Below are 72,089 nucleotides of genomic sequence, written 5' to 3' on the forward strand. Positions count from 1 at the left end.
ACATTATGTATCATTTGAGAACATTGAGCAGTTTTTCTCCTCATGTGGAAAATTAGGGATACAAAATGCGACCTCAAATAATAGCATAAAAACAGCATGCAAAAATAGAATGCTAGTCTCAGCTGTATCTTTAAAAAGCCAGGAGCAACTGGGTGGCTCAATCAGTTAAGAGTCCAACTCTTGATTTTGGCCCCAGGTCATGAGATCACAGTTCCTGGGATGGAGCCTTACATCAGAGTGTACACTGACAGCACAGAACCATTTTGGGATACTCTCTTCTCTCTCTCTGCCCCTTCCCTGCTAGTGTTCGCTCGCATGCTCTCTCAAAAATAAATAAACTTAAAAAAAGATTAGTATTCACTTAAAAAAAAGCACCAAAAGAGTAGATTCTTGTCCTTCAGAGGAACTCAGAACAGAATATCTCTCACTCGTAGTATGTTATACTCAAGGTATGCAAAATGCAGTTTGGTGGAAATTGGTCTTAAGAAATTGAACTCATGAAAATGCAAGAAGCATAATTAGCACCAAGATACTGGTTTTTAAAACCAAGGCTCCTTGAATAAAAGGCTAATTCTAAGAAGGGAAAGGCTAATTCTAAGAAGGGAAAGTATAGGGCATCTTGTAAGTGCCAGAAAATAAGGGTCTGCTCAAACAAAACAAAACAAAACAAAACAAAACAAAACAAAAGCAATACAATAAAGCAACACTATGTTGGTAATGGTACGTTGAAAGGACACCAGAGCCAACTGAAATTGTTCCCAATGGGCAAATTTGGATCAATTTGAGCAACAAAAAAAGGTAGTTATTAGATTCTACCCTAAAGTATGCAATACATATTTCTGAATCCATACTGACATAAATAAGTGAATAATTCTTCTTCCATGCAAAAAAGTTCCAAAGAATTTATATAGATACTCAAAATTCAAGGAAGTAGAGCATAACTCTCACTCCTTATTGTGACCTGTGCATAGTGACATTCTTTCAAATAGTACAGTATGAAACAGAGGGAAAAAAAGGAAATTTACAATCGGGAATCTTGGCAAACGCTACCTGAGCTTAATGATCAAGGTCGACATCAACAGTAAATATGCCATAATTATAGCATATACCTTCTATGTAATATGATGAAATGATAGTTTATCTCCTTGGTGTCTTCCCCACAACCCATAACCTCAATCTAATTATGAAGAACATTAGACAAATCCTAACTGAGACAGTCTACAAAATATCTGAACAGTACCTCTCAGCTGTCAAATTCATCTAAAACAAGGAAAGTCCAAGAAGCTGCCACAGCCAAGAGGAGACTTAAGATACATGAAAACTAAATGTGGTGGTATATATACTTGTAATGGGATCCTGGAACTAAAAAGGAATATTTGGTAAAAAAAAAAAAAAAAATCTGAATATAGACTTGAGTTAATAATAGTGCATCAATGTTACTTAATTATTGTCATAAATATATCATATTAATATAAGATGTTGATAATAAGGGAAAATGGATGCAGGGGATATGGGAACTTCCTATACTATCCTCACAGTTTTCTGTAAATCTGAAATGTCTCTAAAATAACAATATTTATTTTAAAAGTATAAAAACTAAAGCCCAATTTTCTTAGCTATCGAATGATTTTTGCATTTGCTCATCCTCTATGCTTCATTTATTTCACATATATTTAATAAAGAAACAAGAAATGATTGTTTAATTCATTAACTATTTGTGGAGTTCAAAGGAAATAATTCATGAGAAAATATTTTGTAATCTGTAAGATAGAATGCTATGTCTACCATTACTGAAGCAGTAAAGACTTTAAGTAGGTGAATTCCTACTTTAACAAATGGTCTCATTAATGGAAAAGAGGAATGACCAAATGTTCAGCAGAATAAAGTCTTGGAAAAGTGAAAACAATACTTATTCTTGAGGAGTATTGAGGGGATAATGGCAAATAATGCATCTGAAGTCAATAGCTTAAAACTTGGAATCCAGAGTGTTCACTAGAGACTTTTTTCCCTTTCCATAGGATTCCATGTCTGTGATGATGTTGCAATTTCATACAGGAGAACTCTATTTGTATTGAATATATATTACATATATTCTCCAGAGGATAAAATATATCGCCTAGCATATGAGTTGCTCTTAATAGATGTTTGTAGCATACGTGAATATAACTAACCCCCAGAGTCAAGGGGAACAGGTCTGTCAGAGAGCAGATCTGACAAGAATGTCAACCAAGATGCTGAGTTTTATAAAAATAGCAAGAGGCTAAGTAGGTGGATAATAAGGATTAACATTATTGATAAGGGGAATGATATCAACAATTTTCTAAAGGAATTATATATAAAAAGTGTCACTTAAGAAAATTTCTACTAGATTTGTTTTAGAAGCAGATTTTCTCATATCAAAGTTAGAAAGAAATAGATTTGTAATTGGAATGTGCCTGTTTCCATATGGAGAAAAAAAATGCTCTTGAACTATAACCAAACATATAACCTATATGGAATGACACTGAGCACGAATTTTTCCTACAATTGTCCCTTCCCTTGGGTCATTTAAATGGTTTAAATTCCATTTAGATATTAGTCCTACAGAAGCACCATAATTACCGAAGATAAATGCCTCATCTACTTTCAAATCTTCATTAAAATTAGCTTTGTTATTTTTGTGGTGCCCAATAGCACAGCTATTAGAGTTAAGAGTCTGTCAGCATTTCCATTTACAAACTCTGTTTTTTTAGGGTTCATTATCTTTTCTGTTTTGAATTGCATTAGCCTGAAAATTAGCTGTCAGCATGAATATGTATTATATTACTTAAACTCCATGTACACATCAGTTTGGCAATATAGAAAGCAGAGATCAGTAACCTCTTTCCTCCCCCTTCATAAAATTCTAAAGGTGTGTTGACTGCTTGATAGTTTCATGGCCAGGGACTGATTGAGCCTTTTAATCATGAACTTTCTCAGGAAATTGGTCCTAAATCTGACCTAATCATTTTAATATTTAAAAATTTATGAAGAAGTCAAATTGAATATGGACTGTATTTGCTTTTCAACATACAATGCATGTTAAACCTTCTGGACCAAATTACAATCTCACATAATTAAAGATCTAGGAGAAGTACATTTCTGAGGGGAAAGAAAGGGATCTGTGATTTGTGCTATTTCAACCAAAGAACAAAAGCGAAGTAAATCTCAACAAATGTCAGTCTGTTCATTTTGTTAGAGCCATTTCTTCACTTTCAAGTGGGCAATGACAGGAGGTGATGCAGTAATCACAACAGAAGTAGCAGCTGTAGGGTTTGTGAAATGGTGTAAAAAGCATCTGGAATTCGGGCCACATGATATACCCCTTCTGTCCAGAGTAAAAACTACAAAGGCAATTCTATGTTTCTGAGTCTCTCAGTATCACTTTTGCAAATACATTTCTCATTTAGTTAATTTGTCACCACCTGTTTTAATACTGAACATTTTTCAATTATCATTCAGTATTTATCAGAAAACAGATTTCATCCCCTATTTTGCCTTTCTTTTTTAACATGGAGTTGAGTGAGGGGAGAAGGTAAAGTAGCAATGGAAGAACTAGCCTTTGTACTATGTTTAAATAGAATATGTGGTCATACATGATCTGTCAGAAATAAATAATAAATCTGTCCCTGATCATCATGACCACAGGCAAGTGGTACTTATATGAGAAAAATATTGTGTCAGACGACATGTTTGAGCGATAGAGCTATCACCTGATCTATTTGTAATGAAATTGGAAATTAAAGTGAAAATCAAAAGGGAAGTCAAGAGTATTGTACTTATCTTTGTTACAAAATATGCCCATAGGTCTCAGCCAGGGCTAAAGAGAAATGGTGGTTAATGTCCACAGAAAGAAAACATAGGAACAATTCCTGTTTAAGAGTCACATACAAAATAACCCACCAACTTTGCAATTTTTTTTCCACAACATAGAAGCAACAGCCTGGTTGAAATACATAAAATACTTTTGTTTTATGACAGGGCATTAGATGGGGGTTGTCAAAATTTATAGCTGAAGAAACAACCGTATGCAAATTCTAATATCTTATTAAAATAGATGATCATATTCTGTCACTTAAATTATTAACCTTCCCAATAGAACTCTAATTCTTGCATAATGGTTCTTTCCTAATGTTGGATATTAATAAGTGCTTATCATTAGGAATATCTGATCCATGATGAACTTTGAGATCTTCATTATTGTAATTTTCCCTTCTGCATTTGACAGTTACACTTATTAGATAATCTAAACAATTTGTAATAGATATTCCATCTTTCTTCCATTTTAATAGAACAGACTGCAGTTGCCAAATAGTTCAAGCTAATGTACGTGATTTTTGAGGCATCATTTCAAATGATGATTTCTGTGGATCTCTATTCCCAACCCTGTACTCTCAGGACCCTACATATAATGATGGATGTGATGCAACCACTGTCCTTAAGCAATAGCAGCAGCAGAGACAAAATAATATAAGCAACTAGTTGTAACATGGCTCTTTCAAATAAAATTATATGGGTGCACAGAGGTCAAATATAGTTTAACGTATCCCTCATAAAGCAGGTGATAACGGTAGTGTTAATTCTTTGTTGTTAAGGGCAAAAGACAACATTCCAAGTTATGAGATATGTACCTAATAGATAAGTAATCAGAAACCAATAAAGAGAAAAATAACAGCAAAGAAGTGAATACTGTACAATAAGATGGGTCATGAGCCCTGGATATGGTATACTCTCAAAACTATTGGCTAAATTTATAAATAATTAAAATTATCAAAGTTAACATTTATCTCCAGTTTGAAATATGCATTTTAACAAGTGCTACATACATAGTAGCTGTTATGTTGCTATTCTCATTTAATGAATAAAAGAGATAGAACATACAGAATTTAAGCAGATTACCCAACATCACACAGCAATTTAAACAACAGAGAAGACACTTGATTGCAGGCAGTCAATTTTCAACCAGACTCCTTATATGTATTTATGAATTTTTCCTATATAAGTTACTAAGATTGGGTGTTTGTACAGATATTTGTCAATCTATCCTAAACTGGACAATAACTTTTTTAATAAAAGCTTTACCAAATATGGAATTATTTCTGGGTTTTTCTGTTGCTACTTATGAAACATGAGTATGCTATTATGATAGTTTCAGGCATCATAGGTCTTATCTAAACACTTTTTGTAAAAATTACTTTTGTCTAAGAGAAAAGTTTTAAAATGTTGCCTATGTTTTTGGCAAGTAGGAGTGTAACTCCAGCACAAACTTCCAGGCCATTTTTATACAAGCTATTAATTTTAATTCAAAAACTGTGTCAAATTGTTGTTAAAAGAAATAAATCATATTTTGTTTAGAGATAAAATAACATTTTTTCCTTCACTTATACTATACCTTCTACTAACTTCTATATTAGAAATTGACGTGTGAATTTGTTGATGTTAATAAATAAAAATGTGAAAGCCCTATTAATCTGCTAAAGCAGCTATGCCAAAAAGTAAATAGCAGTAGAATGATGAATTAATATGTAACAAGATCATAAGTGAACACTTACATTTTCATATAAAAAATTCATTTTTGTTCATGCAGCAGAAATTCCACTTAGTATCACTAATTTTATTTTGGGGTTTGTATTGTGATGTTTCCACTTCTGAAATAAGATACTGAGTTACACCACCATGGTCAAGTGTTAGTGCTTCTCAGCAAAGTATTAATTGGCTGGAAGAGGGAGGTTGGTGAAGTAGGTGGATCCTGAACAAACAGACACATGAAGGCAGCAACTATATCTACTACAACTAATTCTGGAAACAACCTGAAGAATGGCAGAAAAGATAATCCATAGCTAGACATACAGGGAAAGCCAAATTGACAAGGGTATGAAGGACAGAGATGCAGTCAGAAACTAAATCCCCAGAGAGAGGAGCAGAGAGGAGCAAGGGGATCATACCCCATCCTGGGCATCCCAGGTCCTGAGGAAGTTCCGGGTAAGATGAGTCTCCATACATCTGGCTTTGAAAATCAGTGGGGAATAACTCTGGGAGCTTTAAAAATCAGCAGGGCTTAACTCTGGGAGAGCCAGAGGGTGAAAGGAAACCAATCCCTGCCCTTAAAGAGTCAGCACACTAAATAACTCAGCCTAAGAAGCAGCAGTTTGAAAGTGCTTGGGATATATGTGAAGGATATTTACTGATTAATCATAATACATTTTCCAGAGGTGCCGGAACAATCTAGGAACAAAAGTGGAGACAGGCACCATTTTTCTTGCCCTCTCCCAGCCTAGATAGCCAGATGCTTCCAGGAGCCAGTTAGAACACTCTCCATCTAGCTTGATAGTACCAAGTGCCCCACCCAGCATTCTCTTGCAGACCCACCCTACCCAACACACTCACCTTGGCAAACATCCCTCCAAAGTGGATCCTGCCCTGCCACACCTGGCAGGCACCCCTGACCTAGACTAGCACCACTCCAAAGTGACTCCAGTCCTGGGGAGGAGGAGAGGGTAAGCCCAAATACCAGCACAACCCCAGTGCCTGTGGCTGGGTCTCTTAGATGGCTATGCAGGGAACAAGCCCTGCCCTTCGGTTCCTCTGCAGATGTGGTAGAGGCTAATTCCAGACAGCAAGGCTGAGTACTAGTCCCTATGGTGACTACAGCCAGGACATTCAACAGAACAGAAAGAGAACCCTTCCCAGTGTACCCAGAGCAGGAAAAGTGAGTCACTACAGCTGCCTGGGAAGAAGGCCAATCCCACAAAGTGTGTCCATAACAATTGCAGCTAGTCACAATAAGAGGGTACACACAGTACACAGAGGGGAGACCCCTGAAGCACGTGGTTATGATGATAGGGAGGTTATGCTATAGGGCACTATTGGACCTCTTCTACACTAAGCCATTACTTCCATGACCAGGAGACATAGCTGCCCTCTCAAATACATAGAAGCAAACACAAAGAGTTAGAAAAAATGAGAGGTAAGAGGAATATATCCAAATTAAAGAACCAGACCATATGACAGAAAAAAGCTAAATGAAACAAATATATACAATATGTCTGATATAGAATTCAAAGTAATGGTCATAAAGATACTCCCTGGACTTGAAAAAACAGTGAATACACTCAGTGAAAATGCCAACAAAGATACATAAAATATAAAAAGAACCAATCAGAGCTGAAGAATAGAGTATCTGAAATGAAAAATACACTAGATGGAATCAATAGATGAGAGGATTCAGAAGAACATATCAGTGATCCAGAAGACAGACTAATGGAAGGCAATCAAGCTAAACAGCAAAATGAAAAGAAAAAGAATAATAAAAAATTAGCACAGGTTAAGGAAACCCTGGCCCATAATTAAGCATAATAACATTCACATTATGCAGTTCTCTGAAGGAAAATAGAGAGAGAAGGGATCTGAAACCTTGTTTGAAGAAATAATAGCTGAAAACTTCCCTAACTTGGGTAAGGAAACAGATATCAAAGTCCAGGAAGCACAGAAAGCCCCTAATAAAATGAATTCAAAGATGCCCTCACCAAGATACATAATTATTAAAATGGCAAAAATTAATGACAAAGAGAGAATCTTAGAAGCATGAAGGAAGGAAGGAAGGAAGGAAGGAAGGAAGGAAGGAAGGAAAGAAGGAAGGAAGGAAGGAAGGAAAGAAGAAAGGAAGGAAGGAGTTACATATAAGAGAAACCCCATAAGGCTATTGGCTGATTTTTCAGCAGAAACTGTGCAGGCCATAAGAAATGACATGATATATTCAAAGTGATAGAGAAAAACCTATAACCAGGAAAATCCTACACAGCAAGATTATCATGCATAATTGAAGGGTAGGAATTTCTCAGATGAACAAAAGTTAAAGTTCATCACCACTATATCAGCCTTGTAAGAATGCTAAAGGAAATTCTTTAAGTGGAAAGAAAAGGCCATAACTAGAAGAAAATTATGTAAGGAAAAAAATTCACAAGTAAAAGCAAACCTATAGTAAAGGTAGTAGATTATCACTTATAAACTCAGTATAGAAGTTAAAACATGAAAGTAGTAAAATCAATTATATCTACACAAATTAGCTAAAAGACACACAAAATAAAAGGATGCAAAATATGTTATGTAAATAAAATGTAGAATAGACAGTAAAAATTTGGTTCATTTAGAATGTGTTTGAATTTAAGAGATCATCAACTTAAAATAGATTGTTATACACATATGATGTTATATATGAGCTCAACGCCAATCACAAGTAAAAATTCTATAATAGATAAAGAAATAAACAGAAAGAAATCCAAGGATAACACTAAAGAAAGCCATAAAACCACAAGGGAAGAGAACAGGAGCAGAAGAAAGGAACAAAAAATATCTAAAAAATCAACCAGAAAACAATTTTCAAAATAGCAATAAGTACATGCCTATAAATAACTATTTTAGTCCATGGAAATGGACTAACTTGCTTCAATCAAAAGACATGGGATGACTTAATGGGGGAAAAAAGACCCATCTATATGCAGTGTGTAAAAGACTTATTTCAGACCTAAAGATATATACAGACTGAAAGTATAGGGCTGGAAAAACATACCATACAAATGGAGGCACAATTAAAAAAAAAAGTCAGAGTAGCAGTAGTTATATAAGACAAAATAGAATTTAAAACAAAGACTGTAGCAAGAGACAAAGAAGGGCATTACATAATGATAAAGGGATCAATCTAACAAGAGGATATAATAATTGTAAATATCCATACACCCAACATAGGAGCACCTAAACATATAAAGCAAATATTAACAGACATAAAAGGAGGAATTGATAAAAATACAATAATAGTAGGGGACTTTAACAAACCTCTTACTTCAATGGATAGACAATGTAGACAGAAAATCAACAAGGAAACAATGGCTGTGAACTACACATTAGACAGACAGACCAAACATATATAAGAACAGTCCATTCCAAAACAGAGTACACATCCTTTTCAAGTGCACATAGGACATTCTCCAGGATAGATACGTTAGGCCTCAAACCAATTTTCAATAAATTTAAAAAGACTTAGATCACACCAAGCATCTCTTCTGACCACAATGGTCTGAATTACAAACCAAGAAGAAAAAAACAAAACAAACAAACAAACAAAAAAAACCTAGAAAACATACAAACACATAGAAGCTAAATAACCTACTAGTAAATAACCAAAGACTCAACAAAGAAACCAAAAAGGAAATAAAAAGTATCTGGAGAAAATGAAAATGGAAAGACAATACAAAATCTTTGAGATGCAACAAAGCAGTGCTAAGAGGGAAGTGTACAGCAATACAGCCCTACATGAAGAAACACAAAAAATCTCAAACGATCTAATTTTACACATAAAGAAACTACCCCTAAAGAACAACAAATAAAGCCCAAAGTTAATAGAAGGGAAGGAATAGTAAAGATTAGAGCAGAAAAGAAATACAGACAAAAACAAAAAACAAAAACAAACAAACAAAAACACCAGAAAAGATCAATGAAACAGAGAATAAAAAAAAATTGATAAACCTTTAGTCAGACTCATCAAGAAAAAACCACAGTGGACTCAAATGAAATGAGAAAAGGAGAAGTAACAACTGACCACAGAAATGCAATTATAAGTTAATACTATAAAAACTATATAACAAATTGGACAATCTAAAAGAAGAAACATACAATCTTCCAAAACTCAATCAGGAAAAAATTGAAAAACTGAACAGTACAATTACTAGTAACAAAATTGAATATGTAATCAAAAGTTACTCAACAAACAAATTTCAAAGTATTCCAAAAAAATAGAAGAGAAAGAAAAACTTATAATTTTATTCTAAGTAGCCAGAATTACCCTGATATCAAAATAAGACAAAGAAGTAGTAATAACAGCAACAACCAAAAATAAAAACCAAAATACTTGAAAAAATTATAGGTCAGTGTCCCTGAGATGCAAAAATCCTCAACAAAATGTTAGCAATCCACACTCAACAATACATTAAAAGAATCATTCACCATGATCGAGTGGGATTTATTCCAAGGATGGTTTAATATTCATAAATCAATGTAATACATCACATTAACAAAAGGAAAGACAAAATTCATATATTCATCTCAATATGGTCAGAAAAATCATGTCACAAAATAAAACATCTCTTCATGACAAAAACTCTCAACAAAGTGGGTTTAGAGGGAATATACATCATCATAATAAAAACCACATAAAAAAAAAAACCCTGTAGTTAACATTCCAATGGTGTCAAGCCATAAGCTTTTCCTCTGATACCATGAACAAGAAAGGATTACCATTATTAACACTTGTATTCAAAAGAGTATTGGATATCCTAGCTGCAGCAGTCACACATACAAAAAGAAATAAAAGTCTTCCAAATTAATAAGGAAAAAGTAAAAATTGTCAGTATTGGCAGATGACATGATACTACATAAAAAAACCCTAAAGACTCCAGCGAAAAAACTTTAAGAACAATTGAATGAATTCAATAAAGTTACAGAATACAAAATTAATATACAGAAATATATTGTGTTTCTATACACTAATAAAGAGGTGGTAGAGAGAGAAATTAAGACAACATTCATATTTATAATTGAAGCAAAAAGAATAAAATGCCTAGAAACAAATTTAACCAAGAAAATAAATACCTATACTCTGAAAACTATAAGACATTGATGAAAGAAATTGAAGATGACACACATGAAAAGATATATCATGCTTATGGATTGGAATAATTAATATTGTGAGAGTGTCCATACCATCCAAAGTAATCTACAGTTTCTTTTTTTTTTTTTCAACGTTTATTTTTTTGGGGACAGAGAGAGACAGAGCATGAACGGGGGAGGGGCAGAGAGAGAGGGAGACACAGAATCGGAAACAGGCTCCAGGCTCTGAGCCATCAGCCCAGAGCCTGACGCGGGGCTCGAACTCACGGACCGCGAGATCGTGACCTGGCTGAAGTCGGACGCTTAACTGACTGTGCCACCCAGGCGCCCCAGTAATCTACAGTTTCAATGCATTTCCTATCAAAATATCAATAGCATTTTTTACAGAACTAGAACAAATCTAAATTTTTTATGAAACTGCAAAGACCTCAAATAGTCAAAGAAATCTTGAGAAAGAGGAACAGAGCTGGAGGTATTACAACCCCAGATTTCAAGATATACTACAAAGCTTTGCTAATCAAAACAGTATGGTACTGGCATAAAAATAGAAACAAAGATCAATGGACAGAACAGTGAGCCCAGAAATAAACTAAACTTCTATGGTCAAGTCATCTATGACAAAGGAAGCAAAATATAGAATGAGGAAAAGACAATCTTTTCAATAAATGGTGCTGCGAACACTAGACAGGTACATGCAAAAGAATGAAACTTGACCACTTTCTTATACCATATGCAAAAATAAACTCAACATGGATTCAAGACCTAAATATGATATCTTAAACCATAAAACTCCTAAAAGAAAACATAGGCAGTGATCGCTTGGATATTAGCCTTAGAAACATATTTATGGGTATGTGTCCTCAGGCAAGAGAAATAAAAACAGAAATAAGCTATCAGGACTACACCAAAACAAAAAGATTTTGCACAGCAGAAAATGCAACAATCAACAAAACAAAAAAAAGCTATCTATTAAATGAGAGAAGATATTTGCAAATGATATATCTGATGAGAGGTTAATATCCAAAATATATAAAGAACTTCTACAAGTCAATACCAAAAAGAAAACAATCCAACTAAAAATCATTAGATGATCTGAATAAACATTTTTCCAAAGAAGACATATAGTGGCCAACAGACACCTGAAAGAATGCTCAACATCACTAATTTCAAGGAAATGCAAATCAAAACCGCGTATCACATCACAGCAGTCAGAATAGCTAGTATCAAAAAGACAAGAGATAAGTGTTAGTGAGGAAACTGTTAGTGGAGAAAAGGGAACCTTCAACTGTTGGTGGGAATGTAAATTGGTGCAATTGCTGTGGAAAATATTATGGAGGCCTCAAAAATCTAAAAATAGAAATACCATATGACCCAGTAATTCCACTGTTGGGTGTTTACCCAAAGCAAATGAAAACATTAATTTGAAAATATATAAATGTATTCCCATGTTTATTGCAGCATCATTTACAATTGCCAAGATATGGAAGCAACCCAAGTGTCCATCAATAATGAATGGATAAAGTAGATGTGATTTAAGGGTGTGTGTGTGTGTGTGTGTGTGTGTGTGTGTGTGTGTGTGTGTATACATACATACAAACATACATACATATACACATCCAAATGGAATATTACTCAGCCACAAAAAGAATGAAATTTTGTCATTTGTGACAATATGGATGAGCTTAAAGGGCATTATGCAAATGAAATAAATCAGACAAAGACGTATGCTATGTGATTTCACTTACATGTGAGATCTAAAAAACAAAACAAAAAATCAAATCAGACCCATAAATGCAGAGAACCAGGAGCATTTATGGGTGGTTACCAGAGGAAAGGTGAATGAGGAGAAGGGCAAAATGGTAACGGATATTAAGAGGTGTAAACTTCTAGTTATAAAATAAATAAGCCATGGAGACAAAAAGTACCACATAAGGAATATACTCCATAATATCGTAATAATGTTGTATGGTGACAGATGGTGCCTACACTTTTTGTGGTGAGACTTGAGTAATGTATGCAAATGTTGAATCTATTGCGCATTGAAAGTAATTTAACGTTGAATGTCAACTATATTTCAATAATAAATATAAAAAAGTAATTGTCAAATTCAAATGAGATAGTGGATATAACTTTGTTTGAGCTCTTAACTGTTTTGCATGTATTTGTTCATTTAATCCTTACAACATTATGAGGTAGGAATTTTATCAGAGCCAGGATTAAGATGAAGTAATCAAAATGAGTCATGTATGTGCAGGGTCATATATTAATGTAAAAGTTTGATATCTTGTGCATCATTCATACTTCGCAATAATTTTGATTTTAAACAATTATTAAAATATTATCTAGCTTAATGCATCTAGAGGTGCCACCTTAAATTTGGCATATAAGTCAACTCTAGTTCCACCCTGTATTTTATTACCTGCATTTTACAAATGCAGTTGAGGATTAAAGGTCTCGATCTTGTCCATGGTCACATGGCCAGCAAGTGACAAAACTGGCTTTGTCCTTAAGCATTAGGTTGCTGTATACTCACCTTTAGGCTTCTGAGTTTACCTTAGACTGTTTCTACCTTATACTGTGTCATCAAGAAATACATGTAACTTGGTTTTGGTAAAAAGAATGGTGGAGACATGTTATAAAACAACTATCTCCTTATTTTTTGTCATACCACATCTTCAGTCCTCTATCTCCAAAGGTTTCTGCCTTGCATCAGGGTAGGATATAGGTAAAAAAAATAATTTTAAGTTCAGAGTTATTTATTTATTCATTTAAGTTTTTAAATTCCAGTTAGTTACATCCAGTGTATTATTAGTTTCAGGTGTACAATATAGTAGTAATTCAATACTTCATACAACAGCTGGTGCTCATCACAAGTGCACTCTTTAATACTCATCACCTATTTAACATTGTGTTTATTAACAAATATATAAAATAAAGCTAATTCTTTTTTTAAAAAGTAGTGAAAGAGGGACAGAAAAGGAGGCATTTGGGAATGTGTATGTGCTCATTTTTCCCTTGGGGAAGATTATTTCTAAAGAATTAGGGTATGGATTAAATACGTAATTCTTGCATCAACTTTTCCTGCATCTACCTTAAAAGATGGCTGAGGTATTATGCCCACTGCCTGTTCTTGTATTTCCTCTTCTCAGACATATAGAGATGATAGTTGTGGCTGAAGCAGCCATCTCAGACTATAAAGTGACCTTGCTAATTAAGGCTATGTATTGAACTTTTATGATATTCTTTATCATGTTATTTTATTTAATCCAATATAATTTTGAGTCATATATACCCTCAATGAGCAAATGACTACTAAACCCAGAGAAGCATATTACTGAGTGAGAAAACTAAAAGCAAAAACAGTGTTCTAGGGAGGTCAAAAGAGTCATCCAATGAACTAATTCAGAGGTTTTAGCCACAAATATTTCCTTTTAGACCCAGGTAGAATCTTCCCTGTATGTATGTAGGGTGACTTTCTATACTCCTAACTCACACTGTAATTTATCATAGATCCAATTCTTATCACATTGTTCTTTAAGTATCTGTTACTCTGCCTCTATCAGTATACTGTGAGATCCTTGAAATAGACATATGAATCATTCTTTTGAAATGCCAGGGAAGAATATTACCTATACACATGCTATCAGTAAAGATTGATTAATGAACTCATAAAATTATTTACCTCTTTTTCCAATGTCAGTGACATTCAGATTTACCCAAAGTAAATAAGAGAGATATAATTTTCCAAATAACTTTCTTTAAATTATCAAGTTACCTGAAACCAATCTGCTATATATGGCATGAAACAAAATAATTCATTTTGTTATATGCCTTTACTGTCTCAATGCCAACATTATTCTTCCCATTAGCTATTGATTCCACAGTGTTGCCTTATACAATGCCTTAGCCCAACAATTCCTTTCAATTATATCAATCTTCTCACATATATATTTCTACTTAGAAATAAAAGTCACGATAATGCATTGAAATCACTACAGTTCTTGGACAATGAGTATAGAAGGGTGTTTTGGGGGGACCTAAAATAGCATTAACATCTTTTAACTGAAATCAATTTAGCATATTTTAATACTCAGAATTTTTCATTCTTATTCAAATGAAAATTCTTCAAATGTGCTGTCTCCAAGTGCAGAACAAATCATTATAGAGAGAAATGTATGATATCTATTCATATCTAGCATATATTTTGAATTTCAAGACATGTGTCAGTACGAATGTATTTTTTCTTTTCCTTTATAAATTATTTTAAAATGTTAAATCAAGTTTGAACTATAAGCATCATACAAATGTCTTTGTACTGTCTAATAAATTATGCTAGCTAAACTTTTTTCTTAAATTATTTTTAATAAGTAAGAAATCTAAATGGAAATGAATCATATGCTTGCACTATTGCTGTCAAAATGAGTTTGCATAAAAAGAATATATATTAATATTGCATGGAGAGACCTTTAGGAAATAAAGAATGTGGTTATAGTATTTATAAAAGGAATACTTTTCTGAGTTAAATTAGGAGCAGTGTTATGTTCTTTCATTCTGTTACATTAAATATTATCAGATTAAAAATGCCAAAATGAAAATGCTTATATTAAAATATTGTATATCATATTTTAAAGATTATTCAATTTTTCACAGCCCTATTTTCGACCATATTCATTCTCTTTGAATGGATCAAATGCAGATTAGTCTTCTTTGTAGACTTTCTGGCACTTTTTCTAGCCTTTCGTGTTTAAACCCCACTCCTGACATTGGTGAACTATTTGAAATAACATAAAGAAAGGATAAAATAAGATATCAAAACTTGTGTTATCTTCCTTATTACATTCTTGGAGTAATTTTCCCAAACTTTGGAAATTTTAATTTTCTATAATGTAAAACTGGTCCAGTGATATCATCCTATAAAAACTCTATTGATTAATGAATTTGAAAACTACATTTAAGAATTATTGTTATTATGGAAACAGTTCTGATTGGGCACTTAGGGCAAGCTCTCCTGGGGTTTTAAGGGAAAATTCAGTGGTAAAAGTAAACATTATTTGGGCTCAGGGTCAAAAACCTAGTATCCAAGTGGTATCATGGAAGATGATGGAGTATGACGCCCTAGGAACTGGTCCCTCCACCGAAAAATCTACTGGGCTACTAAGAACTACTAGAATTAACTATGTGGAACTTGGCATTTTACTCAAACACTTGCAGCATCCAGGAGGATACTTTTTGAAGAAAGAGGATGGTAATATTCAGTGAATTCCACTGTTTTGCATGACAGCTACCAACCCCCATCCCCGCTTCAGAGCAGGTAGCCCTGGGAAACACCTGCTTTCATCCTGCAACTTGCTGTGGCCATGACATGGGCCAAAGTTGGACACTTAACAGACTGAGCCACCCAGGTGCCCCAGAACTTAAATTAACTCTCCTAAAAATTCTCAAAGAGGTAAAGAATACCAAATGTACTTTTGAGATAAAAGTTTTGACACCAGAGAGAAGTGGTAGTTACAGAACAATATGAATGGACTGCTACTGAATTACACATTTTAAAACGGTTAATTGTATGATATGTGAATTTTATCTCAAAACAAAACAAACAAAATCTGGTATTACAGAAGCCACTATGGTAGAATTAAATATTTAAATTCAATACCAAATTAAACACAACCCCACTGGAACATTTAAACTGAGTAATTAGATTGAAAAATGAACTCGGACATATCAATTAAATGGGTAAAAAATATACGTAAGGATTATAAATTTAGATAATACAAGCAGTCAATACCATATAAAAGAGCATTCAATCTCTCCCACTTAGGCAAGTGCAAAGTCAAATATCAAGAATTATTGAATCTCTCTCTCCCCCCCACCAAAAAAAAAAGAAAAGAAAAAATTTCTGGAAGTTATATCAGAAATCTTCAAGATATTTATACCCTTTGACTTAATACTAATTTCTAGGATTCTAACCAAAAAAAGAAAAAAATCAGAAATTTGGACATCTTGCTTGCAAACATACTTAACATTATATGTATGTATGAGAAACTTATAAATGACTTATTAGAATATATAAATTATCTAAATATTTATTTAGATATTAAATAAAATAAATTTTGTGATGTAATACAAAGTTATTTAAACTATGTTTTAGGATGTTATGTATGAAGCAGAACATAGGTCTATAAAATATTTTAAGTATGCCAATAAACAATATTTCAGATTTTAGCTATAAACTTACGTGGTTGGGTGCATAGCAAAGTATGGAAAATGCAGAAAATATCAAGTGTTTATTTCTAATTATTGTAACAATGAGTTATTTTTGTGCTTTCCATTATTACTTTATGTATTCTGAAAAATATTTTATAATGACTCTTCATTACTTCTCTGATCAGAAAATAATAAACACTGTTTTCTAAACAAACCTAAAAGCGGGTTTCTAGAATTCACTACTGGCAAAGTAGCTTATATCAGACTAACCTTCCTGCTGATAAACATGAACATCTCTGGACAAAATATGAAAAACATTTAATTGAAGGCACTGTAGAATGAACAAAAGAAGGTAGATTTGGAGAGATTCAATCCTTGAAAGCAGGAAAATACAGAGGATGAAATACACAATTATTCAGCTTCCCCTGAAAATACTTTCTAATTCATGTGGCCACCAGAAGAAACTCAAATAGAAAGCTGAAGACATTTCTTAAGGGTTTAAGACACATAATTTGTGACTCCATCAGGGGTTTGGAATTGAGAAAGAAAATACCAGAATGATAGAAACAATAGAGTAAGAGCTCTAAAATATCCATAGAAACTCCCCTAAAATCTGACCACTAAGATATGTTTATTTTAGGCAAGAGTCCAAGAAATCAGTGGGGATACCACAAGTAGGAAGCTAAAAATCCAAGTACAGCTACCATCAGGTGCCTGTTATTGAATAGAGCTTGTTTGCATCCCACCAAATTAGAGAGGCATGTTAAGACTTTAGGCTTTCCACTGTAATTCCATAAGGTCACATGTTAGATGAAAAGGTAATGTCTATGAACTAAATTAATAGTATAAATAAGGCATAACTGAAATTTTAACAAAATAACCAACCCACAGATTAGAAAGCTCAGCAAATACCAAGAACTCGTGATTATAGTTACAATACAATTAAGTGCAATTTTAATTTTATGAAGCTTGTGATAATTCAAAAATGCATATTGTAATCTTTAGGTCAGCAAACAAAATTCACTGACAACAAAAAAAGAGTTATGGATGACAAACCTATAGACCAGAAAGAACGACATAAAAAAAAAAAAAAAAAAAGATTGGAAAGATACAAATGAAGATGAAACAGAAAAAACAGAGGGGACAAAAAGATTCTAAATCATACATACTAAAAGTTTATGCTATAAATGTAAATTGATTAAATATTCAAAACTTAAAGCAGATATCTTCAAGCTAGTGGGAAATGGAAGACAGGTAAATAATGGAAAGTCAAAGGATCGGAAAAGACTCAAACACTAAGGATAAGCAAGCTGGTGTGGCTATAACAATGCCAAATAAAACAGGCTTTCAGGAAATGAGGATCACCAGTAATAGAGACACATTCTATAATAACAAAAGAGCATATTGATGAAGGAAACTCAACAATCTTATGTGTAGCAACTATCATTGAAATTTAAAATACATGGAACAAAAACTTTCAAAAATACAAAGAGAAATAGACAAATCCACACTTACAGGTGCAAATTTTTAATGTCTCTTTTAGTAGTTGATAGGCAACAAATTAGTAAGTACATAGATTTAAACCATACTACTATCCAATGTGATCTAGTAGACATTAACAGAACACTGTCACTGTATCTCTAAGCATATGAAACCTTCATATAAATATTCTACAAAAGTCTCCATATATTTTAATAGTTTGAAACTTTACTGAATATACTAACACAATGGAATTAAGGTAGAAATAAATACAAAAGGATAGCTTGAAAAATCCTAAGTACTTAGAAAGTAACCAACACAATTATAAATAATCCAAGGATCAAACAAAAATAACAAAGTCAATTATGTGTATGTGCATATATGTGTATGATTTATAGGAACAATAACTTAAAGATCCATCAATATTTGTGGAATTCAGCCAAAAATAGTGTTTCAGAGTAAATATCTATCTTTAAATAGATAGATTATTTAGAATCAATAATATAAGATTACATAAATGAATGGAGAGCCATAATATAATTATGGATTGTAGAAGTCAATATTAATATAGTCATTATACCCAAATCAATCCATAAATTCAATTTAGTTTCTATCAAAATCCAGTACGCTATTTCATTGACAAACTGATCCCAAAATTCATATTGAATTTCAGTATATCTAGAATAACCACTAGCTACACTAAACAGGACTGTGTGGTATAGACAAATGGAATAAAAGAGTGCATAAATAGATCCACAGTATATGCACAATAGATTTTGCATAGGTGCAAAAGTAATACAATGGGGATACTTCAAAAGCAGGATAGATAAATGATCCATGACACAAGAGAATATGCACAAAATCTTCAAAATCAGTAGTGGTAACGAAAATTCATGTTGAAATTATGAGCGGTTTTAAATCTGATAATGTCAGGGCGCCTGGGTGGCTCAGTCGGTTGAGCGTCAGACTTCGGCTCATTTCATGACCTCACGGTTTGTGAGTTAAGGCCCCACATCGGGCTCTGTGCTGCTCAGAGCCTGGAGCCTGCTTCAGATTCTGTGTCTCCCTCTCTCTCTCTGCCCCTCCCCCACACGTGCTCTGTCTCTCTCTGCCTCTCAAAAATAAAGAAAACTAATTTAAAAAATTAAACAAAAAATCTGATAATGTCAAGTGTTAATGTGAAGCAATTTCCACTCTAGTACAACTTTGAAAAACACGTTAGCCAAACCCTATAAAGTTAAATATAATCTACGCTATGGCACTACTCCTGGGTATTTATCAAGGATAAATGGAAATGTAATATCATCTGTGTTCATGGAAACTGAATAGAGTTTTAACCCAAGTGTCCATCCATAAGTCAAAGAATCAGCAAGTTGTGATATATATTTACTTAGCAATAACAAGGAACATATAATCATATTGATAAATTCAAAAATTATGGTGTATGTACACACTCTACTTCCTATACCAAATATATAATTTCATTTATATGAATTTTTAGATCAAGCAAAATGAAACTTTGGTGATGGAAATTAGAAGTAATTGCCACTTTGTAGGGGTCAGGGATTGACAATAAAAGACACAAAACATTTTCAAGGGTGACAGAATGGGGGTTACGCATTTGTCAAAACTAATATCACTGGACAATTAAATTGTGTACATTTTACTTATCCAAAAGGTACTTCAATAAAAAACACAGAAAAACTAACAAAAATAGTCTACTGAACAAACATAGAATAAAATTTGTCCATGAGCATTAGAATAGATGTTGGCAGTATTTCCACTTAAAACATAAGAGCTAATATGATTAAAGGTGTTGAGTACAAACAAATCCTTAGGCAAAGTAAAGAAATGATGAACTTTATCAGTAGAAAGTTTCAGCAGTTTATTACCTACTATTAATGGATTCAGTATTGGCAAAATCAGTACTTTTACTATGCATGCACTTTACTAAGGTGTTGCTTGCATAGTTATGTGTATTTATCAAAATTTGCTCCTGCAGAAAACCAGTCTCTCATTTCTATCCAGTACATATTCTATGAAGATACAACATATTAGCATACTAGTAATATATACTCTGGCTTCAAAACATCCAAATTTAGAAGGGTAGAGAAAGGCATAATCTTTATTTTAAGCGTTTTCCTCAGAAAGCTAGGGTTTCCTGAAGCTTTATTCCTGCCACTGCCAGAGATGAAGGCAAGGTTAATTTCCTAATCCTCCAGGCCCCGGAAATTCACTTCACCAAAGCAACTCTGCTTTGTCTGCTTTATATTGGGGCTTCGCAAGAGATTTTCTTTGAATAATAAAGTCTGGTTTTAAAAACAAAAGCTATCTGTCCCTATTCATAAAACAGATCAGCGTTTGCCATGGGCAGTGGTGGGAAGAGAGAGCTGATTGCAAGGGAGCACAAGGGAACTTTCTTGCTTTATCAAAATGTTCTGTATCTTGATGTGGTGGTGCTTGCATAACTGTGTGCGTTTTTCAAAATTCATGGAACTTTACACCTAAAATTTGAGAAAATTATGCACATCTAACCTTAAAAAAAAATCAAAGCTTGATTAAAGCAGATTGCTTTCCATTCTGGTAAGAGTCTTCCAAGAAGTTACATGTGAAATGTCATATGCTTATATTTCCCATCCCCTCAGCCTGGATAATTAGCATGCTATGTATACAGAGTTGGGTTTGGAGAGAAGAGGACATGGCCAGATATCTTTCATTTTAAAAAGTAAACAAACACACAGTGAGTAGTTAAGGAAGGAAATACTTTGTCTTAATAGCACATTCTGGTGCTTCCTATCTATCTCTTAAAACTTAGCAGGAAAATGTATTAAAAAAAGTCTAGGAAATCACTGTCTCCATTTTCTTCCCACTCAATGGTTAGTTAATCAAATATGGCTTTTTTTAACATGCTATTTTAATTACATTTTAATCAGATAAAATTCTCTATTTTTTGTTTTTTTTTTCTTTAATTATCTTATGTCTGTTAAGATGTGTAGTATTGTCTAGTATTATCTTTTTTAGTGTGTTTCATGTGCACTTGAAATTTCAGAAAAGAATGTGTATTCTGTACAGAGTTGGGTGGTTTCTAACTGTCAGATTAAATTTGGTTGGTAGTGTTGCTGAGGTCTTGGATATCTTCACTAATTTTCTGATAACTTGTTTTGTTTATTATTGAGAAGACTGTTGAAATCTCCAATTTACTTGTGGATTTCTCTCCTTCACCTTGAGTATTGGCAGTTTGGTTTCATTATCTTGAAGCTCTGTTGTTTGCTGCACAAACATTTAGAAGTGTTAATGCCATCTTTATTTCTGGTTATATTCTTTTAACTAAGTTTACATTAGCTGATATTAATACACCTACTCCAGATTTCTTTTGGTTTTGTTTTGTATAGTTCTTTACACTTTTGTTTTTAACCGTTTAAAGTGGATTTCTTATAGACATCATGTAGTTGGGTGATTTATTTTTTTAAATAACAATTGACAATCTCTTTTAATTGTTTTAGACCATTAGGTCTAAATTTTTTTTTTTTAAGCTTATTTATTTTGAGAGAGACAGAGACAGAGCCAATGGGGAAGGGGCAGAGAGAAGCAGAGGGAGAAAATATCAAGCAGGCTCCCCCGTGCCAGGGCAGAGGCCCACATGAGGCTTGAAGTCATGAAACTGCCAGATCATGACCTGAGCCTAAACCAAGAGTCCGACACTTAACTAACTGAGCCACCCAGGAGCCCCAACCATTAAGTTTGATTTTTGATGTGGTTGGATTTAGTACTACCATTGTATTTCACCCTTGGCCGCTCCCAACCCCATTTGTCTATTCTGTCTTGTTTTACCTTTGGTTCTGCATTTTGTAGCTTGTTTTCACTTACATATATAGAGTATTGCATTGTTTATCCATTGGATTTTTAGCTACATCTTCTCATTATTTAAGGAGTTTCCTCAGGGATTATAATATGCCAATCTAACATTTCATAGTCTACTTAAATATTGTAATACTTCAAGTAAATTTATGTGGAAGCTTTGGAAATACATCAGTAGGTTCCCTTATCATCTCACTAAACCTCATGATATTGCTATCTTATTATATGCTTTCAAAACTTCATTATAATTTAAATTTCAAGAATCATAAATATTTTATATTAAAACCTTTTATATTTTACTCAAAGATTTACTATTTATGTTGCTCTTCCATCATTCTCAAACTTCCATGCTCCCCTCCCTTATTCTGATCCTTCATCATAAAGGACTTTTGTTTTTTTCGTGTAGAACAATCTTACTGGAACATAATTTTCTGTTTTCCTTTATTTGAGACTTTATTAAGCCTTTGTTCCTGGCCTAGGAAATAGCTAGTCACTTAATTTGTTGTTAATTTCTATCTAATGTGACAATTTTTTCTAGAATTTTTTACTATATTTTTTGGTTTTGGGTAGTTGATTATGATGTGCTTAATTGTAGTTGTCTTTAAATTTACATTATTTGGGGTTTGGTGGATTTCTGAAATCTTTAAATTTATGATTGCTAAATTTTTATTTGTAATTCAGATATTTCTCCGTATTCATTTTTCCTTCTTTTGAGACTCAAATGAAACAACTATTTTGACTTTGTGATAATGGGCCACAAATCATTGAAGCTTTATTCATATTTTTAAAGTATGTTTTTCAAATAAGAAAATTTCCATCAATTTATCCTCAAGTTCACTGATTTGTTCTTCGCTCATATCTATTCTAATATGGAACCTAACAAGTGATTAAGAGCCTTTTTTTAGGATTGAAATTTTGACCATTAACAATTCATCTTAGATGGTTTGATACTTTTAATTTCATTGCTGAAAAATTGTATCCTATTTATTTCAAGTATTTTAACCTTTACCTACTGAGTCATAATTATATTAAATGCTTTAAAGTATTTGTGTGATAATTCCAACATTTGAATCATCTCAGGGTTAGTATCTGTTATTTTACATGAAAATTGATCACATTTTCCTGGTTATTTTTGTGTGATATAAATTTGGATTGTATTCTAGACATTTTAAATGATGTGTTTTTAGACTCTAGATTTTATTATAACCATATGAATTATGATGATGGTTTTGGTTTATTTTTGCAGGAAATCAGCATGAATAGATTCAGTTTGCACATTCTCCCTCACCTTCTATGAGAACTAGTTTTAATCTCTGTTCAGTTTCAAAGCTGTTCATATGCTGTTTTGGCTACATTCCATGCATGGACTGCTTAAGTGTTAGTCTGAGATGCAGGCAGAGGCATAAATATTAGTTCATTTCTCAGAGTCTTTTCTAGGATATTTTGGGCCACAAAGGTGTATCTCAGATGTAAGCCCAAGAAAAGACATGTGTAGATCTACATACAAAATTTGAAGATTTCCTTTTCGGCACTTTGCCTTGGAATTCCCCACACCCCCCCCCTCCACTCCTTTCTCTGCAGAGGCAATTTTCTTTTTGTTTGTTTTGTTTGTTTGAATTAGAGATTACCCCCACACACTGCTGCTTCATCAGGAAGCAACATGACTGGGGGCTGGCTTCGGGGCAAAGCCACAGGAGAAAAAGAAGAGTATGGGCAACAGAAGGAAATTTAATTCTATGATAATTGCTTCTCAAGTTTTCAAAACCCTTCACACTTCACATGGTTTTGATCATTTTTAAGAGTCCTCAAGTAATTGCTCTTTATTATCTCTATTATGGTAAAATACACATAACAAAATTTACCATCCTAACAATTTTAAATAGACATCTTTAAGTATTAAATATATTTAATATATTGTACAAATATCACAACCATCTATCTCCAAACTTTTTCATCTTGTAAAACGAAAACTCCATACCCATTAAATAAGAACTTTCTATTCCCCTTAACACCTATCACATGGCAATGACCATTCCTCTTTCTGCTTCTAGGATTTTGACTATGTACCTCACAAAAGTTCTCATACAATATTTGTGCTTTTGTGGCTAGATTATTTCACTTGACATAATATCCTCAATGTTCATCCATGTTATAATATATGTCGGAATTTCTTTTCTTTTTAAGACTGAATTGTATTCCATTGTATGTATATATTCTACTTATCCATCCGTTGATAGGTACTTGGGTTATTGAGTTTTAGCAGTTCTTTATATATTCTGAATATTAATCTATATCAGATATATGATATAAAATATTTTCTCCATTCTGTAGAATGCCTTGTCATTCTGATGGTAAGTTTTGATAAACAAATGTTTAGTTGTTTTTTTTTTTATAAAGTCCAACTTGTCCTTTTTTTCTCTTGCTACCTATGCTTTTAGTGATATATCTGAGAAATAAATTTCCAATGTCATGAAACTCTTCTACTATGTTTTAAGACCTTTATACTTTTAGGTCTTACATTTAGGTCTTTAATCCATTTTGAACTAATTTTGGCATAAGGTGCCAACTCAGGATCCAAATTCATTCTTTTGCATGTGGATATCCAGTTTTCTCAGCACCGTTTGTTGAAAAAAACGGTCTTTTCCTCATGGAATGGTATTGGCACCCTTGTTGAAAATCATTTGACCATGTCTGCAAGGGTTTATTTCTAGTTCCTCTATTCTATTGGTCTATATATCTGTCTTTATGTCACTATCACATTATTTTGATTACTGTAGCTTTGTAATAAGTTTTGAAAACAGGAAATATGAACTGTCCAGATTTTTAAAAATATGATTTCAGCGATTTAGGCTGCCTTGAGATTCCATATGAATTTTCAATGGGTTTTCTATTTCTACAAAAAAAAAATTGGGATTTTGATAGATTACTTAGTTATGTGGATCATGCAGTGTAGTATTGGCATATTAACAATATTGAGTTCTCATCCACAAGTATAGGATGTATTTCATTTATTTATGTCCTCTTTACTTTATTTCAGTAATGTTTTACATCATTGTCCAAAGCAATGGTTAATTCCTAAGTATTTTATTCTTTTTGATGCTATTGTAAATGGAATTGATTTCTTAATTTCCTTTTCAGCTTGGTCATTGTAAGTGTACAGAAATGCAACTGCTTTTTGTCTGTTGACTTTATACCCTATTTTACTGAATTCAATTGTTAGCTCTAAGTATTTGTGTGCATGTGTGAGAGATAAAGTTTAATACATATAAGATTGCATAAACTGTCAACAGACAATTTTACTTATTTTCCTATGTGGATGCTTTTTATTTCATTTTCTTGCCTAATTTCTCTGGCTAGAACTTCTAGTCCTATGTTGAATAAAAGTGGTGAAAGTGGGCATCTTTGCCTTATTACTGATCTTAAAGAAAAAGCTTTCAGTCTTTCACCATTTACTATGATGTTTACTGTGGATCTTCCAGATGTGGTTTTCATTATGTTGAGGTAGTTTTCTTTTATTTCTAGTGTATTGGAAAGTTTTATCATGAAAGGGTACTGAATTTTGTCAAATCCTTTTTCCCTATTGATTGAGATGGGGTTTTTGTTGTTATTGTAGCTTGTTTTGTTTTCTCCCTTCGTTTGGTATATTGAGTACCAAGTATGATTGATACTTGTATATTGAACCACTCTTGCTTTCCATGAATAAATATGACTTGGTTTTGGCATCTGATCTTTTAATATGCTGAATTTTGTTGGTATTTTATTGAGGAATTTTGCAGCAATGTTCATAAGGGATATGGGTCTGTAGTATTCTTTTCTTACAGTGCCTTGGTCTGGCTTTGTCATCAGAATAATGTTGACCTAATGGAATGAGTTTAAAAGTGTTTCCTCTTCTTAAATACCTTGGAAAAGTTTAAGAAGGATTGGTGTTACCTCTTTAAATGTTTGGTAGAATTTACCTATGAAGCCATTAGTCCAGGCTGTTTTTTGTTGGGAGATTTTTGATTATTGACTCAAATTTCTTACCAGTTATAGATCAACTCGTCACAGATCCTGATTTTTTTAGTTCTTCATGATTTAGCCTTAGCAGGTTTGTGTTGTCACAAACTTGTTCATTTTCTGTAGGTTAACCAATATTCAGGTGTACAATTATTCATAGTAATCTCTTGTAATCCCTTTTCTTTCTACATAATCAGTACAAATGGCCTCACTTCCATTTCTTATTTTAGGACTCTGAATATTAGTCCATCTAAATAAAAGCTTATTAATACATTTATCTTTTCAAAGAATCAAATTTTAGTTTTATTGTTTTTTTTATTCTCTACTTTATCTCTGTTCTAAACTTTATTGCTCCTTCCTTCTATTACCTTTGGGTTTAGTTTCTACTTCTTAATTATTGATTTGTAAAGTTAGGTGTTGATTTGAGATCTTTCTTCTTTTTTAATATAAGCAGTTATAGCTATAAATTTCCACCTTAGCACTTCTTTCACTATGTTTCATACAGTTCTGTTGTACTGTTTTCATTTTCATTCATTTCCTTGTATTTTCTAATTCCCCTTGTGATTTTTTTTTACCCATTAAGAGTGTGTTTAATTTCCTCAATTTTTTTTGTAATTTTCCAGTTTTCCTTCCATTATTGATTTCTAAGTTTATATCATTGTAATTGGGAAGATACTTCATATGATATCTTTTTAAATCTCCACACTTAACTTGTAGCCCAACATATGATCTATCCTGGAAAATGTCTCACGTGCACTAAATGTCTCAGGTGCACTTGAGAAGAATGTGTGCTTCTGTTACCATGTAGAATGTTCTATACATATCTACTAGATCTATTTGATATTTTGTATTATTTGATTTTTTTGTTTCCTTACTTACCTTCTGTCTGGTTCAATACATTATTGAAACTGGATTATTGAAGTCTTGGGCTATTTTTTTTTTAGCACTGTCTACTTCTCCCTTAAGTTCGGTCAATTATAGCTACATATATTTTGATGGCGTGTTATTAGGTATATAAACGTTTATAACTGTTAAATCTTCTAGCTGTGTTAAACCTTTTATTACTATCTATTGTCTTTCACTCTTTTATTTTTTATTTAAATCTATTTTGTCTGATATTAGTATAGCCACTCTTGATCTCTCTTGGTTGCTATTAGCATAGAACACCATTTTCTATCCTTTCACTTTCAATCTATTTGTGTTAGATCTGAAGTGAGTCTCAAAATAAATTAAGTACATAAGTGACTGAGTCTCTTGTAGACATTATACAACTGAATCCTGTTTTTATCCATTTTGCCGATCTCTGTATTTTGATTGGGGAGTTTAATCCATTTACATCTGAAGTAATAACCAAAGGGAGGAACTTACTTATGCAATTTTGTTACTCATTTTCAATAAACCTTATACTTTTAGTCCCGTATTTCCTATATTACAGTCTTTGGTGTTTAACTGATTTTTATAGTGAAATGTTTAAATACCTTTCTCACTTCCTTTTTTTTTTTTTTTTTTGGCATATTCTACAGCTACCTGGGGGGCTTTTCATGGAGATTACATTTAACATCCTAAGGTTATAATACACTAATTTGAATTACTAGCATCTTAACTTCAATAACCTACAAAAACACTACTTATTTAAAGCTGTGTCCATACCTCTTATGGCTCTTATCACAAAATTATGACTTTAGACATTGTGTGACCTAGAACAAAGTAATATTTTGAAAAATATTCTCTTAAATTATGCAGAAAACAAAATATAGTTATAAATCAAGTCTATAATACTATTGTATTATATATGTATATCTGGATTAGACTCTACAATCATGTACAAACCAGAATTAACAAGTATTATCACAATATTACTAACTTCATGTATTTATGAATTTCATGTCTTGCCCACGTATTTAAGTTTTTGAAATCTTTATTTCTTCAAATGACTTCAAGTTATGGTCTAGTGACCTTTCATTTCACCCTGGAGGGCTCTCTCGAGCATTTTTTATACAGCATATGGTTTGTTACTAGTGGTAACAAACTCTCGGCTTTGTTTATCTGGGAATCTTATATTCTCCCTCATTCTTTTAATTTTTTTTTTTTTTTTTACATTTATTTATTTTCGAGAGACAGAGACAGAGCATAAGTGGGGGAGGGGCAGGAGACAGAATCCGGTTCCAGGCTCTGAGCTGTCAGTACAGAGTCCAATGCAGGGCTCAAACTCACCAACTGTGAGAACGTGACCTGAGCCAAAGTCGATGCTGAACCAAATGAGCCACCCAGGCACCCCATATTCTCCCTCATTCTTAATGGACATTTTTTGCTCGACATAGGATTTTTGGTTATTTTGTTTTTCCTTTTAATACTTTGACTATATTGGTCCATTGCTCTCTAGCCTCCAATGTTTTTGATGAGAAATATGCTGATAATATTTTGAAGACTCCTTATATGTGATGAGTCACTTCTCTCTTGGCCATTTGCAAGATTCTGTCCCTGACGGTTTTCATCCAAAGATTTTTATTTTTATGAGAGAAAGAAAAAGAGAGAGAGACAAAGAGAGAGATAGAGAGAGAAAAAAAATCTTAAGCAGGCTCCTGCAGAGCCCAATGCAGTGCTTGATCCCATGACTCTGGGATCATGACCTGAGCTGAAATCAAGAGTTGGACACTCAACTGACTGAGCCACCCAGAAACCCCTGTGTTTGAGTTTTTAAAAGTTTGATTAAAACGGATAGTGGTGGGTCCTTGAGTTTATCCTATTTAGATTTGAATTTCTTTGATAATTATTTTCATGTCTTCCATCAAATCTGGGATATTTTCAGCCACTATTTTTTCAAATATTTTTTTAGCCCCTCTTGTCTTTTTTTTTTTTTTTTTTTTTTAGGACTCTTGCAATGAACGGTAATCCATTTGATGCTTGTCTGACAAGCATCTGATTGTTTTTCAATCATTTTTTTTTCTTTCTGTTTCTCATACTAAATAATTTCTGTTGTCCTATATTCAAGCTCCCTAATTATTTCTTCTACCTGGACAATCTGCCTTTGAACCCTGTAGTGAATTTTTCATTTCAGTGATTGTATTTTTGAGGCCTAGAATTTTTGTTTTATTTTAGGTTCTCTATCTTTTATTGATAATTCCATTTTTTTATATAACTAATTTTCTTGCCTTTTTGTACACCTTCATTTAATTATTTGAGCCTCTTCAGGATGGCTGTCTTAAAGTCTTTGTATCATAGATTTTCCATTAAGTCTTTTCCAGGGACAATTTTATTTTATTTATTTATTTTTCTCCTTTCAATAGTCTGTATTTTCCTATTTCTTTGGATACCTCAAGATTTTTTTGTTGTTGAAAACTGAACATTTGTATTTAAAATTTGTTAACTCTGGAAATCTAATTCTTTCCCTTCATCAGGGTTTGGTGTATTCTATTACTGTTTTTTAGTTTGCTTTTCTTTATGTAGGTTTTCTCTGTACTAAGGATCAGCTGAGGTATAATCTTAAGATATTCTTTTTTTTTAATTTTTTTTTTTTGCGTTTTATTTATTTTTGAGACAGAGAGAGACAGAGCATGAACGGGGGAGGGGCAGAGAGAGAAGGAGACACAGAATCGGAAGCAGGCTCCAGGCTCTGAGCCATCAGCCCAGAGCCCGACGCAGGGCTTGAACTCACGGACCGCGAGATCGTGACCTGAGCTGAAGTCAGATGCTTAACCGACTGAGCCACCCAGGCTCCCCAGGATATTCTTAAATATTTTCTAAGCCTTTTCCTTGTCCTTTTTCTAAGCCTTTCCATGTCCTTTTCCTGGACATGCATGGTCACTTTCTAATTTCCCCTGTATGCAGTTACTTTCGAATATCCTAATCTTTTAATGTCTGTCTTGAGAAAAAGGAATTTTTTTTAAAGAAAATGTAGGGAATGGGGAGAAAGGGCACTAGCCCTTTAAATGCTGTGGAAGTTACTTCAGCCTGACGGAGAGGGGCTTGCAAGAATGAGGGGAAAGGGGTGCAACAACACTGGCCACTGAACTCCTTATCTGAAATTTTCAAAATATTTATTTAGAGAGAGAGAGGATAGGGGCACAGAGAGAGAGAGAGAATCCCAAGCAGACTCCACACTGAACACAAGCCCAACGCAGGGTTCTGTCTCACCACCTTGAGGTCATGACCTGAGCTGAAGTCAAGAGTAGGACTCTTAACCGATTTAGCCACCCAGGTGACCCCACTTGTCTGTACCTTTGTAATCAGAAGCAGCAATCAGAACCCAGATCTCAAATATTTGGAATATAGGATCCTTTTCACCATCGCTTGTTACTGCAAGCTGTATGTTAACTGCTGGACAACAAAATGTCCAGCTGCCTGCTCTAAGTCTGTCAGTGGGAGAAGGATAGCTCCCACTGGACTAAGAGCTGAAATGGAGAGAACGTCACCTTCACTTTACCCTCTAAGCCTACTCTTGTAAAGTGTAAACCTTCAGTAGACTCCAGAGTTACAAAAGACTTACAAGAGGCAGAGTCTATCAGTGTAATTGTTTAGATGGGAAGACAGATTCCTGGTGCCTTCTAGTCTACCATCTTCCCAGAATCCTCTGCTTTTTGTATTTTGTTCAGAATTTTTAGTTGTAATCAGTGGGAAAGATAGGCTATAGTAAACTTATTTAATCTTAGTGAGAATCAGAATTTTAAACAGTTGTTTTAGACCACATATATGTATAACTTTGATTGAAATAAACAAAAATAGATGATAATCTAATTTGATTTTCTGACAAACCATTTTCAAATATAGAAATTTAATATAACTATACAAATAAATATAAATTATAATATTTAGCCCATCACTAGGATTATCAAGTTTATTAGGTACAGAACAAAAAAAGATGTGCATTTTTCTTCTGTTAGACTGATAAATTTCTATTTGTATATCTTTTAAAACAGGTTTTTCCAATGTGTCCTATATATTTACATAATTCTTTTTATGACTTTAAGAATCCTTAGTTAGACAAAATTAATCAAATTATTCTTAAGTTCCCAGGGAATAGTCAGGAGGGCACCATATTTTACCATGTAATTTTTTTTTTTCCACACAGCTTCTCAATAGTCTAGAGTTCTACAAAAACATTTTAAAAGTAACCTCTTAGTGGTCCATCTATACTAACTAATAGTCTTAATAGAAAATTACTCTATGGAATTACTTAAGAAATTGATTGACTCCCAGGATCCAAAGTAGCATTTTTAAAGAGGAAATAATTCTACTTTGGTACTAAAATGGAATTGGATCTAGCAGGATGCCTTAGTTTTACTCTGGAGGTCTCTAAGAAAAATGAAGAGAAGGTTTACTATATTTATGTCGAAGTAATTCTGCAGAGAGTAATGGGCAGTCACATACAGGAAGAGGGATATCCATATTGGTTTGACTCATATGATTTTTGCTTTATGAAGTTATACATTATCATAGTGGTTGGCAAAAAAAAGGTTGCAGTAAAACTACTACATTGAAATAAATAAGTTGTTTCTCTAGGTACTGAATGAAAAATTAATTCAGGATGAATTGTATTTCTTTTAATGTTTTTCTGGTGGTCTTTGATTTGATAAAGTTATACCCTTCCAGTTAGTGTGAAGTCAGAGGGCTCACTACTCCAAGCTGCACACTTGCCATTCTCGTTTTCACGTTTAACAAACATTTACACACCTACTCTAAAGAGAAGCAATCAGACCCAAGTATTGTAAATGGCAGAATAAATTACAGACGTTTTGGAGATGGAATTCTAAATTTGCTTGATTTAAACTTAGAAAATCAGACGAAAAACTGCTTCTATGCACTTTGATATTTAATTATCTAAAAGTATAGAAACATTATCATCCTGAAAATGTTTTATTATAAAAATTCATATAAGTAATGTATGTTTTTAAATTACAAAGCTCTCTTCTAATCTTGTTTTCATAATGAAATTTATTTAAGTCTAATATAAGCATAATGTAGAGTAATGTGTCTTCTGTACCACAAAATGAATGTGGAGAATAAATTCATTATTTCTTCTTTAGCAAATCTCTTTTTAATCTCACAGCTATAGACAGAATAATTTTTTTCCTTTTACTATACTGATGAGGATTTCAAACTAATTTTCAGTAAAATGAGAAGTCTTTAAAAATATGGTTTTATCATATTCTTCAGCCTCCTCAACTTCCCTAGTGTCCTCTTTTTTAATCCCAGTCTTAATTTTAATACCGCATTGTTTGCCCTGCATTATCAAATATGAGATAGTAGATATGTGTATTGAAACCCTCTGAAGGTATTTTGTAAATAATCTTTACTTGATACATCCTCTTTTTATCTACTATCCTCAGTTTTTACACCATTTTGTAAGTCAACTTCAATTTTTAATAAATGGAGTAAGAATTCTATAAGTAAAACCTCCTCTTTGATTAAGTTTAAACTTAGTGACTTTGCAATATATACTCTCTTTAGTATATTCAGTCCTTTCCTATAGTCTAGAAACTGGGTTAAACATAATCCATATGGCGATATAAGTATTTGTGGAAGAGGTATACAGTACATGTTTTAGATAATTGATGCAGACATATTCAGTTGCAAATACAAAATAAAAACAGTTTATGTCTTCCAAAATGTTTTATATTTATCTAGCATTTTAATTTCTTTAAATTAACTTAGGCATTGTAATTTCTTAATTTTTTAACAATATGAGTCCTTTTGTTTTGTTCTGTTATGTTTTGATTCTCTTTATCACAGAAATTCCATAATAGGTGGTTTCTAGCTAATTAGGAAATTAAGACATGGAGTTTTAGACTTGCACTCTGAAAATTCTGTCTAGAGTCAGAGTGAAGTTGAAGTGTACTTTATTCCTTTGCTGGGTACAAGGGTTTCCTACTTTGCCTGAGTCTTTGGGAATGTATAAGCCTACAACCAGACATACCTCATGTGCATATTTAATCTGATACATGGCTGAACTTCATATGTATTGCCAATGCAAATTTGTATATACGTTATTCTTGGCTTCTCACATTTCTGAATTTTTCTGAAATATATTATAAAAACACAAAATAGTTGTATAAGAAGTTATTAAAGATTGATTAATCTATATAATTTTCTTTCAACAAAAAAATTTAAGAAAAACTCCATTCTTCTTGATCCTTGAGAAAAATATTAGGAACTTATTACTAAATAGACATGTTATAAAATCAATTGATAGTTTATGGAAAATATGTAATTTTAAAATGATGTATAAATATGTGTCATGGTAACTGTACCTTAAAATATACTGTTCAATGAGTTTTGACAAATATATCGAGTTATGAGTTTATATCACATCAAAACATAAAATATTTTGGTTACCTCCAAAAGCTACCTGTGTCTCTGTATGCTCCTTTCTCCACCCAAATAGTCCCTCATAACTGTTTGTTTCTTGCCTCTGGGATTTTGTTGTTGTTGTCTTTTGCCTTTTCTATAGAATCCTATAAATAGAATTGTACAACGTGTAGCCTTAACATGTTTTCGAGAGGCATGAATATATGTTGTTTATCACATATTTCAGTGACATTCATTTGAATTGCTTTCAGTTTGGGCTCTAATGAATAAAGCTGCTGTGAGCATTATATAGAAGTCTTTCTGTAGATACAGGGTTTTTTTTTTTTTTTTTTTAATGTTTATTTCTAAAAGTGAACAAGGGGGAAAGGGGCAGAGAGAGGGGAAGAGAGGATCCCAAGTGGGCTCTGCACTGATGGCAGCAAGTCCAATGTAGGGCTTGAACTCATGAACCATGAGATCATGACCTGAGCCAAAGTCAGATGCCCAACTGACTGAGACACCCAGGTGCCCTTTCATTGTTTTGGATAAAAACCAGAAGTGGACATGGTGAACCAAATGATTTTATCTATTTAACTTTACAAGAAAACCAAACTGTTTCCAAAGTTGCTATGTTGTTTTGCATTGCCACCAGAAATGGGTGAGAGTTCCGATTATTCCACACCCTCAATGGCATTTTGATACCTTCAATCTTTTTACTTTTAAATCATTCTAAAAGGAATGTAGTGACATTGCATTGTTGTGTTCATTTGCATTCCCTTAGTTATTAATGATATTGAGCTCTGTATCTTATTTGAAGAAGTTTTTGTTCAATTTCATTCAGAGATACCATGTATTTCTAGACACTAATAGGGAGGTAATAGAAAATTAAGAAAACAATCATATTCATAATTGCACCAAAAAGAATAAAATAACTGGGAATAAACTTAACCACAGGAGTGAAAGAGATGTTCTGAAAACTATAAAACACTGATGAAAGAAATTGAAGATGACACAAACAAATGGAAAGAGATAGCATGGTCATGGACTGGAAGAACAAATATCATTAAAATGTCCATACCACCTGAGCAAACTGCAGATTCAATGCACTCCCTATCAAAATACCAAAAGCATTTTTCACAGAACTAGAGTAAATAATCCTAAAATTTGTATGGAAGCACAAAAGACCTCAACTAGCCAAAGCAATCTTGAGAAAGAACAAGAGGTATCATAATCCCAAATTTCAAGGTATACTAAAAAGGTATAATGATCAAAACAGTACAGCACTGGCATAAAAACAGACATGTAGATCAATGGAACACAATACAGAGCCCAGAAATAAACTTGCAGCTTTTTAGGTCAATTTACAACAAGAGAAGCAAGAATATGCCATAGGAAAAGGACATTCTCTTTAGTAAAGGGTGTTGGGAATACTGGACAGCTACATGCAAAAAGAATGAAATTGGACCACTTTCTTACAAAAATAAATTCAAAATAGGTTAAATATGAAACTATAAAACTCCTAGAAGGAAATATAGGCAGTAATCAATTTACTGGATATCACCTTAGTAGCATTTTTCTAGATAAGTCCCCTGAAGCAAGGGAATCAAAAGCAAAACTATTGGGACTACAGCAAAATAGAAATATTTTGCATAGTGAAGGATACCACTAATAAAAAGAAATGGCAACATATTTCCTAATATGCAAGAAGAGATTTGTAAATGACATAGCTGAAAAGTGGTTAATATTCAAAAACATAAAAAAAATTGTACAACTCAACACCAAAAAACACAAATTGATTAAAAAATGGACAGAGGACCTGAATAGGCATTTTTCAAAAAAAATGACATACAGATGGTTACAGACACATGAAAGAATTCTTGACGTCACTAATCATTAGTGAAATGCAAATCAAAACCACAGTGACATATCACATCACACCATCAAAATGGCTAGTATCAAAAAGACAAGAATAAAAAGTATTGGTGAGGATGAGGAAAAAAAGGAACCCTCCATTCACTGTTGGTATAAATGTAAATTGATGCAATCACTGTGGAAAACAGTAAGGAATTTTCTCAAAAAAGTTAATGATAGAAATAACATACAATCTCATAATTTCCCTACTGAATATTTATTCAAAGAAAACAGAAACACTATTTCAAAAATATTTATGCCCCCCTTTGTTTTTTCAGCATTATTTAAAATAGCCAAGATATGAAAGCAACTCAAGTGTCCATCAACAAATGAAGATGTTGTGTACATATTTAACTGAATGTTACTAACCATCCCCCCCCAAAAAAAAGAGAGGTCTTTCCATCATTTGCAACAGGATGGATGAACACATCCATGCTGGATGTGGTATCATGTTAAGTGAAGTAAGTCAAACAGGGAAAAACAAATGCTATATAATTTCATTTATATGTGGAATCTAAAAAAACAAAACAAATTAACAGGCAAAAAAAAATCAGAAACAAGCTCAAAAATGCATAGAATTAACTGGTGGTTGTCAGAGGGAAGGAGGTAGGGCATTTTGCATCCAATGAGCAAAATAGATGAAAGGGCAGTAGGAGGTACAGGCTTCCAGTTGTGGAATAAATAAATCAGGGGGATTAAAGGTGCAAAAAAGGTACAACAAAGGGAAAATAGTCAATGTATTGTAATAGCATTGTATGATGACAGATAGCTATACTTGTGGTGAGAACAGGATAACATACAGACTTGTTAAATGACTATGCTGAGTATCTGAAACTAAGGTAATGGTGTGTTCCCACTATACCTCAACTGAAAAGACAAACAAGCAAAACAAACAACTAAATCATAGTTTTCTGCTCAGGGTTGACTGACATCATGATGCACTGGGTTGGGAGGGTCTCTTAGGATCTGTCCAAGAAAAGGAGGACTTCAATGTTATCAAATGCGTTTGTGGGTTCAGTGGCATTTGGAAATTATAAATGTGTTTACCTTCCATTTTAGTTAATATATGTTTAAATAAATAATAGAAATACAAAATAACCTAAAAATAACCTAATGTTTTATTTAATAAAATCTCATTTTTCCATATAGCAAGGTATCAGAAGGTAGGAGTTTCCAGTTGTTCATTGACAACATAGGATATATTTATATTCATGATTTTTTTTGGTTGATCTTCATGGTCAAAGGAGAGATACCAACCATTTAAGAAAGATGTAAGTAGAAAAGAGGGCTTCTCTTCTCAATATTCTGTGTTTTTATTGAAAAAGAAAGTATTTTTTTTCTAGTATACTGTCCTTTACGCATCTCATTAATTGAACAGATTCATTTGCCGACCTAATTTAGACCAATCACTAGCAGTTGCAGGTTGAGTCCCCCAGGGAGTAGTTGCTGAGCTAGACCTTAGTATGGAGGACCTTCATTAGGGAGTCCTCTTAGGATCTACACCTGTGAAAAGGCAGTGAGAGGAAACAGGACTGGACAGAGGGGAAGTTGGGCTTCAAAGCTATAGCATAAAGGTGTTCTCTGTCCCACAGGAAGCTTTGGAAATGGGACAGCCTTTTAAGAGCTCCCCATTTTGGGGTGAAGATTCTGGGCTTTCATACATTCAAGCTAATCAAGCATTAATAAAGCCTGCTGATGTAAAGAGATCTTACCTTTGGTGAGTCATCTGGCTTGAACCAAAGCAATCCTCAAAGAGAGCTGATAGTTGAGGGGTATCTACTGGCAACGCATTCGACAGCTATGAGAATAAGTCCTTCATTTCAGGAGATGGTTCTGGGCTGTGCATCATAAAACTGAAAAAGAGAAATGGAATTACCATGAATGGATTAAAATGTTTATGAATCCTTTCTGAGTGGCTACAGGAAGGTACCACTCTCTTGAAGGTAAAAGTTCTCTGTCTCACACTTTCTTCAATTCTGTGATCCAGGGGCAAACTTCTCTTTGGTAGACAACCAATGCCTATCTGTCTGTCTTTCTTGTACCCCCTCTTTCCTACTCCATTCCTTCTCATTCTCTTTCACTTTCTCTTATTTATCCATACCTAACACACTACATAGCCAGAAGCAATACCATTTATCTATAGAATAAAATCCTAGGAGCAGCTCTAAAAATACTCTGCACAGACTTTTATGGTTGATGGGACCTGGGAGAGAAGCAGCCCAGAACTATAAGTAACTTTGGATATCCAATCATCCCAGGGTAAAAACAATTATAAGGAAAATTATATTATATAATAACTCAAAACATTATTCCAATGTACCAATGTAATAATTTTTTGAGTTAGTCTATAACAATCCCATCACATTTTCTAAATGCTTGAAATTTGGCTATTATTTCATGTATTTGAGCTTTTTTTTTTAAATGGTTATTTATTTTTGAGAGAGACGGAGACAGAATGTGAGTGATTTAGGGGCAGAGCAAGAGGGAGAACAGAATCGGAAGCAGGCTCCAGGCTCTGAGCTGTTAGCACAGAGCCCAACACGGGGCTCGAACCCACGAGCCCTGAGATCATGACCTGAGCTGAAGTCTGACGCTCAACCAAGACACCCCCATATATTTGAGCTTTAATATCCTTTTTATTAATCAGAAAACATAAAACTAATTTGGTAGAATCGTAGTATAATATAGATTTACATGTCACATTATATATATATATATATATATATATATATATATATATATACATATATATAATATACATACATTGGTAATAGTGTCTAGTTCCAGTGTATGTATAACATTGTGCATATACATATAATAGTATCCAGTACTTCATATACAATATCAAAAACACTCAGTGAAATTAATTGCCTGTCTATAATGAATATTCTTAATTTTTTTTTTTTTTTTTTTTTTTTTTTTGTAGCGAGAGCACATGAGCTGGTGAGAGACAGAGAGAGCAGGAGACACATTATCTGAAACAAGCTCTGGACTCCGAGCTGTCAGCACAGAGCCTGCCACAGATCTCCAACTCACCAACTGGGAGATCATGACCTGAGCCAAAGTCAGATGCCCAACCAACTGAGCCACCCAGCTGCCCTTAATGAATGTTCTTAATATATATATTTTTTCCATTTCTAGCACTGCAGTAAGAATTTCTGGAAAAAAAATGAAAAATTAAAAAAATTATTAATAGAGTATATTTATAGATCTTATTTCCTTTTAAGTATAATCATAAATTGGCCCTCATATTCTCAGCTGATATTTCCAGGATCCTCTCCAGCACCAAACTAGAAATTTGGAATTCTCTTTTTGCCTTATCCCATGACCACATCCCTCCATTTTACTTTTTATATGTATCTTCAATTCTGTCTTCCTTTTATCCTTATTACTACTGCCCCGGTCAGGCGGTACTCAGTAAGTTTCCTTATTCCTGTTATAGACTCCTTAGCTCTACCATACCTCTTGTTTTCCTCAAACTCATCCTCCTAATGTATATTAAAACAATCGATGCTCATCAACCCATATCAATTTTAGCATTAAAGTTTTTCATTGGAATGATATTGCCTATGAGTGGATATGTATACATTTTTTAGCACAACAGTTTAGAGTTCTCATTACTTGGCCCCTATATTTATTATTGACTTCAGTTATATTATCTCTTCCTTCTTCACAGTGTAAATTTTAACAAAAAACTTCACGTAATTACACATGTGACACTCTGTCTTGATCCAGTTCCATTCTTTATGTATATCAGTCTTTTGATGAAAACAAAAAACAAAAAACAAAAGCAGACAAACTGTTCCTGCTTAATACAATGTTGGGTAAAGTGTAGAGACATTAAAAGGACTTTCTGGGAGCGCCTGGGTGGCTCAGTTGGTTAAGCGTCCAACTTCAGCTCAGGTCACAATCTCATGGTTTGTGGAGTGAGTTCATTGGTTTGAGCCCTGCATCAGGATCCACTCATGCGATCGCTTTTTCTCTCTGTCTCATAAATAAATAAACATTTGAAAAACTTTTAAAAAAGACTTTCTGAAACCATTTTTGTTTAATTTTTAGTGAATGCTCTTTATTAAAGCAAGTTGAGAAACTCCTCCTACTCTGCTTATATCTGTATAGGTAATAGAAGATAATCACTGAATTTTAATTGTTGTGGTAGATTAAAATACTTTTGCTTAGTTTCAGGAGAAAAATATACTGGAATAAACTGGAGAAAAATCATTCATAAAGCAATTTATTTGAATTGATTTTAACTTTAAAATTTGTAGAAAATTCTTAATAACTCATAAATAACACACAACACTGAATCTTCACATTAATCCCAAACATCCTTTTCTTATTAAACCTTGAGAGATAGCACACAATTTCCAAACAGAAAGCAATTTAGCCCTTTTTGTGCTTAGAATATTACCCATCACGTTGGATAGGCAGGTTTCCTTAATTGCTTTGTTGCAAAAACAATTTATGTGCTTTCTAAATGAGTTTAATTTTCTTTTAAGTTTTTCTTATAAAAACATGCAGCATAGTAAAATCAAATAAATTATCCACATGGCAGACTCCATTCTCTCTTCTTCTATCAATAAAACTAAATCCTTCAAGACTCTCAGCAAGGCATATTGTATAGAAAAGTGTATGTTGGTGGAAAATTTAAAAAAAGGAAAATATTACCTATATTATAAATGCCCCCCCTTTTCTCCTGAATACTCATTGTAAATAAATAATTCTCTAAACCTAAATTGTAAAGATTAAGGCCTGGAATACTACTAAAGATAACTGAGATTATGGTGTATTTGTGAAGCATTTTCGTGGTTAACTTTAGAAGAATTTTAATGATCTACTTAGGATTTAAATGATTTTTAAAAACACGGACATCTTTCGGCTAACCACAAAAATGTTTTAGTCTAGTTTATTTCATTTTATACTGCAGCAGTGATAACTGGGGAAGGAAACACTAAGCACAGGATACAAAAGAGGCCCAAGATATTAAACTACTTGATTGAGCCACTTAGATGATAGTTATAGCATAAACTTTCAGTTAGGCTCTATAACATGTTTAAGTTAGGACTTATGCAAACATTTTTCTTAATGCTTTTCACTTTAGAACATTTTAATATCCAAGGTGAGGGAAAGGAATCTCAATGCCTATACAAGGCTGAAATAATGAAAACCCAACATCCCATTCTGTAGGTTAAATACAAATACAGTGTCTGTCTTTTGGCTTGTACTTGTAGCCAGAACATTGATGGTATATATCTGATACATGCCGTGCTCAAAAACTCCTGCAGGTTTTAAAAAACTAACACTGATGGTCCAGTTGACCAAGGAATTGCATTGTGCTTCTCTTCTCAGGGGAAGGGGATATCCTTGGACAACACTGACAGAGCTTGTGTTTTAAGATGTTTTGCTTTCACACTGTATGCATGGGTATGCCTGCATCCCCAAGCTTTTGCTCGTACTCAGGGGCTATCCAGACCTGTACTTCTTTCAAACTTTAAAGTCTCATGGTGGGCTAGGATACGCAAAACATTGATGTCGGCCTTTCCTGGATAGATCTCTGGGACCCTGCCTAAACAATTCCTTCCTCCATCCTACTCCTCCAAAAAGTTGTTTTATTTTTTTAAGGGCAGCAGGTTGGAGCTCACATCCAACTAATAAATCTTACAGCACTGTGGAACTGCTTAAAGCAAACTTAGGAAATCTAACAAAAAATCTCATTGTGACATTTGCCAGTACTATTTTTATTTTTTTTAATGTTTATTTATTTTTGAGAGAGAGACAGAGTGTGAGTTGGGGGTGGGGGTGCAGAAAGAGACAGACACAGAATCCAAAGCAGGCTCCAGGCCCCAAGCTGCCGGCACAGAGCTACCAGCACAGGGCCTGATATGGGGCTTGAACCCATGGACTGTGAGATTCCCAAGAGGCCTAATTTTAACATTGTTGTGACTCAGAGGCCTGAGTTGTGATAGAGGCCTGAGGAGAGGGAGACACAAAGGGGAAAGTCTGGTTCGTGGAACAGTCAAAACATACATAGTATTTATTATGTGCACCATCTTATGTGGGTGCAGTTCATGGTGTCCTGTAGTAATTACATTAGTGACATCAAAGATCACTGATAACAGATCACCATGACAAATCAAATACTGAAATAGTTTGAAATATTGCAAGAATTACCAAAACGTAACACAGAGACAAAGTGAACAAATTACAGTTGGAAAAACGGTGCCAGTAGACTTATTTGATGTCAGGCTGTCACAAACCTTTAATTTGTAGAAAACACAGTATCCGATAAGCACAATAAAGTGAAGTGTAATAAGATGAGGTATGCCTGTATTGCAGATACTGCTTTTCAAATTTTTTGTTACAAAGCAGTTGATTAAATCCACGTGTTCATTGCCATAGGAATTAAAACATCACCACCAGTGGGAAATTTACCTAATTCTTAAAGTGAAAGTTTGAGGCGTGCCTAGGTGACTCAGTCAGTTAAGTGTCTGACTCAGGCTCAGATCATGATCTCACAGTTCCTGAGTTTAAGCCCCGTGTTCACGAGTTCAAGCCCCGTGTGGGGCTCTGTGCTGACAGCTCAGAGCCTGGGTCCTGCTTCAGATTCTGGGTCTCCCTCTCTCTGTCCCTCCCCCACTCATGCTCTGTCTCTCTCAAAAATAAACATTTAAAAAAATTAAAGTGAAAATTTGATCTGAAATTTAATAACTATGATTCTTCATCTTTATTCACACTAGTTTAATTTCAGTAACATTCTTAAACACTTTAATTTTTCTTTTTACCTTTGATGAACTAAAATATTTGCTTTTTTGTGCCTGCTACTTTTCAACTGGGATTTGTTAGCAAAAGTCAGACTGGGTAGGAAAGTGGTGTGTTATTACTAAAAAAATTCATGATAAATACCGTAAGTCTCCAATCTCCCAGCCACTTTAACTTTGTATAAAACTTCGGTATGATTGAAAAACCACCTGACTGAAACCCACCAAAGATTTTGCAATCTGAGGGCTCATCAAATTAGTGCAATTCATTCTCACTTCCTCTAAACTTCCCCTTTTTAAATTTTTATTTGCTTATATTTCCCCTTTAATAAAATTTAAGATTTTGCATCTATGGTAGGACTATAGGAGATAATAGTCCTTTTTTTCTGCCTCTTGAATTTTTCTCTCAGACAGGAAAATTTCTGTGCTTCATCTTGAAAGACTCCCGTTCTTAAAATTAATGATCTCTGTGTGCCTGCTGATTTTACTTTACAATTGTTTTCAGTGGGAGAGAGAATACAGAGAAACACAGACATGCTTTCTTCCCTCATTTCAAGGGCTTGCCGCTAATTATTTTGAAACATCCCACCCACGCGGATTCGTGAATCGTGTTAAGCAGAATATAATGTAATTTTATACATTTTAGGAATATGTTTGAATTATATTCATTCCTTCAACACATTTATTGAGGCTCTTGCATTTGGCAAGCATTTTCCTGGATGCTGGGGATACAAAATGCAATCTTGTTCTCAAGTGATTTATAAAATCTAAAGGCAAAATATACAGAAATAGGTCACCAGCATGAGGAGCGTTGGGTGCTATGACAGAGGTTTTCTGTGTATCCCATTGGAACACAGAGATTCACAGAGAACATCTAAACCAGACTTGGAGTATCTAAACAAGAGGCTACATCACCCACAGAGACAATTGCATCACCTGGTCATCTACGTGGTACACATTCTATATATTTAATTAAACGGAGTGTCTGAATTATATCTGAAGTCAGGCTGCCTAGAAAATACTGCATGTTTTTCTTGCTATGCCATGTCCATGCTCTGTGCCCAAGTTTTCTCATATGTAAATTAAAAGAAAAAGTGGTATACTAATGTGGTATGGTTGTTAAAAGTCTTAAAAATACATAGTATAGGCTTAGGATACGGCCTGGCACACAATAATCAATCAGCCGATCTTAGTTGCCATTACTTTTAAAATCCTACTTTGTGTGACCAAAAGCAGTGTTTATTGATATTAGAAACAATGAGAATATGCAGATAAGCAAACTATTTACAAAATATTCCCCAAGATAATTACTGTGAAAATATTTATATTTACCTTCACTTAGATCATTATTCAATATGTTTTTGCTTGTGTCTGTAATGTATGCATGCACTTAAAACATGTAGGAATGATTTTGAACATTAAGGAATCTTCTTTCACTTATCAAGCTATTGTAAACATCATCTCAAATCAATAAATATTAATTTATAACACTTTTTCTTAATGACTCAATAGCATAAACGTCGAGTAGGTGTCCATGATTTATTAAGTGTATCTTCAATTATAGGACACTTGTGTTGATTCCTTATTTTCACTTATTAAAAAAGGCTATGATGAATATCATTGTCACTTAACTGATAGTTAACTACTGACTTAGGATTCATTCTTAGAAGTTCAAATTGCTCTCTCAAATGTAATGTACCTTGATAAACCTATAAAATATTAAATTTAAGCTGTAAAATGAAGCTCTACTATAAAATCCATTCTGAATGTGCATCTAAAAGGTTATTATAGATGATTACTTGGAATTTTAAAAAAGTATCAGTGAACAGCTAAAATGGATAAAGAATTTTCCTACATTTGCCATCACCTAGCTATCGCTCAATACTATGTATTCATTAGCTTTTATAGAAAAAGAATGTAGAAAAACTCATGAAAGTTGCACAGGCCTGCCTCCCTTCTTGTAGAAAGGAAACCTATTTGTGTGAATCAGTATTTCTTTTGTGATTTTTGTTTCATGAACTCTTTGCATAAATTTCAACTCCAGGCTTTTTTGGTGGTGGTTGTGGTGGGGGAGGGAGAGGGTGTTTGTGAAAAGGCTTTCTCGAAGTGATGACAAAAGCACATTTTATTTCTTTGTAGGAAATAGGAATATTTAGAACCAGTCTTAGTTTCTTTGTTCTCTGGTGAAAAAAAAAAAGCTTCATACATTTCAATATACTTTTAAAGCTTTATATTTTACATTGAAGGTACTAAACTTTAAAAAGTATTTTTAAAGCATATTTTCCTCTTAAGGGGTGCTGCGTCTTTTAATTTGGATGATAACTACAATATTTGATTTGCACTCATGAATATTTATGCACTCAGGAAGTATCTGAAAAATAACAACAATATTTCAAAGCAACTAAACTCAAAATAACACTTTTCCTCATCTGCATGTTTGGCATGAACAATGGGTCAGGCTTTCTCTCCTGATGCTGTGCCAATGCCTGATCTCAATATGGAGATCAGTCCTAGTGAAGCTGGGGCTGGGGTAATCTTCAGAGCTTCAGTTTTTCTTCATGCCCTAAATTGAGCACTTATGCTCTACCACAAGCTATACTGAGTGATTTAAAGTTATATATTTTCACTCTCACAACAGCCCTGTGATTTTAGTATTTTAGCTCCATTTTTCAGATAAGAAAAAAGGAAAATTGAGAGTCAAGCTCAATTTTGAAATCTAGTATATATCTTGAACTGGAAATCCTTGAATATCCATTGCCAGCTTGCTGCTCCTCATTTTCTTCTATGAGTTATTCCTAGACTATTTATTTATTTATTTTTAGTATCTTACATAACATTCTCTAGCTAAGCACAGTGTCACCATGTGCCTTGGCTGGCCATGGTGAAGCCACTTTGGGCCCTCTGGCCAACCTAGTAGTCCTTAAGTTTTAGCAAGTACCTATTAGCTCACGTGATTGATTAAACCTTTCTTTGTATGTTTATAGATCATACATTCTTTCCCAGAAAGAACAGAGGACTTCTATGTTACCAGACTCTCCTGCACCACCATGGACACCAAGGAGCCAGACCATCTTGCATAGCCTCCAAGCACAGAGCTTGCACCATTAAGACTGCATGTAATCAAGAACTGTCACAGACCACTGCACTCCTTCCACTGTTAGCTGCCCTAAAACCCTTTAAGAATCTTCGGGCCAGGTGGAAACCCTGGAGTTCCTTTGGATAAGAGTCCAACTTCCCAGGTGGCTAGCCAACTGAACAAAGCTTATATTCCTTTCCAATCAAAACTTGTCTCAAACAAACCAAACCAAACCAACCAAAAAACAAAATACACAATAATACAAAACCTCATCTCTTGAATATTGGCCTTTTGACCAACAGGCATTCAAACTTGGGTTTTGGTAACAATGGTACCAACCTTTGCTCCCCTGCTTTGATCTGCTATTTTTAATTTGTATTTTTTTTTGAATTTTCCTTTTATACCAAAATCGATCCAATATTCTTTGCAGCATACTGATATTTGGGGTTTTATAATTCCCCCACCAGACAATTTTGTGAAAATTTCCTGTTTAAGAATCTTTATGGATGGACAAGATCCTCTTTATGGAGGACATGGTCCTCTCAATAGATGCGGAGAAAGCATTTGACAAAATACAGCATGCTTTCTTGATAAAAACCCTCCAGAAAGTAGGGATAGAAGGATCATACCTCAAGATCGTAAAAGCCACATATAAAAGACCCACTGTTAATATCATCCTCAATGGGGAAAAACTGAGAGCCTTCCTCCTAAGGTCAGGAAAAAGACAGGGATGTCCACTGTCAACACTGTTATTCAACATAGTATTGGAAGTCTTAGCCTCAGCAATCAGACAACACAAAGAAATAAAAGGCATCCAAATCAGCCAGGAAGAGGTCAAACCTTCACTCTTCACAGATGACATGATACTCTATATGGAAATAGAACCTATGAAAATAACACGAGAATTCTTCACAGAGCTAGGACAAATAATCCTAAAATTTGTATGGAATCACAAAACACCCCAAACAGCCAAAGCAATCTTGGAAAAAAAAAAAAAAAAAAAAAAAAAAAACAAAGCAGGAGGCATCACAATCCCGGACTTCAAGCTATACTACAAAGCTGTAATCATCAAGACAGTATGGTACTGGCACAAGAACAGACACTCAGATCAATGGAACAGAATCTAGAACCCAGAAATGGACCCACAAATGTATGGGCAACTAATCTTTGACAATGCAGGGAAGAATATCCAATGGAATAAAGACAGTCTCTTCAGCAAGTGGTGCTGGGAAAACTGGACAGTGACATGCAGAAGAATGAACCTAGACCACTTTCTTACACGATACACAAAAATAAACTCAAAATGGATGAAAGACCTCAATGTAAGACAGGAAGCCATCAAAATCTTCGAGGAGAAAGCAGGCAAAAACCTCTTCAATCTTGGCCGCAGCAACTTGTTACTCAACACGTCTCTCAGGCAAGGGAAACAAAAGCAAAAACGAACTATTGGGACCTCATCAAAATAAAAAGCTTCTGCACAGCGAAGGAAACAATCAGCAAAACTAAAAGGCAACCAACGGGATGGGAGAAGATATTTGCAAACGACATATCAGATAAAGGGTTAGTATCCAAAATCTATAAAGAACTTACCAAATTCAACACCCAAAAAACAAATAATCCAGTGAAGAAATGGGCACAAGACATGAATAGACACTTCTCCAAAGAAGACATCCAGATGTCGAACAGACACATGAAAAATGCTCAACATCATTCATCATCAGGAAATACACATTAAAACTACAATGAGATACCACCTCACACCTGTCAGAATGTCTAACATTAACAACTCAGGCAACAACAGATGTTGGCAAGGATGCGTAGAAAGAGGATCTCTTTTGCATTGTTGGTGGCAACGCAAGCTGGTGCAGCCACCCCGGAAAACAGTATGGAGGTTCCTCAAAACACTAAAAATAGAACTACCCTACAGCCCAGCAATTGCACTACTAGGCATTTACCCATGGGATACAGGTGTGCTGTTTCGAAGGGACACATGCACCCCCATGTTTATAGCAGCACTATCAATAATAACCAAAGTATGGAAAGAGCCCAAATGTCCATTGATAGATGAATGGATAAAGATGTGGTGTATATATATTCAATGGAGTATTACTCGGCAATCAAAAAGAATGACATCTTGAATTTGCAACTATGTGGACGGAACTGGAGGGTATTATGCTAAGTGAAATTAGTCAGAGAAAGACAAATATCACATGACTTCACTCATATAGGACTTTAAGACACAGAACAGATGAACACAAGGGAAGGGAAGCAAAAATAATATAAAAACAGGGAGGGGGACAAAACATAAGAGACTCTTAAATATGGAGAATAAACAGAGGGTTACTGGAGGGATTATGAGAGGGGGCGTGGGCTAAATGGGTAAGGGGCATTAAGGAATCTACTCCAGAAACCATTGTTGCACTATATGCTAACTAATTTGGATGTAAATTAAAAAAATAAAATTAAAATAAAAAAAACAATCTTTATGGAGAAGTGTTTATGTAAAAAAGATTCTAAAAAGTAAGACTTTGAAGACTAAAGATTATATGTCTAACAATTTATAAGGTTATAGCAAGGTTGTCGCAACTCACTTTCCCAGAGTGACCTATTAGCCCAGTTCTATACACTGTTGCCAGAATAAATGGTTTTGATGTTTTTTTTTCTTTCAAAACGGTAGATGACTGTTTCTTTTTTTTTTAATGTTTTTATTTATTTTTGAGACAGAGAGAGACAGAGCATGAGCAGGGGGAGGGGGAGGGGCAGAGAGAGAGGGAAACACAGAATCCAAAGCAGACTCCAGGCTCTGAGCTGTGAGCACAGAGCCCGAGGTGGGGCTCGAACTCACAGACTGTGGGCCTCAAACTCACAGACCATGAGATCATGACCTGAGCTGAAGTCGGATGCTTAACTGACTGAGCCACCCAGGCGTCCCTCCTTTTTTTTTTTTAATTGTACTTTCCTGTTACATAATTAGAGCTTCTATTCATTTGATTATTGAGCATTTGTATTTCCCCTTTGTGAATAGACCAGTTAATAATCTTTGACGTTGTTTTTAATTGGGTTTATCTTTTTTTCATCAGTTAGAAACCTGTCAAATATTAAAGGCATATTAAATGATCATTTATTATACTCATCATAACTACATTTTCTCAACCTATCGTTTGTTTTTTCATTTTCTTTTGGGTATATTTGTCATATAGACATTTTAACTTGCATGTTGTCAAATCTATCAGTCTTATGATTTGGAGGGTTTTGTCCTGTTTAAAACACTCCCACCAGAGGGCGTTCATATATTCTTACACATTTTTCTAAAATTCATATTATTTGAGATATTAAACTTTGAATGTTTACACTAAAATGCTCATTCAGCAGAAAGCAACTTATAGCCACTTGTAACCACATAATTAAAACCTGTCTTCCTGTTCAAATCCCTTTTTCTGTTTGGTCTTACATATAGCTCTCCTGGGAAGTATATCCTGAGATCATACTTTTCTACCAAATGTAATCTCCAGTCTTTTCCTTCTATAAGAATGATGAACAAGAGAGGAAACCATTAATTCAATTTGGGCAAATTCAAGTCTTTTAACCTAAGTCACTACAATAAAATTGGTATTTAGAATAAACATAATGACAATAAGCATGTCTTTTTTCTATCTTACTGCTTTTGGGAGAGTTTTCTCCCACAAAATACATGCAAGCTTTGCGTGTATGTATCACCTTACTCTTGAGCAATTCTCCTTATCTCCAAACAAAAATACATTTTAACATTCATTTTCAAGTGTTTAACTCTATCCCCATCCATGCATTTCAGTTGTGAATTTCAGTTCTCTTGTCCCTCCCTCTGCAACCTGGGTTATTTTCCAGGAGAGGCTGAGTGAACTTCCTCATACGTCTTTTCTCACTGGTATCTCTCCTAGCCAAGCATAAAGGTCTTCTCCATACTGCTCTTTCCTCATGTCCCATGATCCTGAATACTTTCTTCCTGGCCATTGCTGATTGTGCTTTATCTTTTTTCCGTCTCTCTAGGTCAAGTCTCATTACATGTACTGAATCTTGTAGTATTTGTTGGGTACCCACAAAAAACAGAACTCTTCCATTCCTTCCTGCAAATGGGATAGCCACATTTGTCTTGATCGTTGTTACTCCCTACCAACTACAGCTTCTTCTTTTCCAGAAGAAATGTCATAAGGCATAAGCCAGCTATCAGCAGTCACTCACCCTATAAAAACATTTATAACTTTAAGGCGAAAGAACACAGATAGAACTAACAATGAGACATGCCAGACTATTAGAAATTTATCTAAAATAAATGCTATAAGGAAGCAGTGACAGTATCAATAAGGGATCTAACTGGCAACCCCAGGGGCAAATAAATATTTTCAATTTTACAGTTTCTATATAGCAAAATGGAAGGGCATTTTTTTCTTCTCTTTGGCACCCTTTTGGAGAGGCAGATAAGAAAGGAAATAGAACAAATTACCAAACAGAAGTGACTAGATCCTAGTTCAATAAAAGATCACAGGATTATTAAAGAGGACTGTCTGATATTCCCTTTTAGGATATTTGTTCTGCTAAGGCATAAGTTCCAAAAACTCTCAAAGAAGAGTATTTGCACTTACTGTGCAAATACTGCATGCCTAGCACAATTAAAATAATATTTATAGAATTTCTAATTATAAATTAGAGTTATCTCTAATAACTAAAGGTTAATAAATAAAGGTAATATCTCTAATATTTAAAGGTAGGTGTCATCGTGTCATGTTTACAGGTGTGGAAAATGAACAGCTTAAGTGATTTACTCAATGTCATACAGCTAGTAAATATGGAGGTAAGATTTAAAGTGAAGTGAGGAGTGCCTGGGTGGCTCAGTCAGTTGAGCCTCTGACTTCAGCTCAGGTCATGATCTCATGGTTTGTGAGTTGGAGCCCCATATCAGGCTCATTGCTGTCAGTGCAAAGCCTGCTTCAGATCCTCTGTCCTCCCCTCTGTCTCTTCTCCACTTGCTCGCTTTCAAAAATAAATTAAAAAAAAAATTAAAAAATAATAAAAAAATAAAGTGAAGTGATTTGACTCCTGTAGCCTACAACATTAGCAGCATACCAAGTGCTCTTTAAAGGGTGAGCTACACAAAAAGGCAAAGAGGTATTTTTTAGGGGGTTGGGTATGCACTGAGTACAAGGACTGAGTTCCATGGTTTGATCCATCTGTAGCAGACCATGGGGAGCGTGCCAAGGATGTTAAGGTGACTTCTTCATTGTCACTTCCCTAGTCCAAGACAACATTCTTTTCTATATAGATTAGACACCTGTCTGTACTTTCTATTTCTCTATTCCCACTCTTAGATTTCCTTCTTGCCTTTTCCTGGGTATGTGGCCACATAATTCTTGCAAGTGAAATGGGAGAAGTAACGCATGTTATCTTCACTTAAAATAGAAAGTGCTTACCCACCATTTTCTTTTTTTTCATCCTCTGTTGGCTGGAATATAGACCCGATGCATGTAAACAGTGTCAATGGAGATAATGGAGATATTATAAGATAATAGCGATAATGGAGAATGACAACACCTACCTCCCTCTCTACTTGAGAAATGAACTCTCATCTTTTGTGCTGTATTGAATTTGGTGGCTCTCAATTATAGACATTAGTCTCTACCCTAAGGAATACATTTCTCTGAAACTCATTCACCATAAAGTTGCCAGAATATACTTTTTAAAATACATTTTGGATCACCTCTTTGCCTTGTTTAAAATCTTTCAACAGATTCTAATGTGTTTTATTTGAAATAAAATCTTCATCCCCCAACTTTTTTTTTTTTTTTAACCACAACTTATAAGGCTCTTTAAAGGCAGGAAGTACTTTCCTTTCTATCTCTTATCTTACTCCCTCAACTTGGGCCATACTGGCCTTTTTACTGTTCCTTGAACAGCTTGTTTCTGCATTTGGTCTTTGAACCTTTCTTTTTAAGGCGTTTTTTCCTTAATGTCCTTTGCATAACCAGATGATCTTCCTTATATAGATCTCTAAAGATAGGCCTTCCAGAGTTACCACTCACTCTCTTAAATCTCTACAAGTTATTAGGTTAGAAACACTTTTCAACTTCTGAAAGTATTGTGTTTATACATTTTCTTGCTCATTGCCTCCTTCTTCCTCCTGGAAGGCAAGCTACTTGAAGGCAGGAATCTCTCTGCTCTCCTACTAGTTCTGTATAGTTCCATCCATGACATGGCCCATGCCCTTGTAAACATTAAAAAAAAAATAAGAATTCAGTAGATGGAGGAACTAAGAGGTGAGCATGAGAGTGTTCCATTCTTGTTCATCCTGTGTCACCCATTGTTTCCATGATTCTTAGTAGTACATTGGGATTATGATAGTATATAAAGGGAAAGGAGTAATATATGGAGTTTATATTAAAACACATAGTAAATCCAGCTGACAAATGAGTTTCCAATCTATATTTAATACGTTAATTTTATATACAATAGAATGCAATTTTCTAAAGAAATTTCCTACAGTAATCAGAAGCTTATGTTCTAGTTTAGAAAGATAGTTGCTTGGTTATTTATAAGTAAATAAGGGGGAGTGTTACAGAAGCAAATATAGTTCAGTGGAATTTGGGAATATTTAAGGAATATATATACCATTCAATCTTTACTTAACAATCAACTGTTTACTACAAATCCCAAGTTGGGAATACTGATCCAGATTTAACCCTAGTGCTTTTAGAGTGTGGGAACTCCTTGGTTGAACTTTACAAAAATTAACTTAAAAGAAGAACAAACAAAAAAAAAACAAAACCTTGAAACCAAAAGTTCCTACAAACCCCAAGTTTTCCTGGGAGTTGAAGAGCAGAAATTATGGGTAATTTGTCTTTAAATTCCTCCTAACAGCATAGTGTGATGAAAATATTATGTATATTGGCAAGAGAAGGGTTAGTAGGCTAAGTAGGACTGATTATTTAGACAAGATTTATTTTCTATCTTGACAGATTGTAGAATTTTTATACTTTCATTGAAGCTATGGAGCAGTGAGGACTAATGTTTCACAATTTACATAGCTAATTTCATTTACCTTTGATGTTTCCATCACATTTTCAAACATTACAATTTTTTTCCTAATGCCATACTTCTGTCCCTGATAGCACTTAACATGGAGTTTTACATATAGTAAGTGCTAAAAAATTTTGTTGAATAAATTGTCATCAGGAAACATATCTTACATATAAATTACATTTTCCCTGAATCTATGTATAAAAAAGAAAACCCTTTGTCTGCAGGAGTTTAAAATCTACACCTTTCAACACTCGTTCTCCAAATTCAATACAGCCTATATTGTTATCTTTATGGAACCATGGTGTGTGTGTGTGTTTAATATATTAACTTCATATGACCTTAATGCTGGTGAATTATATTAAAAAGAACAAGAAAAGCAACCAAGCTTGAAGCAAATATTATAAATTCATAGATCCAAGATTTCAAATGTTTAATTAGCTATCCCAGTGTGATCCCTTCCAGGTATAGTATTGTTTAATTTCCTGGCAATATACAGCTTTTTTCTTTTCTCTTCTTGGTGGTAAGATTTTCATTGAACTATTTGATTCATTTTACTGCAAGAAACAAAAGAAAGAGTCAAGAGAAACCTTTGAATGTCTTCCCCAACATTTTAGCAGAAAAAAAAAAAATTCACATTTAAATCCTCTTTGAAACAGGAAGTTTGCAGAGAAAAGGCCACTTTGAGGTTTTATTTTAATGTTAATGTATTTGGGAGATGACTTTGATTGTGTTACATTAACTCTATTTTGGAACAGCTAGGTTTATGAGCTACAGTTCAGTTTCTTAAACCGTATATCCAGTAGATTTATACACTAAATATACCCACTAGACTAGTAAAGGAAGAGAAATCTCAACAACTTGCCACTGAATGCTAAAATTAATCCTTAGAAAATAACTCCTACAAGCTTGATAACCAGTGGGGCTATCCAAATCACTGGCAATGTTTGGAATGATAGCATTTTGGGGGAATTTGGTGTGTGAATATCAGCTATTCTCATTGAGTGTCAGGAGATGAATTAGGACTAGTAGCGTCTTCCAGGAAGGGATGTGAGTGCCCCTCAAGAAAATGAAGGAATAAAGTAACACAAATTCCCTTCTCAGATATAAAAAAAAGTCCTATTTTATACACACAAATCACAATAAATAACAATAAAATCTAGAACCGGAATGTATACAAAACAAACAAGAGAGATAAATGAACCACCTGGGTATGGTCTCCTATAGATTATTTATTGGTAGAAGTGTGTCGCCCCAAAAAAGGTATGTTGAAGTCTTAACATGAAGAACCTCTAAATACAACCTTATTTGCAGTCTTGACAGATTTAATCAAGTTAGGAGGACATAATTAGGATAGGTCTTATTCCAATATAACTGGTGTCACAATGACACACAGGTAGAATGCTATGTGGCGGGGCGCCTGGGTGGCTCAGTTGGTTAAGCGTCCGACTTTGGTTCAGGTCATGGTCTCGTGGTTGGTGAGTTCAAGCCCCGCGACCGGCTCTGTGCTGACAGCTCAGAGCCTGGAGCCTGTTTCAGATTCTGTGTCTCCCTCTCTCTCTCTGACCCTCCCCCGTTCATGCTGTCTCTCTGTCTCAAAAATAAATAAAAACGTTAAAAAAAAATTAAAAAAAAAAAAAGAATGCTATGTGGCAATGGAGTTAGAGATTGGATTGATGTATCTGTAAGATAAAGAACAAAGAATTGATGGGAAAGACTGAAAGCTAAAGCAGCAAGGAAGGATCCTCCTCTAGAGGGTTCAGAAGGAGCATGGCCATGCAAACATTTTGATTTTATTTCAATCTTCTAGACTCCAGAATTGTGAGAGAATTACTTTTCCATTTTTTAAGCCATCCAACTTGTGGTTCTTTGCTATGGCAAGCCCCAGGGAACTAATACAAGATTATTTTAACTTAGACTGTTATGATAATATCCATCTAAAATTACCCACATAATCCCCATTTTAATTATCTCCTGGGAATAATGAGGTACTTATTCAAAAGCCCAAATTATTCTTTCACTTTCTTTTTTTCCAATTAATTGCCCCAACCTGTATACCTAGGATTTTTTCTTTAATTGGGGTACTTTATAGGTCCATTCTTTACATGAATGTATGTTTACATTAATACTTACATGCTATAATAAAAATGTGGCAATGAGTAGATTTTTTAGATCACCCATAATAATAGTATATTGCCATATATCAATATTTTAAATGTTTGTTAATAGTGATACCCAGATAAAAGGGTATATTCCTGACTTATGGCTCCCAATAAAACATCACTGGTCAAACACTACTTTCTGGATTGTTGTTGACTGGTTCTGAAAACATAGATTTTATCTGTCTTCATTAGGTTGCAAATAATTAGCTTTCCATAATAAAAGGTGATCTTTCTTCCTTCTATAACCCAAGCTCAACCCCTGACATACAGTATCCATAGGCATTCTTAGAGAAGCAAAAATGTAAAAAAAAAAAAAATCCATTCACTTCCCATAATGCTGCCTCACTATCTCCTTTCCTTCGTTTTTTCTACTGTGACAATGGTGGCCTTCTCTCCTTCTTAAGTTCCAAGTCACAAAACTTGTTTCCCATTCTGCTTATTGATTGTAATGGTAGTCAGATGAATTTTCTATAATCACCTGAGATATGTTTGAATAACACTTCATTACATCACTCACCCACAAGTATTTATCATACACCTACTATATGTCAAATATGATAGTAATTACTAGTGATAAAAACCTAAATGAAACATAGCCTTTCCTAAGAGCTCAGAGTTCCCCAAAAGAAGTAACTATGCAAATAAATTTCAATTCAATATGACATATAGCACTATAGGGGGAAAAAGCTCCATCATCAAGGACAGAGTAAACGTTTCTGCTGAAGACACATTTTGTGAGACAAACTTGATAACCATTGCACTGTGGAAACACCCTACCTGAGAGACATTTTGAATGATACACTGAAGTCATAACATTTAATGTGTTATGGCACAAGTTCTCTAAGTGTTCACCAATTTTTCTGTAGTTTCTCTGTTGAGCCTTTCTGCTAAGCTGCATTTTCTGAGCCTTTGTTTAGAGATGACAAGGTGTGACTACATCTCACCAATGGAAGCGGAAATGATATATACCATTTCAGGAGAAACTTTTAAAAATATCTCAAAAGATCTTTATTTTCTTAACACATGACTGAATATGGAAGATCCAGTGGAGGACTCAGAGGCCTTTCTCAGTATTGTGATAAAAAAAAAAAAAAAAAAAAAAAGCCTAGATCCCTGAAGGTAGCCTGCCAAATACTCAATGGTGTGAATACATTTTTTTGTATAATGCCTAGCCACTGATATTTTGGGGCTGTTATTACAACAATTAGTCCACCGTTATTATATGGTGTTAATATATTGGAAATTGAAAGTTTATTACAACAATTAGTCCACAGTTATTATATGGTGTTAATATATTTGAAATTGAAAGTTTACTGAGTGCTTTATGGACAAAGATGGATAAAGGACATTGTAAGCAACACCAGGTACAACAGACTGAGTTAAAGAAAGTAGAATATCTAGAAAATAGTGACAATCAGTGAAGAGTGGTAGGTTATTCTCTGGAAATGCAGAGTGCACCCATAGGGGAATGTAAGGAAATGGAACAGTACATTAGATCGATTTTATAGGGTTTTATTAACAAAAAGGAAATGGAAAACAGGAATGGAAAAGTTCTTAAAGCAAAAGAATGTGAATGACATGAGCAGGTCTAATTTACTGCTACCTTCCATTTTCTTTCTTTTTCCTTTCCTCCTATGGAGAAAGATAACTCTAAAGAGTATAGTTCATGACCTTAAAAGTGAGAAAGTCTGGGTGCCTGGGATATCAGAATACCACTAAAGCAGTTTAGAAGCGATGTTATTAGGGGCTGTGTATATAGCAAGGAATTTGGCTCTGTCCAAAGAGCTCTGGCCTCTGTTGCACTCATAGAAGTTAACTTCTAAATCCTTGGAATTTCTGGAGTATAGGGAGTATCTTTGTTTTTTGTGGCAGGCCCTTTGGGCCACACGCCTGATAGTTAATGCCAGAAAGATGACTCAAAGTGGAGCCAGACACACCCTGTAGTCTTAGGATAGGAAAATGGTTATATCAGAAAGCCCAACCACAGGAGTTAGGATAGGAGCTTTGAATCGTGCATTATTAGTTAACACAGAGACTGAGTTCAGTTTTAAAAAAAATCATATTTTAAAAGTCAAACGAGAGTAATCAATCAATCATGCCTACATAGTATAGACTCAATAAAAGCTCTGCTTCCCAAAACCTGTATAAGTTTCCAGAGTTGGTGATGCTCTGTGTGTATTATCACACATTGATGCTGGTAGAGTAACACATCCTGAAGGCAGAAGTCTTGCATTTGGTATGCTCCTAGACTCTGCTCTCTGTATTTCTTCATTGGGTTGATTTCTTCATCCTTTTCCTATAATCATTGTAACCATGAGTATTTTAGGCTTCAGTAAGTTCTGTAAATCTTTCTCTCAAATGATCAAATCTGAGGGTGGTTTTGAGAAACCCTCCCTCAGACTTGCAGTTGGTGTCAGAATTGAGTATGAACTTCTGTGAACTCTTTCCTCTTTGTGGTTGGACCCTAACTATTTAAAGATGGAGTTAGAAGTCTTAGATAAACATGGAAGTATGGAAGCTTGTGCCCTTAACTGCACAGTGTGGCTAACTCCTGGTAACATGGATAGGAATGGGAAATAAATTTGGTCTTTTGAGTCATCTCCAGTTGTGATATTAGTGGAACACTTCCTCCCTTTTCCTCTTAATAATCTTGGCTTCTTTGTGCTATCCTTGACTAATGCAAAGGGAAGGGGAGTAAGATAACCTAAATACCCTGAGGATAAATAGAATAACTCAACCCACTTGCTGTTCCTTCTTTTCAAAGACAGTTTCCTGCAGGAAACAAACATATGGTTTCATTGCTTTCCACTATAAATTTTAATGGGCTGGCTGCAAGGAGGAGTTTGATAAACAGATTTCTATTACAGTAGTCTGTCTACTTCTGAGAGTCAGTATTAGGAAGTCCATTGTTACCACACAAGTAAGCCCGTTCCTCCTATCTACCATTAGTTATTAATAAAGTTACAAATTCATTTCCATCTTCTGAGTTTTCCCATCCTTCACTTCAACCAGAATTTGAGCGGGATAAATTAAATTATTTATTACTCTTCTGTTATCCTGTCTAAAATTTTAATAATAGAAGTTGATAACTGGGAACAATTTTCTTAATGAGAAAAAGTATAAGATAGATTAGTGATACCTACATGAAGTTAGATGACAAGTTTCCACTTGCCACTGTACCAGATAATTTTTGAACCTATTTACTATCGTCTGTTAAAATAATGGCAATAAATATGTACAATAACGGCTAGTTTGGGAAAAACATTTTCAAAATTAGAATTAACACGAATCAGAAGCTATTAGGTTTGAGAAACAAAAAGGTATGGGAGTTTATAGCTTGAGATTTGGGGTATAGTAATTAATAAAATTCAATGTGAATCTGGGGAAAAGATGATAATTTTATTTGTGAAACATTTTGAGATTTTACATAGGACATAGAGATGTCTGGAAAATAGCCTAGACACCTAGAGAATATAGCTACTAACGAATGCTAAAAGACCTGCATTTTCCTTAATCATTATAAACCTATACTTTCACATTCCTATCTCATTTACAGAGATACTGATTTTGACATCACTCCTAAATTAGGAAGAACATATAGAGTTTTCCCATGCTTAGAAACCAAGTACAGTTTTAAGAAATTTCTATGAGTGTATGGCATGGTATATTAGTTCTAATAAAGACCTCTTATCAGAGACACAATGACAGTAAGATCATGGATTAGGATTTTACAATGCTTGTCTCCTCACAGAAACACCAATTTGAACAACTACCCACACTCAAAAATATCTTTACGAGAACTAAGAATCCCAGGTGAGAGATTACAGCATCTGAATGGAATACAGAAATAAGGGGAAAAAATATGTGGTGAAAAGAATGGAAAGGACAATCTCACATTACCCATATCACTCCTCTCCCAAGTTCAGGCAGCCTAGTGCCAGGACAGACACATCCCCATGGAAGAAGGAGAATTAAATGAACACCTGACTTTGCTGTAAAACCCAGCACCAAGCCTGCCTCAGTACACCCCAGAACTAAGCCAGCCCCTAAAGACTCAGGCCTCAGCCCATCACCGTGGACCAAGTCATCAAGCCAGACCAATGGCAAGCCAGCCACATGGACTCACACTCAAGTATCTCCCCAGCATCAGGCTATCTTCTGTGGACACAGGCTTCAGGTTAAGCCTGTGAACACAGGACCCATGCACCTTTTTGGACCAAGTCACCAGGCCGGTCTTCACAAACCCACTTAAAGGTCTCACTTCAATTGTTCCTAGTGCCAGGCTGTCACCCATAGACTCAAGATCCAAGTCCATCCATGTGGACTCATGTGTTAGGTCTGACACCACAGAATCAGGTGACAACCCTGTCCTTTGTATGGAAGCACCAGACTTGCCCCAGTAGACACAGGCTCCAAACCCACTCCCATGGACCCAGGCACCAGATTAACCTGCTTATACATCCCACCAGATGGTCCTCCCAGAATCTCTGATGAGCCAACTGGTAAAAGACTTTTGCTACCAAAGCCAGCCAGTAAAGATTCAGAGATGCCTACCTCTTCAAATGTGCAGACACCACTACAAGGCCTCAAGTATGACAAATAATCAGGGAAACACCAAACACTTCACTACTAAAGAAACAAAATGAAACACTAGTAACTGAATGAGGAAATAGAGATCTATGCACTGTCAGATAAAAAATTTCAAATAATTATCTTAAAAGAGTTCAATGATTTATAAGAGAACAAAATCAGTGAAACAATACATGAACATAAGAAGTTAAAGAGACAGAAAACATTTTAAAAATCCAACAATTTCTGCAACTAAAGAGCATAATGACTGACTAGAAAATTTCATTGAGAGTTTCAATAGAAGATTTAATCAAACAGAAGAATCAGTGGGTCATTTTCAATAACCCAGTCTGAGGAACACAAAGAAAGAATGAAAAAGAGTGAAGAAAGCCTACATGACTTATAGAATACTACTAAACAAAATAATATACACATTATGGAATTCCCAGAAGGAGCTGAGAGAGAGAAAGGGGAAGAAACCTCACTTAAAGAAAAATGAAAGAAAATGTATCTAAACTGGAGAGAGAAATAAACATCCAGACCAAAAACTATCAAAGAACCTCAAATACATTAAATATAAATAAATCTTTACTGAGACAACATTGAAATAAATTCTCAGCAGTCAAAGACAAACAGAATTGTGAAGCAGTGAAAGAAAAGCAATTTGTCACATACAAAGGAATCTCCATAAGAACATAAGAGGATTTGTTAGCAGAAATCTTGCAGGCCAGAAGAGAGTGGGGAAATATATTCAAAGGGCAGAAAGAAAAAAAATGCCAAACAGGAATATTGTACCTAGGAAGGCTGTACTTTAGAAATGGAGAAATAGAGATTCCAGACAAACAAAAGCTCTACAAGTTCATCATCACCTGCCTTACATGAAATACTTAAAGTTCTTTAAGTGGAAATGAAAGGATATTAACCAACTATGTAGCATCATATGAAAATATAAAACTCACAGTAAAGTTAAGAATATAGTTGAATGCACAATATTCCAATTCTGTAGTGGTGGTGTATAAATCACTTTTGATATAAAAGTTAAAACATAAAAGTATTAAAATAACTATAGCTATAATATTTTGTTAATGGATACACAATATATAAAACATATAAACTGTGACATAAGTAACAAATTGTGCTGGGAAGATGAGTTGAAGTAATAACTTTTCTGTATGGTCAAACTTAAGTTGTTCTCAGCTTAAAATAGACTAATACTAGAAGATGTATTCTGTGACACTATTAAAAAACTGTTAACAACAACTAAAAACCTGTAGTACATGCACAAAAGAGAATGAAAAAGGAAAGCATACCACTACCAAACAAAAAATCATCACAGGGAAAACAACAAAAAAGAAATAAACTATAAAATAGAAAACAATTAACAAAATACATAAAGTGGTTGAATGTATTAAAAAACTGATCTCTAGGGGCGCCTGGGTGGCGCAGTCGGTTAAGCGTCCGACTTCAGCCAGGTCACGATCTCGCGGTCCGTGAGTTCGAGCCCCGCGTCAGGCTCTGGGCTGATGGCTCAGAGCCTGGAGCCTGTTTCCGATTTTGTGTCTCCCTCTCTCTCTGCCCCTCCCCCGTTCATGCTCTGTCTCTCTCTGTCCCAAAAATAAATAAACGTTGAAAAAAAAAAAACTGATCTCTAATAATATGTTGCCTATATGAGACTCACTTTTGCTTTAAGGAAACATATATAGTATAAATGAAGGGATGGAAAAAGATATTCAATGCTAAGTGTAAACAAAAAAGAGTAGGGGTAGTTATAGCAGACAAAATAAACTTTAAGTCAAAAACTGTTACAAGAGACAAAGAAGGTCACTATGTAATGATAAAGGGGTCAATTCATCAAAAGGATAAACTATAAATATATATTCACCCTAAACTGGAGTGCCTAAATACGTAAAGCAAATATTATAGAATGGAGGAGAGAAATAGACCACAATACAATAATAGGAAACTCTGATACCTTACTTTCATGATGGATAGATCATAGAGACAAAATATGAAAGATGAAACAGCAGATATGAACAACATTACAGGTGAAATGGATCTAACAAATATTACATAATGGTCCACCCAACAGCAACAGGATACACATTCTTTTCCAGTACACACAGAATGTACTCCAAGATAGGGTAAATGTTAGACCATAAAAGAAGTTTAAGAAGACTGAAACCGTATCAAGTATTTTTCCAGCCACACTGGTATGAAACTAGAAATCAGTAATAGGAGGAACATTTTAAAACTTACAAATATGTGAAACTTAACATAATCCTGAGCAACAAATGTGTCAAAGAAGAAATCAAAAGGGAAATAAAAAATATCTAAAGATAAATTTAAGTGGAAACACAACATACCAAAATATTATGAGATACAGCAAAAATAGGTCTAAGAGGAAAGTTTATAGCAAGAAATGCCTATGTGAAGAAAAAAAATCTCAAAAAACCTAGCTTTACACCTCAACAATGGAAAAAACAAAACAAAACACAAAAACTAAATCTAAAGTCATCAGAAGGAAGGAAATAATAATGATCATAACAGAAATAAATGAATAGAGACTAGAAAATAGGAAACATCACTGAAACCAAGAGTTGGTATTTCAAAAGAAAAATAAGTTTACAAACCTTTTAGACTAACAACAACAACAACAACAAAAAAGTTGTAAATAAATAAAATTAAAAGTTCAGAAGAGACTACAGATATACAAATGATCATAAGAGATTACCGTGAACATTTACACACCCACAAATAAAGTAACTTAGAAAAATGGATAAATTCCTAGAAGTACACAAACTACCAAGACTGAATCATGAGGAAGTAGAAAGTTTAAACAAGCAAATGTCAAGTAAGGAGACTGAACAAGTAATTTAAAGCCTCCCTACAACAAAAACAAAAAATCCCCAAGCCTCATGGCTTCATTGGTGAATTCTACCACTTAAATAAGAGCTAATGTCAATCTTAAACTCTTACAAAATATTGAAGAGGTGGAGACTCTTTCAAATTCATTTTACAAGGCCACCATTACTTTCATACCAAAGCTGGACAAGAATGCTACAAGAAAGGAAAATTATACAACAATAGGTCTGTTAAATATAAATTCAAATATAATCAATGCCAAGTGTGAATTATCCCTGGGATGCAAGGATGGATAAACATATGCTAACCATAATTGTGATACATCTCACTAACTGAAAGTAAAACAATCATATGATCATTGCAATAGATGAAAAAAAAAAAAAAGAATTTGACAAGGTTCAACACTCTTTCATAATAAAAAACTCTCAACAAAAGGATTATAGATTGACGACTTCAACATAATAACATTTATGACATGTCCACAGCTAACATCATACTCAAGTTTGAAAATCTGAAACCTTTCCCTTAAGATCAAGAAAACTACAAGGATGCTCATTCAGACCACTTCTCTTCAGTGTAGTGCTGGAAATACTAACCAGAACAATTAGGCAAGAAAATAAAGTGCATCCAAATCACAGAAAGGGAAGAGTAAATTTATTTTTGTTTACATAAGACACAGTTTCTATAGAGAAAACCCTAAAGACTCCATTAAAATTTTTTAGAACTAATACATTCAGTAAAGTTGCAAGGATGTAAAATCAACATACAAAAACTTAGTGTGGTTTTATACACTAACAATGAATTCTCTAAAAAATAAATTTAAATTATGAAAAAATCTCATTAATAATTTCATCAAAAACAATGAAATACCTAGGAATAAATTTAACTAAAGAAGTTAAAGATCTGAACATGTAACACTTTGAGACATTCATGAAAGACACTGAAGAATGCACAAGTGGGAAGATATCCCATGTTCATGGATTGGAAAAATTAATATTGTTAAAATATATACTACTCAAAGAGATCAAAAGATTCAATGCAATCCCTATCAAAATCCCATTTCATAGAAATGGAACAAAGTATACTAAAACTACAAAGCTAGAGTAATCAAAACATCATGGTATTGGCATAAAAACAGATATGTGGACCAATGGAATAGAATAGAGAACCCAGAAATAAATACACAAATTTATGGTCAATTGATTGTTGGCAAGGTGCAAAAAACACATGACGTGGAAATGGCAATCACTTCAATAAATGTTGTTGGGAAAACCATCCATATGCAGAAAAATAAAACTGGACCCTTATCTCACTCCTACCAAAATTAACTCAAAATGGATTAAAGACTTAAATGTAAGATCTGAAACTGTAAATTCACTAGAGAAAAACAGGGGAAAAGCTTTAGGACATTTGTGTTGGCAATGAATTCATGGGTAGGACACCAAAAGCACAGGCAACAAAAGCAAATTTAGACAAGTGGACTACATCAAAGTAAAAAGCTTCTGCACAACAAACAACAGGATGAAATGGCAACTTACCGAATGGGAGAATATATTTGCAAACCATATATCTGAAAAGGGATTAATTTCCAAAATATATAAGGAATACAAATCATAATAAGAAAACAACCCAATTAAAAATAAGGAGAAAACCTGGATATTTATTTCTCAAAAGAATATATACAAATGGCTAACTGGAATGACTATTATCAAAAAGGACAAATTATAACAAGCAATGAGGATATGGAGAAAAAAGAACCCTCGTACAATGAAATCTCCATCAGTGGATGAATGGATAGTGATCAATATATATAATAGAACATTATTCAGGCTTTAAAAAAGGGAATTCATGGGGCGCCTGGGTGGCGCAGTCGGTTAAGCGTCCGACTTCAGCCAGGTCACGATCTCGCAGTCCGTGAGTTCGAGCCCCGCGTCAGGCTCTGGGCTGATGGCTCGGAGCCTGGAGCCTGTTTCCGATTCTGTGTCTCCCTGTCTCTCTGCCCCTCCCCCGTTCATGCTCTGTCTCTCTCTGTCCCAAAAATAAATAAACGTTGAAAAAAAAAATTAAAAAAGGGAATTCATTCATTTGAGACATGGATAAACTGGAGGGCATTATGCTAAGTGAAATAAGCCAGGCACAGAAAGTAAAAATACTGTATGATCTCAGTGATATATAGACTCTACAAACTTAACCCAAAGAAACAGAAAGTATAATGGTACTAGGAGTGTGGACAAAAGAAGATGTTAATCAAAGGGTACAAACAGGTTGGGTGCTGGCTCAATCAATAGAGTACACAATTCTCAATCTCAGGATTGTGAGTTCAAGCCACACATTGGGTGTGGAGCCTAATTTAAAAAAAATGGTACAAAGTTGCAGTTATGTGGATGAATAGGTGCAGAAATCTAATGGATAGCATGTTGACTATAGTTCACGTATTTCCAGCATTCAGTGTAATAGTAAGAGTAGATCTTAGTTGTAATCACACACACACACACACTGGGTAAAAAAGGTGGGATTAAGAAGCACAAAATTATTTATAAAATAAATAACTGGGATAAAAAGCATAGCATGGGGAAAATAGTCAATAATATTGTATTGATGTTGTATCGTAACAGATGGTAACTATATTCATCATAGTGAGCATAGCTTCATGTACAAAATTATTGATTCATTATATTGTATACTTAAAGCTAATATAACATTGTATGTCAATTATATATTTTTAATGTTAATAATATAAGAAGACATGTTAATGAGCTTAACTATGGTAGTCTTTTCACTATGTATATCAAACTATCATGTTGTACATCTGAAATACATATTTTAGTTTAAATATATATATATATATATATATATATATATATAAACCTAGATTTATGTAAATATATACACACACATTAAATCTTGTAGCTATATAACTTTGGTGTAAGTTCAGAGAAGATGGAAAATATAGTCAAAAACTATTTTTTCTTTATATCCAAGTTTCTAGGGGAAAGGTGAACAAGGTACCAGCAAGGATAGAGAATTTAAAAAATGATTTGAAAGACAGCAATAAAGGACTATTTAACAATGATAAATCAATTTTCTGGTTTTAAAAGAAGTAGATACTATAACTCACCTGGGCTATATGCAACCCAAGATTTTTTTTCAGTTTTGGATCCTTATTTGACTCTTTGAAAGTTTTAGTTAGAAAACTAGTGCAGGGAACATACACTCTTCACTAAGTGTTCTAATAAACTGTCAGTCACTTTAAAGTTCTTTATATTGTGTCATACTTTTTCTTCTGGAAATAAAACTATTTTGTGCATCTAGTTGTAAAATGCTGATTACCCTCACTAAGGGCCCTGTGTGCAGCTAAGGAAAAATCTTTTTAAAAATCAGGTTTTTAATAATTAGGCAGTCTATTTCAGTTGAGAATCTGTAATTATATGTTAGAAGATGTCACACGGAGAACAAATAAGACAGTGCTTAAGGGACTGGGGTAAAGAAAGAAATGAATGCAATTCATATGTCCTTATTTAAATCAAGGACCTCCTGTTTTGAGATCCATATTCTCAGCAAAAAGAAAAAAAAAATGACTGTTTTACTATGATAGGATTTCTCCGGAGGAAATTGCTAAGCAGACAGTTTGGAACAGGACGCATGTCCCAAAATGCTTTGAAATAATACCAAACATACATATAGCACTTAAATATAAGCCTTCCTTTGTCTAGATATGCTAAAAACATATAAGCTTATTTAATACTAATGCAGTTCATATGATTATCCCATTTAATAGATGAGTGAACTTAGAGAGTGATTTGATAACTTGTCCAAGGTCATGTAGCTAGTATATTTTTCAGAGTTTTCCAAGAGAAAGAGCCAATAGGATGTGTGTATTACATTGTTAAATATCTACCTATCATTTATCTACCTATCTTCTTTCTTTCTATCTATCTATCATCTATCTATCTATCTATCTATCTATCTATCTATCTATCTATCTATCGAGAGCTTTGTTTTAAGGAATTGGCTAATGCAATTATGGGGACTGGCAAGTCCAAAATCTGCAGGATGGTCTGAAAGACTAGAGACCCAGGAAGAAGCTTGATATTGCAGCTTGAGTCCAAATGCAGTCCAGAAGCAGATCTCATCTTTCTTGGAGGATCTCAGTCTTTTTCTCCTAAAGCCTCAACTGATTGTATAAGGCTCACCCACATTATGGAGGGTAATTTGCTTTATTTGAAGTCTACCAATTAAAACAATTCATTTAAAAATACATCTTCAACAAAATATCTAGGTACTGTGGTCTAGCCCACCTGACACATAAAATTAACCATTATATCTACGTAGTAGAGTCAAAATATAAACCCAAACAATGCTCAAACTTTGAAAAGCTCCAATTAGGACTAGGAAAAAATGGAGACAATTTAGCCCAAAGGAAAATTTGTGAAGTGTTTGCAAGACAGATTTTATTTCCTTTCTACAATTCATTCTTCTAGAAGTCTCTTTTTTTTAAACTTTTTTTTAACATTTTATTTATTTTTGAAAGGCAGAGAGACAGAGTGTGAGCAGGGGAGGGGCAGAGACAGAGGGAGACACAGAACCTGAAGCAGGCTCCAGGCTCTGAGCTGTCAGCACAGAGCCTGATGCGGGGCTTGAACTCAGAGTGTGAGATCATGACCTGAGCCAAAGCCAGCCAGACACATAACTGACTGAGCCACCCAGGTGCCCCAAGAAGTCTCTTATTTTTATTTTCTCTTTGGTTAATGCTGCCAAAGTGTCCATTTACAGTGAATGAAGGCTTACCATTTCAAATGATTTTACTTTCACCATGGGATAGCATCACAGAATAAGAAGGCACATGCAGATTTGGGGTCAGTTCTCATATCTACTCTAGTTTCTCTCAATATTACTAGCACATCCATAGGACTCTAGGCAAGATAAAAATCATTAGTTTCAGTTGTTTCAAAACCTATAAAATAGTGTAATAATTATCTCATACAAAGTTTTCAAATGTAAGTGAAAAAAGTCACATAATATGTCCAATTCATATTGTCTCATACATATAGGTTTCCAATAAACGTTAGTTATTTTTCCCTGGAAACACATAAAATTGCCAAAATTATTTCAAAACTCAAACTTTTCTGGGAGACCTGAGAAAATGGTGGTGTAGGAGGACGCTGGGCTCACCTAGTCCTGCTGATCATTTAGATTCCACCCACATCTGCCTAAATAACCCAGAAAACTGCCAGAAGACTAGCAGAACGGACTCTCCAGAGCCAAGTGTAGACAAGAGGCCCACAGTAGAGGGTAGGAAGGGCGGAGAGGCAGTGAATGCTACATGGACTGGCGGGAGGGAGCCAGGGCAGTGGGGGGGGGGGGGGCAGCCCGCCCGGCAAGGCAGAGTCCCCGAGTCTGGCTTGCAAAAGAGGAGGGGTGGGACTGCATGAGTTTTCACAGCCAGCAGGACTTAACATCTGAAATGTTATAAGTCAACAGCTCTGTTCGGAGAGTGGGAGGGCAAGGGGACTCTGGGAGAGATAGTTGTAGAGCCATGGAGGACAGACCTCAACTCAGCAAGGGAACAAAGGCGCTGGCCAGCACCATCTGCCTCTCCCACCCAGCCAAAATTCCAAAGGGAACCAGTTCCCATCACCAAACTTGCTTACACCTTGCTCAAACACCCAACAATGTGCTTCTGTGGATCCATCCCTCCAATGGGCCTGCCTCCCTCCTGGTGCTGCAGAGCCTCTCCCACAGGGGACTACTGATGGCAAAGCAAATTAACCTGCCCCTCCCACCCCTGTGCACTTTGCAGATCCACCCCAGCTAATACACCCTTGGTCAGATCCCATCGAAGCAGCACCACAAGCCTGGCATTGTGCAAGTAGCCCAGACCGGGGCCACACAACTCCACAGTGAGTCCTGCCCCTGGGAGAGAGGAAGATAAGGTACACACCAGTCTGACTATAGTCCCAGAGGTGGGCTGGGCGCAGACATCAGGTCCGACTGCAGCCCTGCCCACCAACACAAGTCACTCTGGACAGTACAGGGGAAGTGCCTTGAAGTTTGGAGCCACCCCAGGCACTACCCAAAATGATGAAACAGAAGAATTCTCCTAAGAGAAACTCCAGGAAGTAGTGACTGCTAACGAATTGATCAAAACTGATTTAAGCAATATAATTGCTTAGATTGCTTAGAATTTAGAATAATAGTCATAAAATTAATCGATGGGCTTGAAAAAAGCATAGAGGACAGCAGAGAATCTATTGCTACAGAGAACAAGGGACTGTGAAATAGTCATGAGGAGCTAAAAAATGCTATAAATGAGGAGCAAAATAAAATGGAGGTGGCCATAGCATGGACTGAAGAGGCAGAGGAAAGAATAGGTGAATTAGAAGATAAAATTATGGAAAAAGAGGAAGCTCCAAAAAAGAGAGATAAAAAAATTCAGGAGTATGCGGGGAGAATGAGAGAACTAAGTGATGCAATCAAAGGGAACAATATCTGTATCTAAGCAATTTCAAAGAAGAAGAGAGAGAAAGAAGCTGAAGGTATACTTGAACAAAAAATAGCTGAGAATTTCCCTGATCCGGGGAAGGAAAAAGGCATTGTAATCCAAGAGGCACAGAGAACTCCCTTCAGACATAACTTGAATCGATCTTCTGCACAATGTATCATAGTGAAACTGGCAAAATACAAGGATAAAGAGAAAATTCTGAAAGCAGCTAGGGATAAACAGGCTCTAACTTAAAAAGGTAGACACTTAAGAATAGTAGCAGACCTATCTACTGAAACTTGTCAGGCCAGAAAAGAATGGCAGGAAATCTTCAAGGTGATGAACAGAAAAAATACGCAGCCCAAAATCCTTTATCCAGCAAGTCTGTCATTCAGAATAGAACGAGAGATAAAGGTTTTCCCAAACAAACAAAAACTTAAGGAATTCATCACCACTAAGCCAGCCCTACAAGAGATCCTAAGGGGAATTCTGTGAGGGAAATGTTACAAGGACCACAAAGTACAAGAGACATCACTACAAGCATGAAACCTACAGATACACAATGACTCTAAACCCATATATTTCCGTTATAACACTGAATGTAAATGGACTAAATGCTCCAACTGAAAGACATAGGGTATCAGAATGGATAAAATAGGGTATCAGAATGGATTAAAAAAACAAGACCCATCAATTTGCTGTCTACAAGAGATTCATTTTAGACCTGAAGACACCTTCAGATTGAAAGTGAGGGGAAGGAAAACTATCTATCATGCTACTGAAAGTAAAAAGAAAGCTGGAGTAGCCATACTTATATCAGATAAACTATACTTTAAATTAAAGGTTGTAATAAGAGATGAAGAAGGGCATTATATAACAATTACAGGGTCTATCCATCAGGAAGAGCTAACAATTATAAATGTGCCGAATATGGGAGCCTCTAAATATATAAAACAATTAATCACAAACATAAGCAACATTATTGTTAAGAATGTGGTAATTGCAGGGACTTTAATACCCCACTTACAACAATGGATAGATCATCTAGACACAGGATCAATAAAGAAACAAGGGCCCTGAATGATACATTGGATCAGATGGACTTGACAGACATATTTAGAACTCTGCATCCCAAAGCAACAGAATATACTTTCTTCTCGAGTGCACATGGAACATTCTCCAAGATAGATCACATACTGAGTCAAAAAACAGCCCTACATAAGTATAAAATAATTGAGATCATACCATGCACACTTTCAGACCACAATGCTATGAAGCTTGAAATCAACCACAGAAAAAGTCTGGAAAACCTCCAAAAGCATGGAGGTTAAAGAACACACTACTAAAGAATGAATGGGTCAACCAGGCAATTTGAGAAGAAATTAAAAAATATATGGAAACAAATGAAAATGAAAATACAACAATCCAAACGCTTTGGGACGCAGCGAAGGCAGTCCTGAGAGGAAAATACATTGCAATCCAGGCCTATCTCAAGAAACAAGAAAAATCCCAAATACAAAATCTAACAGCACACCTAAAGGAAATAGAAGCAGAACAGTAAAGACAGCCTAAACCCAGCAGAAGAAGAGAAATAATAAAGATCAGAGAAGAAATAAACAATATGGAATCAAAAAAAATTGTAGAGCAGATCAATGAAACCAAGAGTAGGTTTTTTTAAAAAATAAACAAAATTGATAAACCTCTAGCCAGGCTACTCAAAAAGAAAAGGGAGATGACCCAAATAGATAAAATCATGAATGAAAATGGAATTATTACAACCAATCCCTCAGAAATACAAGCAACTATCAGGGAATACTATGAAAAATTATATGCCAACAAACTGGACAACCTGGAGAAATGGACAAATTCCTAAACACCCACACTCTTCCAAAACTCAAACAGGAAGAAACAGAAAACTTGAACAGACCCATAACCAGCAAAGAAATTGAATCAGTTATCAAAAATCTCCCAACAAATAAGAGTCCAGGACCAGATGGCTTCCCTGGGGAATTCTACCAGACATTTAAAGCAGAGATAATACCTATCCTTCTCAAGCTGTTCCAAAAAATATAAAGAGAAGGAAAACTTCCAGACTCACTCTATGAAGCCAGCATTACTTTGATTCCCAACCCAGACAAAGACCCAGCAAAAAAAGAGAACTACAGGCCAATATCCCTGATGAATATGGATGCAAAAATTCTCAACAAGATACTAGCAAATTGAATTCAACAGCATATAAAAAGAATTATTCACCATGATCAAGTGGGATTCATACCTGGGATGCAGGGCTGGTTCAACATTTGCAAATCAATCAATGTGATACATCACATGAATAAAAGAAAAGATAAGAACCATATGATCCTGTCAACCGATGCAGAAAAAACACTTGACAAAATTAGCATCCTTTCTTAATAAAAAGCCTCGAGAAAGTCGGGATAGAAGGAACATACTTAAACATCATAAAATCCATTTATAAAAAGTCCACAGCTAATATCATCCTCAATGGGGAAAAACTGAGAGCTTTCCCTCTGAGATCAGAAACATGACAGGGATGTCCACTGTCACCGCTGTTGTTTAACATAGTGTTGGAAGTGCTAGCATCAGCAATCAGACAACAAAAGGAAATCAAAGGCATCAAAATTGGCAAAGATGAAGTCAAGCTTTCACTTTTTGCAGATGACATGATATTATACATGGGAAACCCGATAGACTCCACCAAAAGTCTGTTAGAACTGATACATGAATTCAGAAAAGTGGCAGGATACAAAATTAATGTACAGAAATCAGTCACATTCTTATACACTAATAATGAAGCAACAGAAAGACAAATAAGGAAACTGATCCCATTCACAATTGCACCAAGAAGCATAAAATACCTAGTAATAAACCTAACCAAAGATGTAAAAGATCTGTATGCTGAAAACTATAGAAAGCTTATGAAGAAAATTGAAGAAGAGACAAAGAAATGGAAAAACATTCCATGCTCATGGATTGGAAGAATAAATATTGTTAAAATGTCAATACTACCCAAAGCAATCTACACATCCAATGCAATCCCAATAAAAGTGCAGCAGCATTCTTCTCGAAGCTAGAACAAGCCATCCTAAAATTGTAGGGAATCACAAAAGGCCCCAAAAAGCCAAAGTAATATTGAAGGAGAAGACCAAAGTGGGAGGCATCACAACCCCAGACTTTAGCCTCTACTACAAAGCTGTAATCATCAAGACAGCATGGTATTGGCACAAAAACAAACACATAGACCAATGGAACAGAGACTCCCGAATTGGACCCATAAAAGTATGGCCAACTAGTCTTTGACAAAGCAGGAAAGAATATCCAGTGGAAAAAAGTCTCTTTAACAAATGGTGCTGGGAGAACTGGACAGCAACATGCAGAAGAATGAAACTAGACTACTTTCTTACACCATTCACAAAAATAAACTCAAAATGGATAAAGGACCTGAATGTGAGACAGGAAACCATCAAAACCCTAGAGGAGAAAGCAGGAAAAAACCTCTTTGACCTCAGCTGCAGCAATTTCTTACTTGACACATCCCCAAAGGCAAGGGAATTAAAAGCAAAAATGAACTATTGGGACCTCATCAAGATAAAAAGCTTCTGCACTTCCAAGCAAACAATCAACAAAACTAAAAGGCAACCAACGGAATGGGAAAAGATATTTGCAAATGACATAGTAGACAAAGGGCTAGTATTCAAAGTCTA

The sequence above is a fragment of the Leopardus geoffroyi genome, chromosome C1 (assembly GCF_018350155.1).
Source record: "Leopardus geoffroyi isolate Oge1 chromosome C1, O.geoffroyi_Oge1_pat1.0, whole genome shotgun sequence".
NCBI lineage: Eukaryota > Metazoa > Chordata > Mammalia > Carnivora > Felidae > Leopardus > Leopardus geoffroyi.